This window comes from Mus musculus, chromosome 1 (genome assembly GCF_000001635.26).
Source record: "Mus musculus strain C57BL/6J chromosome 1, GRCm38.p6 C57BL/6J".
Classification (NCBI taxonomy): Eukaryota; Metazoa; Chordata; class Mammalia; order Rodentia; family Muridae; genus Mus; species Mus musculus.
Window position 1 is genome coordinate 13,668,338 of NC_000067.6, and position 72,089 is coordinate 13,740,426.

The following is a 72,089-nucleotide window of genomic DNA, read 5'->3' on the forward strand; positions in this document are numbered from 1 at the left end:
ATTTTAGGACTTTAACCTAATTCTGTGAAGAGGCCATTGGGCCTTGGATGGGAGTACAGATTTTTGGTTAATATAGCCATTTTCAAAATTAGATGTTCCTATCTGTGAGCATGAACACTCTGTCCCTCTTCCACTGTCTTCATGTCTTTATTGTAGAGTTCATTCAGTTTTAGTTCCTTGGTCAGGTTTGCTTCCAGGTATTTTATTTTATTTTATTTTATAGCTGTTATGAATAGGACACACTTCCTCAAGTTATATTTCCTTAACTATTAAATGGTAACTATGTTAAAGGTTGGTTATAAAGAAGGACGCATGCTTTGTCTTCTCAGTGAGGGTTGTAAGAGTTGCACTGTCATCGAGTTAAACAGACTCCTATCAATAGATAGAGTGGCACACGTGACTAACAGGTGACTTCGGTTTCACTTTAGTATCTGATCCTAAAGAGTTAGACAGTGAAGAAATAGAACTCATAAGCTGAAGATTTCCAAGAAGAGACATTGAGTTAAAGAAGGCTTTTATATTTGTCACAAGTAAGTCTAGTTTTACATGAATTGTTTGGTTGATTAAGTGAAACTTTCCCAGTTTTAATTCTTTTAAATATCTGCTTTATTGAAAAACGATCGTGTACTAGGGCAAAGATTATATATTTTGGCTGGCAGCCAGCTAGCCATACAGCTGGGCTGTTCTCTCAATGAAATAAGTCCGTGAGTAGAAGCCACATTTTGTAAGTGGTGTTATTTTTACTCGGGTGGTATTGGAACAGTGATCAACTGTGGAGGTAAAGATGTGTAATACAAGTTATAAAACTGTGTAAATATTCAGAGAGTTGTGTGGTATCTGTATGCTGGCTACATTGTTTATTGTGTAGACTTACTTCCTGTTGGAATTATGTCTGTCTGACCAAATCAAGAATACGGACATTGTTATGTTAATCTATTAAGTCAAATGTTCTGGTTATAATATCGTTTCTGTTTCTTAGAAATGGTTCTACCTCGTGAAATATTAATGAAAAACTGCTGGGGTTTTACTTAATCAAGTCAGGCAAAGGAAGTTTTTTTTTATGGATGGATTAATAAGTATATACACAGACTCCTTGGGTATAATAGCCTATACGCTTGAGTAAGTTACTTACATTAAAAGTTCTGTGTGAAATTTCAGCTCAACTATTGTATTTTGATTTGAATATTTTGAAATCACCTGATTATAGTTTTGCTAGAAGAGTCTGGAAAATGAATTAAGGATTTTTACTCATGTTTCATAGGCAGAGAAAAATTCCAGGATTATTCTGTAGACTCTTAAACAAAATGCTTAGAAGTGGAAAAAGGACATAGAACAGTAGGCAGTAGTTTGCATGTGTGCGTTTTTTGCAATTCTTCCCTCCCGGGCTTTTAGAGACTGAGTGTTCTTTATAGAGAACAGCGTGCCAGCTCCTGTGGTTCACAGGTGGAACACCACAGACTCATCAGATTACAGTTCATTTTATAACAGCTTTAGAGACCGAAGTCCAGGGTCAAGGTGCTGGCGAGGGTGCTTTCTGGAGATGCTCTCTCTCCTCCATTTGCAGATGGCGGTTTCTTGGCTACATTCTCTATCCTAATATCTCAAACGAAGTTACTGTTCTTCTTTAAGATTGCATTATTTGACTATAAATAAGTGCCACAGTTCTTGAACCAGGCCTCTCATCTAGGCAGCTTTCCATTTTCTTTTCTTTTTTTTTTTTTATTATGTATTTTCTTCAATTACATTTCCAATGCTATCCCAAAAGTCCCCCACCCTCTCCCCCCCCACTCCCCTACCCACCCATTCCCATTTTTTGGCCCTGGCGTTCCCCTGTACTGGGGCATATAAAGTTTGCCTGACCAATGGGCCTCTATTTTCTTTTTTTATTATACAAGAGTACATATCTCTCTGCCTATTTATAAACATAACCCTAGGTTGGAATCCTGTGTGCAATTTCTAGGTAAAATGGATATTATGAATTTATATAGCTACTATTCTGTCGTTAAGTGTATTTTGATACCTTTAAATAGTCTTATATGTATTATATTATGTATCATATATTATAAATTCATTATATTTATTATTTTATGTTTATTATAAAGAAATGATACCTACGAGGGGATTATATTTAAAAAGAGGAAGAATGAAAATATCTGATGCCCTGTCTTCCAGAATACTTACTTCAGATATGTACATGTGGGAATAAAAATGACCTCATGAGATTAGAAATAAATAGTTGTCTGTAATTTACAGAAAACATTAGTGCTGTTCTTATGCATGCATATCATATATGCCAATCTAATTCACTCCCATAAACACTTCCTTTTTCTGCCTCGCCTTTCCAATTGTCCTTTTCTTGAGTATCATGTTAAAGTCTGGATTCTGCACATGAGAGAAAACATGCAATGTTTGTCTTTCTGAGGCTGCTTTAATTTAACATGCTAATCAGCAACTTCACTCGTTTTCTTGCAAGTGGTAAATAGTGAATAGTTATTGCACACCTTCTTTTCCCATTCACTCACTGGTAAACATCTAGACTGGCACCTAGATGAGGAACTTCCATACTGTAGTGACTACAGAAATGTGTATCCACAGTCATAGTACATAAAGGGTTCTTTCATGCCACAGCCTGATGATTTAATGTTCAGATTGAGTGAGATGGACTCTCAGTGTAGTTAGTTAGTTATTTCAGATCTATTCTTTATTTTTAATCGTGTGTGTGTGTGTGTGTGTGTGTGTGTGTGTGTGATGTTTGCACAAATCAGAATGTATGCCATGAAATAAGAATTTGACATCCCCTGGAACTGAAGTTGACAAGCAGTTGCCAGTTGCCTGATATGAGTGTCGGGAACTGGTGGGTAGTGGGAATCAAACTCAGATCTCCTGCCAGAGCAGCAATACATGTTCTTTCTGGCGGAATTCTCTCTCTAGCCAGTCAATATAGTTTTACTGAATGTTTCTTAATGTTTCCATAAATAAACATATTTAAATTGTTATTTTTGAGAGCTATCTGTTCAATTCAGTTGTCCATTAGTTAGAAAATTTGTTGTTGTTTCAGTGTTTAGAGGTGTGTGTGTGTGTGTGTGTATAATCTAGGTAACAATTGAATGACTATTTGTCAATTCTTGATATTATTTCCTGAGTTGTCGGAATCCTTTTTTACAGAGTTCTTGCCTGTGCCTGTATTTTCAGTTTTTCTTCCTAAGTTCTATTTATTTTAAAGTTTCAAGCCTTACATTAAGGTCTTTGATTAATTTTGAACTGATTTTTGTAGGTGAGAGATAGGAATCTAATTTCATTCTTCCGTGTGTGGATATCCAGAGCCCCAGCGCCATGGCTCAAACAGGCTGTCTTTTCCCTCGTGCATGCTCTGGCACTTGTGAAGGATCCAACTGCTGTGTCTGAGTGGGCTTATTTCTGGTCCTCTAATCTGACCCATTGGTATACATGTATGCTTTTATGCCAGGGGTTTTATGCTGCATTTGCTATTAAGGCTCTGTAGTGTGATTTGGAATCAAGTAACATTTAGGTTGTTTGCATGTCTTTTTTTTTGGCCAATAGAAATGGTCCTGTCATAAATATCCCATGAGAAGACATAGTTTTAAATTTAAATGGTAAGTACTTGAGTTTGAGATGACATTATCAACAATGATTATATTTTTGAGACTTTTCCAAATATAAGAAGTATATTTAGTGCAGATATTATATTTAGAAACACAGGACCTTGATAACACCGTGGGCCAGGCTTTATAGTTAAGAGTTAATGACATGGTTTTTCTCTGTTTTAGACATTGTTATCTGTAATGAAGATCACAGCAGAGGCGAAGATACAGCAAGGCCTTCTTGTACCACTTGATCTGGCGTAGACATTTTTTTTTAAAGGAAGTTAAAGTTATTCACTTTTGTTTTAGTGTTCCAATTTCATAATATTTATTTATTTATTTTTCGTACTAGGCACTGAATATAGGAGTGTATGAATGTTAGATAAACACTCCATCACTGAACTATATCACCATATTCTTTTCACTAGTTAGACTCAGTGTATAAATTACAATTCAATGCTAACCCAAAAGATACACTAGTATCCATTGTGGCATTTTCCCCTATTTTTGTATCTGAAAAGGAGTAACTAGGCAATAGCCACAGTCCTTCATAATGAAATATACCAAGTGTAATTTTATGATGTCCGTTTTGGGCATTATAATCTATGTAACTGATTTAGTTGCAGACATTGTCCTATCTGTTAGGTACTTCCATGATGGACAATATGTTCTTGGTGTTTTAACCTTGAGCTTTGTGCTTTGTGGAACACTCATAGTCCATTGTTTTAGCTACTCATGGTTGAAGGCTGACTTAGAGAAAGCAGGACAAGAAAATGAACGTTATTTTCTTCTACTTCATTGCTTGCAAGGAGGAGTTTTCACAAGGTGAGTACACGTCAAATCCCCAGCACCGCCATTTTATCCAAGCAGAAGGTCTGTTTTTAAATTTAGACAGTCAAGTGTGAAGGGTTCCTTATTTGCAAGATGTGCACGTAATAATTGTTTCTCAAGTATTAGTTTTAATGTAAATCATTACTGAAGTCAAAGACATTTTCTAGATTCTTTAACAGAGCCTCCTCTTTTCGTCACTACACCCTATACCCATTCCTCTCTGTAGTGGTTTGAATGACAGGGTTAAATCTCTCCGATGTGGAATGAAGCATTCTTTGGGTTTATGCCCAAGAGTGGTATGGGTAGACTTATGCCCAGCTTCCTGAGGAACCACCACACCACTGGTTTCCATAATGGCATACAAGTTTGCACTCCCTCTGGTAATGGAGAAGGAGATCTCTTTTCCCACATCCTTGGCAGCATGTGCAGTCATTTGTTTTGCTGATATCGGCCATTCTGACTGGTGAAAAGTGAAATCTCCATGTACATTTCCTTGACAGCTAAGAAGGTTCACCATGTCATTAAGTGCTACTTAGCCATTTGTGTTTCATCTTTGAGAGCTGGTTACTTCTCCCCCTTATTTTTATCTTTGGTTATTTGTTTTCTTGAGGGTTGGTTTTTAGTTTTTTATATAATTTATTTTTTAACCCTCTATCAGGTGTGCATAATTTGTAAAAACCTTTTCCTTTTGTGTAGCCTCCTACTTTGCCTGAAAGATGGTGTCCACTATTTGCCATGCAGAGTTTTAGCATCATGAGGTCCCATTTATTAGTTGTTGATCTTAGTGCTTGTGCTGTGTCCTGTTCAGAAAGACCTTCCCTGTGCAAATGAGTTCAAGACTGTGTCCCATGTTCTTTCCTATGAGATTCAGAGTACCATGGTCTTAGGTTTGGGTTAAGCTTGGTCCATTTGGAGTTGAGTTTTGTGCAGGGTGACAAACATGGATATCTTTGCATTCTTTCACATACAGCCATCCAGTCTGACAAGCACCATCTGTTTAAGATGCTGCTTTTCCTTCAGTGTGCTTTTTGGCTTCTTTGTCAAAAATCATAGGTCTGTGGATTTGTATTTGGGTCTTCAGTTTGATTCCATTGATCAACATGTCTGTTTTTATCCCAATACAATGTCGTTTTTTTTATTACTTATAGCTCTGTACTACAATTTGAAATCTTGGAGAGTGATACCTGCAGACATTATTTTATTATTCAGGATTGTCTTAGCTGTCTTTGTGTGTGTGTGCTTCCATGTAAAGCTAAAAATGGTTTAATTTCTGTGAAGTGTTGGACTATGATTTTGATGGGGATTGTGCTGAAACTGTAGAATGCATTTGGTAGAATGGTCATTTTCACGATGTTAATCCTACCAATCCATGAACATGGGAGACCTTTCTATATTGTGATGTCTTCTTCAATTTCTTTCTTCAATGTCCTAAAGTTTCTATTATACAAGTCTTTTGCTTGTTTTCTTAATGTTATCTCAAGGTATATATATATTTTGAGGCTATTGTGAAATGTACTGCTTCTCAGATTTCTTTCTTTCTTTTTTTGTCATTTGTATATAGTAAGGCTACTGAGTTTCATGTATTAACTCTATATCCAGCTACTTTGCTGAAAGTGTTTATCAGCTGTAAAAAATTTCCTGATAGAATTTTTAGGTTTCTGTTGTTGTTGTTGTATTGTGAAGGGTTTCACCCCTCCCCAAGGCCCTTTCTGCATCTAGTGAAATAATCATATTATTTACCTTTCAGTCTGTTTCTGTTATAGATTATGTTAATTGATTTAGGAATGTTGACTATCCCTGTGTCTCTTGGAAGAATCTCACAGTGGACAATCTTTCTGATGTTTTCAATTTGAAGGAAGTTCCATGAGGTGCTGAAAAGAAGATAATTCTTTTGTGTGTGGGTGAAATGTTCTGTAATATCTATTAGGGCTATTTGATTTATGATGTCCGCTATCTCCAGCATTTTTCTGTTTAGTGATGTCTGGATGACCTTCCTGTTGGTGAGAATGGGATACTGCTGTCTTCCACTATCAGCAGGTCTATATGTCTATAAGGTCTATATGTGATTAAAGCTGTAATAGTTTCTTTTATCAACTTTGGTACCCCATGTTTGATGTGTACATGTTTATTACCACATTATCATCTAGGGGATTTTTCTGTTTATGAGTATGTAGTGTCTTTCCCTATCTCTTATGATTAGTTTTGTTTGAAGCCTGTTTATCTATTAAAATGACTATGCCTACCCTGAGGTGATGTCTATCCTTGATGTTAAGCTGTATATCTTGTCTGCAGCAGAAGGATAAATCCCGTTTTCAAATCCAATCTATTTATCTGCGTTTTTTGTTTGAGGAATTATCAGTGTTTATTGGTTCCTGCCATTCTGATGTTATGGCATGTGTTTCTTTCTCCCTGCTTTTATTTCTTTCCTGGCATTTGTCAATGCTGTTGTTATCCTCACCAGGCTAAAGTTTTCCTTTTAGTGCCTTCCATAGAACTGGATTGGTAGATAGATACTGCTTAAATATGGTTTTTATTGTGGAATGTTTTTCTTTCTCTGTCAATTGTGATTGCTAATTTTTGTGGGTATAATAGTCTTGATTGATATCTGAGGTCTCTCAGAATTTGTAGAAAATCTTTACAGGCCCTTCCTGCTCTGCCATTGGGTGATGGGCTTTAGGGAAGCATCAATACACCACTCAGTGGGTGGGAAATCACAGCCTAGGATATGGGAGGCTGAAGCTGAGGTTCCCAAGCTCCTAGGAGTTCAGCTGACACTGGAAACTGCATGGGTTTGGGAACAAAGGGTCTGGAGTCCATGGGACTCTGTCCCGAACTCCTGGACATCTAGATGCCACTGAGTCTCAGAGAGTTGGGAATGGAGTGGGCCAGTGGGCTAAGGATGAGCCCCAGGCCAGGCAGGGAACTGCAGTTTAACTCATTGATGAAAGTCCTTAGCTTAGCAGTGGTTGTCTTGGAGTGAGTGCAGAAGGGTCTTCTGCAGGAGACTTAGGCTGTGGTTCTGTAGGTGAAGGCCTTCTCCATGCTCCCCAGGGTAGTTCTTGATGAAAGAGACAGTCCATGTTTATCCATACCATTTATTGACTCCTCATCATGGAAAATGGGTGCATACCACCTTCTCAGGGTAGACCTTTACAGGAAGGAATGTCAGGGAAGGGAAGCTTATTGGCTAAACCCTCAGGGCCTCTAGATAATATTATTAAAATAGAGAACTCTGATCTGGGCTAAGTGACCAGCGTGGGTAGTGGGTAGTGGGGTCATATGTTCTGGGCTAGGAATCTGGTAGGGAGCAGGGAGATGCCTACCTCTCAAGTGGGCTCCTGGGTTTCTGGGGGGAGTTCTCTGAACACACTCAACCGTACCAAGTTTCCGGGCACAGTCCATTGTTCTACAGCCCTTCGGGCTTTTAGAGTTTCTATTGAGAAGCCAGGTGTCATTCTACTTGTTCTGCCTTTATGTTACTTGTTCTTTCCCCTTAGAGATTTGAATCTCCTTTTCGGTGCTGTTGTTCTGTATAGTTAGTGTTTTAATTATTACATGCCATGGGAAATCTCTTATGTGTTTCACTAATGTTTTGTTAAATTGACTTTCCTCCTACACAGTGTTTTGTACTTATCTCATAGGTCCCCACCATGCTTTTTCTATGTGCTTTAGTTTGGTTTCTGTTGAGCTGTTATTACCTTCGTCTGGTGAGGCTTCTATAACATTTAAAACATACCACAGACCAGGAGGCTTTTAAGCAAAAGTAACTTCCATCTCACAGTTCTAGAGCCAGTTAAGGTCCTGGCAGGATAAGGCTTAGTAAAATTGTCTTAATCAATGTTCCATTGCTGTGAAGAGACACCATGTCCACAAAAACTCTTTAAAGGAAATCATTTAATTGGGGCTGGCTTACAGTTTCAGAGGTTCAGTCCAATATCATCATAATATAAACACAGTGGCACACAGGCAGACATGGTGCTGGAGAAGCAGCTGAGAGTTCTAAATCTAGGTCATCAGGCAGCAGGAGAGAGAGAGAGAGAGAGAGAGAGAGAGAGCACTTGGCTTGTGTTTTTGAAACCTCAGAGCTCATCCTCTAGTGACACACTTCCTTCAAGAAGGCCACACCTCCTAATACTTTCAAATAGTGCCATGCCCTGTGCATTTAAATGTTTGAACCTATGGGGGCCATCCTTATTCTGAGCACCACGGAAGTCCTACTTTCTCATTCTCAGGGGTTTCCTAGTTGCCATCTAGTTGGTGAGAGGGTAGATACTCTTGGGGTCTTATTTATAGGGCACGAATCCCATTATTTATCTCTGAAACCCCTTGCCAACACCACAATGGAAATTAATTTTCAATATTTGAATTGGGGGAAACACAAACATTCAATCTATAGCACTCATCTTTAGTTCAATAATCTGTTTGGCTTTGGCTAAATTTGTGTTAATTCTGTCCATTGAATTTTGATTTTGTATGTTTTACTTGTGTAAGAATTCAATGTTTTATTCTCATTTACATACCTTTTCTGTTATTTCCTACTTTCACCCATTATATCATGCCTTTCATAGAATCCTCAGCATAGTTTACTTTAGTGTTGAAGACCATGAACTGAGGTGGAGTGACTGATCACTCAGCAGACTTTGCTTCTTTTCTCTAAGGGAACAAAACTTGATTCTCTAGGGCGGTCAAAATACTTCCTGAGGGGCTGGCAAGAAACTTTTAAAGCCCGGTGAAAGACTCCTTGGAGGATAGTGAAATGGGGGAGTCACACACACACACACACACACACACACACACACACACACACACTCAAAGAATGGATGAGGCAAGCTTCAAGGAGCTCCAACAACTTTACAATTCCCATCCATCCATCCATCCATACACATTCACACACTGGGTTGTTGGCTTATATTTTTCTCAACCTACTTTTAAAAAGGTTCAACCTCCCCTCTAGCCCACCACACACCAGAGGTAGCAGAAAAGAAAGGTTACTAGGATATGGGGGAAGTAGAAATAGATCTTTGGGGCAATTCCAATATTTGTTGTTCTCAGTCCAGTCCAATAGCAAACACCAGGCATGAATTGGCAGCTGCAGACCAGTCCACTCCACATGCACCACACATGAGTCAGCAACTCCAGAAGAAAGTTAAAGGCTCACCAACTGTCCTGAGTCCTCAGAAGCTGCAAGAAGCCGCAGGAACCTCACGAGAAGTTCTTTGGCAAGTTTCTCTCTATCAAGTCACTCCCAGTGAAGCTCAGCAAAGAAGTATAAAGCAAAGCAATCATGCGTGTCATGAGCAAAGAGTAGTGAGGTGGAGCAATGCAAACCAATGCTCGAGCCCCACTGTCTGTGGGATCACACTTCTATTCCATCTAAGCATCACCTGTCCTTTCACATATCTGCTAGAGCAAAGCATCCTTTCACCTGTGTCTGCTCCAACAAAACATCCTTTCACATGTGTGCCCCAGCAAAACATCCTTTCACATGCGTGCCCCAGCAAAACACTATTTGACATAACTGACTTTCCAAAGAAATCAGAAATTTCCATTTCATTGGGTGGCTGGAGCAAAGGTCCAATCCCTTTACATTCATACACATACATACATTTGGTGGATGCAGGCTCCAGTAAGCACGCTCCAACCACTTTATTTTTCTCTCACAGCTTATATATCCCACCAAAATCGTTCAAGCAGTATAAAATTACAATGTGATTACAATCTATTTTTCTCTTAGTGAGTGATTATAAAATAGCAGTATGCTCCTCAAATACCTTTATATGAAAAACCTTTTACATATTGCAGGAGAAGAAAAAACAGATCATCCCCAAGGACCAGCATAGATCCACAACTAAGCAACTGGTTATAGATTAACACAGTGTGAGCAAGCAAGGCAGTTTTCTCAGCCGGCCTCTCTTTCCCAGCAGGCTGCAGTTTGTGGTTACTGAAAGGATCAATTATTTACTATTTATCTTAAAAAGTAATCCTATAAAAATCTTAAAAGAATTAGAAACTTTTACATAAAAAACAGTCATTTTTTACTTTAAATCCTCAGAATACACATCTATTCATCATCAAATTTTCAGTAACTCATATCAGGAAGCTGATGGCAAAAACAGGTACAAGAAATTAATCACACCTTTATCCCCAGTCCAGCTTCAGCAAAAGAGTCATGTCTGTCAGTGCTATTCGGGCTGTCATTATTCTTGCTCCCTGACCTCAAAACTCCCTAGTTTAAGAGTGTGCCTTTCTGAACTTTAAATTGTTCTCTAAGATTTTGTACATCAGAGCCACTGACAAAAACAACTTAACCTAACCGCTAACAATCTACGTCTGCAAATGCTTTCTAAGGGTGGTGGCCACTGCACGATCCACAGCGTTACGTTCCTTTCAAGGGTGGTGATTCAATCACTAACCTGCTCCAGCAGCAATGCTTGAAGAAGATCAGACACTATTATTGTAAGTGCCAATGGCACTGCCCGGGGAGGGGCTGTAAACCCCTTAGAGTTTCCATACAACTCATAGATTGTGAGGGAGATGGTACGAAGGCAGGAAGCGGAGCAGAACTGTACAACAGCACGGAGTCCTCAGGACCCATAGTCCTCCAGGCTCTGCCTCCACAAGGCATGCCCATAATTATCTAGTAATCATGCTAACTGGTGGGCTGCATCCATGAGTTCTAAAGCTGTTTGCTGGTCCTCTTCTGTGGCTCATGACAGTTTTAGTCTTTGCCAATCTCAGGATCAGTGCCATGTGTTGCCGTGGTTTTTTTTGTTTTTTGTTTTTTTTTCTGATATATTTCTTTTACCTGCTTTTCTTCTTTCTTTTGAGTCACATTTCCTTGTTGACTGTACGTCAAGTAATTTTCCTCCATTGTGCTGTGAATAAAAGGAGACTGATACCCTGTAAGTCTTGGTTTCTTTCAAAGCAACAGCCAAATTACAGGCAAATTTCCTTGATATTTTACAGAAGGTTGGTTGAAGATTACATAGAGAAAGTCTTATTTGCTCTCCCCCATGACAAACTCTCTTAGTTTTGAGATACACTTTACATTTCCATATTGTGACATTTTCTGGAACTTGGAGGGTTTCTCAGATATTTGCCTGTCACTTTTACTTTGGTGAGGGTTAAATCTGAGCTCATCTCTGATGAGATCTACTGGTGAGATATCTGGGATTTCCTTCACTTGAGTTTTCCTATATCTTGAAGTCTTATTCCATGCGTGCAGGACAGAGGAGCAGGCAAGGGCTTGAGAAAAGATACTTCCTCTTTTCTGAAATTCCCTGAATTTCTAACTACTCTGGTCAGCTCTCACCCTGTCTTGTCATCAGGAAGACGCCAACAGATCTTGAGCTGTATTGTGTTCTTTGAACTGTGGACCTTCAGAGGGAAGGACGAGTAAGTGCTGTTCAGGTCACACAGCGTCTCTCTCTGTCTCTCTCTGTCTCTCTGTCTCTGTCTCTGTCTCCAACTACCTACCTGTCTATCTGTAGATACAGATATGGCTTCACAGTCACCCAGTCTAGGCTTATGGGCACACTACTAACTACATCAGGCTGAGTTTCTACTCATAACACTGGCATCTGCTTCCTCTTGCAGTCTTTGCTGCCTGTTCTAGTTAGGCTCTCTATGTGCAGTTGATAATATTTCTGCAATTTTCATGTTTTTAGACAGTATCTAATCTACTGGTTTATAAACAATTTCAGGAATAGCAACTGGACATTTCCTGTTATGCTAGATACCCAGAACAGATCCAAGTAAAATTTTCTATTATGAAGTAGTCCCAGGCAGTGTTAACTTTTCTTCTATACTATACTTTCACAGTGTAGTCTTTATATTTCTAATAATTGCTTATTTCCTTCTGCTTTATTTTGCAGCTAGTAGGATAATGACTTGGCACACCTGTTGAGTTATAAGGTCGTTGAGGATAGAGTTGTCCTTGTGGTTGGCATTTTCTCTACCTTGGCATGTAGCTCAAACTGAATCTAATTTATAGATGTGAAAGTCAAGTAGAAACTTAAGTAAATCTAAAGAGCCAACTATTAACATAAGTTTCATGTAGACTTAGTAGTGAAGACCTAGTCCTTTAAGCTGTGAAGAGTAGCAAGGAGGCACACCAGAATTGGGAGAAGATGAGAAGGTAGTGGTGGTAGTTTGTGTGGAGGCAAGTTATGGGAAACCTTAGAAGATAAGGTAAGAATTTGGGATTTTGGGATGGATTCCTGGGTATGGCAGTCTCTAGATGGTCCATCCTATCATCTCAGCTCCAAACTTTGTCTCTGTAACTCCTTCCATGGGTGTCCTCCAAACGCTGACACCATTGCACACACTAGCAAGATTTTGCTGAAAGGACCCTGATATAGCTGTCTCTTGTGAGGCTATGCCGGGGCCTAGCAAACACAGAAGTGGATGCTCACAGTCTGCTATTGGATGGATCACAGGACCCCCAATGGAGGAGCTAGAGAAAGTACCCAAGGAGCTAAAGGGGTCTGCAACCCTATAGGTGGAACAACAATATAAACTAACCAGTACCCTGGAGCTCTTGACTCTAGCTGCATATGTATCAAAAGATGGTTTAGTCGGCCATCACTGGAAAGAGAGGCCCATTGGTCTTGCAAACTTTATATGCCCCAGTACAGGGGAATGCCAGGGCTAAGAAGTGGGAGTGGGTGGGTAGGGGAGTGGGGCGGGGGGAGGGTATGGGGGACTTTTGGGTTAGCATTGGAAATGTAAATGAAAAAATACCTAATTAAAATAAAATAAAATAAAAAATAAAAAAAAAAGAATTTGGGATTTTAAATTCGATGGAAACCATTGGAGCATGTTGGCTAGAGCAATGGTGTATGGGTTATATTTGAGGAGTGCGATCTGATTGTGAAGGGAGTAGGTTATGTGAGGGACATGAATAGAATCAGAGGTGGACAAGATGGCTCAGAAGCTGGTTACGGTTTCAATTGCTGTGAAGAGACACAGTGACCAAGGCAACTTTTATAAACCCAAACATTGAATTGGGGCCAACTTACAGTTTCAGTTCATTATCATCATGGAGAGAAGCATGGTAGCAGACATGGTGCTAGAGGAGAAATTGAGAGTTCTACACCTTGATCCAAAGGCAGCCAGAAGAAACTGACTTCCAGGGAGCTAGGAGAAGGGTCTCAAATCCCACCCACAGTGACACACTTTCACCAACAAGGTCACACCTCCTAATAGTGCCGCTTCTCATGGGCCAAGCATATTCAAACCACCACAGAAGGTAGAGGTGATTGCTGCAAGCTAGATGACAACTTGATCCTTGGAACATATATGGTGGAAGGAGAGAACCCACTCCCCAAAGCTGTTCTCTGAACTCCACTTATATGCTGTGGCACACTCACTCCTGCCCCAAAGAATAGAATCAGGAAGAACAATTTTGGGCTAGTGAGATTATCTGGGTCAGGTGTCACCTGATTAACTTGAGGATAGAGTTGTAGGAGGTGTTTAGAGTCTGGAAATATTTGATGTTAGAATCCAGGAAATTCAGAAAGAACTTTCACAGGGTCTGCAAATGTCTATCTATCTATCTATCTATCTATCTATCTATCTATCTATCTATCTATCTATCATCCACCACGTGTCTAGCTGTCTAGATTATATGTGTGAAGAAACTGACGGTAGATAAGGAGTTCTGGTATGTTCTGAAGTAGTGTCTTGGTTATCTTTCTATTAGCCTCAATTGCTTCTAAATAAGAGTCACCTATTTTAAAATTATCACTTTTATCTGGAGGCTGTAGCCAGTATTTATTTAAAAGTTCTATCAGAAGAAGGGCCTTGGCAGGGTTCTTTAAGAGTCTTTGAGAGTTTTTTGTTTTGTTTTCCTTTTATATTTCTACTATGAAAAATTCCTAGAGAACTCTTGTTGATATTAGAGATTTACTAAATTAAATAGGAAAGACTGAATCTCTTTTTGAGCCTTCACATTCTGCAATTTTCTGAGTTGTAGTTAAGAGAAGCTGATGAACACTAAATTGGAGTTGTTTTTTGGAATACAGTAGGTAAGGATCAGAATCTGGTGTGGTGTGGTGGCCTGTGAGATGAAGCCTGATAAGGCTGAGTTGGGCTTGAAACACCAGAGATCCAGAAGAGATGGTAGGATCTTTCTCTGCTCCAGATTCCAGGCACCTGTCATATAGCCACAGTGCCTATGAGAAAATTGTGGCCTTTAGTCACATAGAGACAGCACCCATAAATCCCTCTTCATGGAGATGAGGCATCTCAGGCCAAGCCAATAGGAAGCACCTGCTGTCAGACCCACCCCACCCCAAACTGTATGTAAGATCCTATCCAGAAGGAATGAACTTGTGTGAGAATTACTCTGTCGTCTGAGAGCACCTGTCACAGAGCTGGAACACTGCCTGGGAAGAGAATGCTCTCACAAAGCTTTTACTAGCAGAAGCTTCCCTGCAGTCTGCTTGCTGGCTAGCAGCCCTCCACCAGCTCAGCTCTGCACCAGCAGTGCAGTGTCTTGCAGCAACTCTGGCTGCCTGGGCAGCAGTACGAGAGCAGAGAGCAGCGGGGGCAGCAGCAGTGGAGGTGGCAGAGGCATTTCCTCATCCTGCTCTCATCCTTTCCATTCGCTAGAACCCTCCCGCCAGGCATGGCCAGAAGTCTCCACAGATAGCTTCAGGGACACAGATAATCTGGGTTTGGGCTTTAGGCTGGTCCACTACTCTCTGTAAAGTGTTAGTGAATCATTTAACCCTTTGAGCCTTAGCTTTTCCAACTGTGAAATGAAACCAGCTCCTAACTATCTCATGATTATTGTAAAAATGAGGTATTATCATATTTTCTTAGTAGACATATCACACAGACATTCAAATTTCATGAAGTCGAACTCTTAGTGAAGTCTCTGAAGTGATTATAAAGCAATGTACTGGAAAATATGTGTGCAAAAATTCTGTATTTATATATTTACTTCAATATATACACAAATATATACCATAAAATGTCTAAGTTCTATAGATGCTAAATAATAGTAAGAGAAAAAATTATTAAGGTCTGTAGTGTGCTAGGATGCATATAGATAACAATATTGTTATCTACTGTATATTTAAAAATCTAGAAGGATTTTTGGATATTTTCACTATAAAGAAACTAATAAATATTTCAGGTGATAGACATGTTTAATCTGATTTAAACACATGTTTTGAAGCATACATATCTCATAAATATTTAATTTTTTAAATAAATTATTTAAAATGAATTTACTGTCTAAAAGGATATGACTGAAGAGAAATACGTTTACTTTACAGGTATTGGTTTGCCTTGAGAACGGGTTACCATGTGGTTTTCAAACACAGCGACAGGAAGAGTAATTTTATGGAGGAGCAAACGGATCCTCACAAAGAAGCAATAGACATGGCCACCGACTTGAGCATGCTCAGGCTGTTTGAGACCTACCTGGAAGGCTGCCCGCAACTCATTCTCCAGCTCTATGCCTTTCTGGAGTGTGGCCAGGCAAATTTAAGTCAGTGTAAGTCTTTCTTAATACCCCAGGGTAGGTGTATGCCACCGAGATTCTTATGATAACTGTATAAATCCCAGGGCTGCTTTCGAATTTTTTAATTCCTAAGTTTTTTTTTTGAAGTGAAATTCAACATGTTTTAAATATTAAGATGTGTGTAAAGATATAATCTCTCTCTCTGATCTTCATGTTCCTTCCCTTGTCTGCCCCAAAGGGGAACGGCTGCTGTCAGTTACTAGACAGTTCTTCAGAGAACTTGGGAAAAGCGCATGCTATGTTTTCTTTTATTTCTTTTCCCTAAGGGTAGCAATTGGCTTGTTTTTTGTTCTGCTGTATGTCCTGAAGAACTGCCCAAATCAGTATGGAAACTTTCCCCATTTTTCTTCTCACACACACTGTGGTACAAATGAGAGATAAACCACAGTTTACTAGCCAGTCCGTTATTTATGTTAATTTAGGCTGTTTAAAAATATCTTACTATTAAATGATGTCTCAGTCAAGCTTTGAATCTTTATGCTATGATTCTGGCCTTATCTTACTGTTTTTTATTGATCTTTTTAAACATTAGAATAGATTTTTTTTCCTACAATATATCCTTAATAGTTTTCTCTTCCTCTGCTCCTCCCAGTACCTCCACCCTACACCCCTCTGGATCCTCTCTCTTTGACTCTCCTTAGAAAATGAGCAGGCATCTAAGAGTTTATAATATAATATAATATAACCCAAGCAAATCAGAATAGGACAAAGTAAACAAATAGAAGGAAAAGAGCCCAGGAAAGGGCACAAAAATCAGATATAGACACAGAAACCCATTAGTTTTCATACTCAGTGATATCATCAAAGCACAAAACGGAAGCCATAATATATGTGCAAAAGACCTATATGGTAGGAAATAAATAAATAAATACACAATAAGGTAGAAATTTTAAAAAAAAGAAAAAGAAACAAAAATTCTCAACATGACATTATGAGACAAGGAAACTCCAAAGATGCCACTGCAGGCTCTGTGCCCTGCACTTTGTTTGTTTCACTACTGACATTCCCTTGGAGAAAGCTAAACTTTCATTGGAGAGAGCTTCTGGGTTAAGGACAGGGACAGAGACATGAGTCTCTTATTCATCTTCATACTTCTTTTTCTTAAAGGAAGAGTTGGAAAAAAGTTAACTTAGAGAGAGAGAGAGAGAGAGAGAGAGAGAGAGAGAGAGAGAATGCACTAGCAACAGAGAACTTGGTAAATAAGTGCCTGTTGATGTTTAGAATAAACTTATAGCTCTTAGCAGAGTCTTCTCAAAGAAAATTTAATGTATAGAAAAGCATTTATGAGATCACACTTAATTTTTAGAAAGTTTTCCATTAGCATATTATTTTTATTTTTTTATTCTTTAATCTTTGTTTTTACATTCCAGTCATTATTCCCCTCCTGGTGTGCCCTCTATTCCTCATCCCATACCTTCTCTTCCCCCTCCCTGCACCCCTCCATTTCCAAAGGGTGTCCCCACCCCACATCCCACCAGACTTCCCCACTCCCTGGGGCCTCAAGTCTCTGGAGCATTAGGTGTGGCTTCTCTCACTGAGGCCAGACCAGGCAGTCTTCTGTTGTACATGTGTTGGGAAGGGGATGCATCATATCAGCTGGTATATGCTGCCTGGTTGGTGGCTCCGTGTCTGAGAGATCTCGGGAGTTCAGGTTAGTTGAGACTGCTGGTCTTCCTATGGGGTCACCCTCCTCCTCAGCTTCTTTAAGCTTTTCCCTAATTTAATCACAGGGGTCCCTGATTTCTGTCCATTGTTTGGGTGTAAATATCTACATCTGACTCTTTCTGCTTCTTGTTTAGTCTTTTAGAGGGCAGTCATGACAGGTCCCTTTTTGTGAGCACTCCATAGCTCCAGTAATAGTGTCAGGCCTTGGGGCCTCTTTTTGAGCTGGATCCCAATTTGGGCCGGTCACTAAACCTCCTTCCCCCCAGTATCTTTTCCATTTTTGTCCCTGCAGTTCTTTTAGTCAGAAACAATTCTAGGTCAGAGTTTTTGACTGTGGGATGGCAACCTCATCCCTCCACTTAATGTTCTGTGTTTCTATAACAAGCCAAAGGGCCCAAGTGAGGATGCCTCAATCCCACTTGTGTGGGAGAGGGGACAGGGAGGGAAAGGGGGAACATGATCAGGTGTTGGTGTGTTTGAGGGAATAGGACTGAAGCCCTCAGGGCCAGTAAAATGAATGAAAACATGCAACCTCGGGAGGTAGGAGGTGGGGGACCCTCTAGAATGTATCAGAGACCTGGGAGGTGAAAGACTCTCAGGTCTCAAAGGGAACCTTAGATGAAATGCCCTACTGTGGGGAGAGGGAACTTGTAAAGTTGATCAGTATATTCTTAAGGATACAAAGAAATTAGAAGAAAGAAACATGTTTGGATGAAAGTGTGACAAACTGGTAAGTATGGCTGCTGTTGACAGTGGAATTTTGAACGATTCTTTTAATCTTTTAAATGTTTTTTTGGATGTTATTAGATAATCATAAAATTTTCAAAGTATAAAAATATCATGCTATACCATTGAGAAAATCATACACCATGACCAAATGAGCTTTATTCCAGAGATACTAGGTTAGTTTAGCACACTTAATTTAATAAATGTAGTATAGAAATAAACTTAAGGTTGGGAGATGCAGAAAATATTTGAAAAAGTTTAACATGTCTCGTTTGTAAAAGTAACTTTTATTTACTAGATGTTATTGTCATCTCAGAGGCTTACTGCTGAATAAGCTCACTCTTTCTACCTTTTTCTGGACTCTGACTGGCTGGTTCAACTCAGCCGTTCTGGCCCAAAATTCTCTCCAAGATTACTGATTCAAACTGGCTTCTCTCAGCTTCTGACTGAATTGCTCTGCTTGGCCTCAAACTAACTCTGGCATTTTTTTCTAATCTTCTGGCTTTGTCTTATTCAACTGCCTCTTCATGAATGCATGAATAAACTCAACTCCACTCTACTGAACTGACCTCTCTCCTTGAACTGCTCTTAAATTGCCTCTCTTTCTTGTCTGCTTTCCTGAGAGCTGGGTGAATCTTATGTCTGACTCATTCTGTCAAACCTTTCTCTGATTCATCACTTTGTCTGTCCCTCAATTGATGTTACTTTCAAACATGTCTGCTTCCTTTTACAAACTAACTTTACATTTATTGTTAGGGATTTGAGGTGTGTACTAAGGGCGTGTCTGCATTTCAGCCAGATCACACAGACCTAGAAGGTCTTTGGATGTGATCTCTTGCCAGAGCAGTCATGTTGCTGGATTAAAATTCCTCTAGACTTCATGATAAAAGTCTTGAAGAGGTTAGGAATGAATGGATCAAACCTCAAAATGGTAAAGGCCATTTACAATAACCCCATAGCCAGTATTATAATTATAAAAACTGAATGCATTACCTCTAAAATTGGGAAAGAAAACGATTTCTACTCTCATTGCTTTTATTCAGTAGAGAACTCAAAATCCTGTTAGATAAACAAGATAACACAAAGAGATAAAGGGATAAAAACATGAAAGGAAGAAGGCAACGTGTCCTTAATTGCAGACTATCATCCTATACTTAAAAGACTCCAGAGAAGGTGCAAACTGAATAAACTACTCTTAGTAAAGTTGTAAGACAAAAATCAGTACAAAAATCAGTACCCTTCATATAGACAACAAAGAACTCTCAGAGAAAGAAATTAAAGAAAAATATCCCATTTATAATAGCTCAAAGAAATAAAGTACCTAGGAATAAACCTAATCAAGGAAGAGGAAAACTTATAATGAAACCTTTGAGACTACAAAACAACAAACAAAACAACAGCAACAACAACAACCTAAAACCTCCCACCAACAACAGAAAAGATACTAGATGATGGATTGTAGTAATAAAGTGAGAGAACACGGCTGAAGTTATTACAATACCTGGTCTCAAATTATACTATAAAGCTGTATTGATAAAGACAGCCCTATCCTGCCATAAAAGCAGGCAGGTTAGACCAAGTGAACAGAATAGAGCATCTGGAAAGAAACCAATAAGCTATGGCTGCCCAATTTTCAACAAAGGTGTCTAAAACATGCATTAGGAAACAACAGTCTATCCAAGAAATGGTACTGGCTTGGCCTAACTATATTCCCCCAAAGCCATAGCTATTTAACCAAACCCCCAATACCAGCCACGAGAAGCCCTCTTTACAGTAGTCTGTTAGGGGGAATCAAGAGATTACCCAAACAATATAGGTATTGCTGTTGTCCTTAGCTATCTCCCAGAGGTAAAAGTTAATGCTCTATTGCTGAAGACACCACATATTTTAGACAAAAAACCAGGAGGACCTAGGCTGGATCTTACTTGAAAGCTTCCCAGTCCCACAAGAATTAGCTTTCATAGTACTAGAACTTGTTATGAAAGTTTCCAAGTGAGAAAAGCAATCAATGATCCTACCCAGCTGTAACACCTATGAACCACAATAACTAGGATGGCAGGCAAGATCCTGAGATGCAGTCATGATATCATGGTGGTAACCAACAGTTCTTTAATTGAACTTAAGGCTAGCTTAACAGAAGAAAATCATGTGTTTCTACCTAATTAACTATATAGGACCAGTGAGTTCAGGGACTTTTGATGACTACTGCCACATTACTAAGACATCGTAATTCCTAACAATGTTTAATATTTATCTGGTGGTAGCCCAGCCTCTTCTGGGAAAGGTGCATGAGTGTAATGCAGATGGTCCTCCTTATGGCAAAGACCTGGGGAGATATTCACGCAGAATCTCTTGGCCTTTCCTGAGGGAAAGCTTCATTTGCTTTTGCCTTGCATTTGCATTTTGGGTTTTGCTATGGGCAGTTTTTACTTTCACTTTGTCTGTGACAGACATTTCCCCAGAATTAGAAAAAGAAAGCTTGGGACAAACTCTTGTTTGTCTCTGAGGATTGTGGGAACAGAACAGATCACTACTCCTGTTTGATAATAATGATGATTTAGTGGAGTCAACACCAGGGCCTGGCCTGGGCACATCTGCTGACGTTCAGATGTTCTCTCCTGATGGGAACTTGGTTCTGACAATGGTCTGCCCACCAACTGTTCTGAACACCAGAAAATCTAGTGTGAGATGTGTTTCTTATCAATGACAGGAAAGTTTTACCCACAACACCTCACTCATATGACTGTCTAAACAAAACCTAAAGAAGTATAACACCAACAGACAAGGGGGAAATCTCAGAGGGTCCATCCATAACAAAGAACGACAAGCGACTAAGGAATTCTGAGACTGGAAAAAATAGTCTTTCCTAGGGATGAGCCCCCTACTTGGTTATCTAACACCAAATGGGCAGTCCTGAATTCATATACATATAAGCAATACTAAATGGACAGGTTGTATTTATATATTTAGGTGTGTGTGTGTGTGTGTGTGTGTTTGTAACAGTAATGGTTAAAGAGAAAAAGTGACGATTTTACAAGAGAATAAGGCACAGGATATATGGAGGTGTTGGAGGGAGAAAAGAAAAGCAGAAAATGATATATTTTTTATTAAAAAGTAAATTTACAAAAAAATTAATAAGAAGAAATGGTGCAACAAAATCGCATATTCACCCATAGAAGAATGAAATTAAATCCATATCTTTTACCTTGTACAGAAAAATTAATTCAATGTGGAGCAAAGACAGTAACGTAAAACCTGAAATGTTGAAACTGCTAGAGGGAAATGGGATGGCAAAGGCAAGAACTTTCTGAACAGAACTCGGCAGCACAGGAACTGGCCTCACAACCAACACATAGACCTACACAGCAAAAGAAACTGTCTACAGAGTAAACAGCCCACAGATTGGGAAAAAAAAAACTTTAACTGCTATTCTTCAGACAAAGGGCTAATATACAGAATTTACAAAGAGCTGTCAAAGTTATAGACCGATTTTTCAGTTTCTGTTAGCAAAATGGGCTCATAGAATTGACAAACAGGTATCAACAAATCAAGCACAGATTTCCACTATGTATTTTATTGCTATTGTTGTTTGGTTGGTTTGAGGTAGGGTTTTTCTGTGTAACCCTGGTTGTCCTGGAACTTGCTCTGTGTGTTCTATTGCTGAAGACGCCATACACTTTAGACATAAGATCAGGAGGACCTAGAATGGATCTGCTTGCCTCTGCTTCCTAAGAGTTGCATTTAAAGGTACGTGACATAGTGTTTGGCTTCCAGTAAGTATCTTAGAAGGTAGTCAACATTCTTAGCCATCAGGGAAATTTAAGTTAAAACAACTTGATAGTTTATCTCTCCGAAGTCAAGTGGATATCACAAATGCTGATGAGAAGATGGTAAAAAGAGGTACACTCTAGGAGAAACCAATATAGAGGTAGCTAAGAAAATTAAAAACAGACACATCATATGACTCAGTTATACCACACCCAGTCATATAACCAAAGAACTCCATATCCTAACAGGGAGATACTGACCCTGCCATGCTTATTATTACTCTATTATGAAGGGAATTGATCCAAACTAGGTGTTCATCCACAGATGAATAGCTAATGAAAGTGTGGTATGTATATACTATGGAATTTTACTTATTCATACATAAAATGAAATTATGAAATTTGCAGGAAAGTGGATGAATCTTGGAAGTATGATATTAAATGACATGACCCGAACTCAGTTAGACAAAACCACATGCTCCCTCCTACACAGGTTCTACCTCGTAAGGTTGCACAGATGTATATAGGTGGACATACATGGACCAGAGCATAAAAACCTGGAAAAGAGACCAACAAAGTTATTAAAAAGCAGATGAGGTGCTATGTCACGGAGTGTTTGTGAACCCCCAAAGACCACCAAGGAGCCATTTCCAGTGTTATAGTGAAAGACTCCGAAAGAAGCCCCTCGCTCAGGCCTCAGGACAATAATGGACACCCAAGAACTCACGATAGACTGAGCTTGTTGCAAACCACATGAGGCTTTATTTGGGGAAAGTCAGAGCTCTGGGGATGCCTCATATCCCACGCAGGGGTAGAGGAATCGACCTCAAGGGGAAAGAGGTCCCGGTTTTTATAGGTCCTCAAGGGGGAAAGGAGAAGGGGGAGAGTAGGGGATTTCCAGATCTAAACAACGTCTATTCTCAAGAAATGGGTATGGGAGGGGTACAAGGAAAGAGTCTGGTGCAGGTGTAGCAACTCAGGATTGGCCGGGCTGTGGTTGCTGGGAAGATTTTCTGACTCTTTCTCAGCAACCAATATCACATACACCTGGCAATGGGCTTCATCAGTGGGCACACACATGGGTCAAGGAACGGTCAAAACACAGGTTCCAGGAGTGGCCAGAGCATTGTGCACCTCTATTTTTCTAAATCAGTGAAGCTAGTTCTGCTAACACTGACAATATCTTGCCAATTTCAGGGCTTCTGTGTCCCTTTACATTCTGTCAGGATCTTTCATTACCAAGCTTTATTACAAGCTTGGGCTTGGACTCTCCTCCAACCCAACCCTGACACAACAGGAAAGGGAGGGAAGACGGAACAGCCTTGAACCCTAAGCAGGGCAAGGTTTTATAGGGGATGGGAGTAAGTGAGGGGGAGTCTATCTTGGCAAGTATCTAACTCAATGTCTATTGTATTTGTTCTCCCTTCTAAGAAGCACTGAAGCACCCACATTTTGGTCTTCCTTCTTCTTATGCTTCATATGGTCTGCAAATTGAATCTTGGGTATTCTGAACGTTGGGCTAATATCCACTTATCAGTGAGTAAATACCATGTATGTTCTTTTGTGGCTGAGTTACCTCACTCAGGATGATATTTTCAAGTTCCATCCATTTGCCTATGAATTTCATGAAGTCATTGTTTTAAATAGCTGAGTACTATTCCATCGTGTAAATGTATCACATCTTCTGTATCCATTCTTCTGTTGAGGGACATCTGGGTTGTTTCCAGCTTCTGTCTATTATAAATATGGATGCTATGAACATAGTAGAGTATGTGTCCTCATTACATGTTGGAGAATCTTCTGGATATATGCCCAGGAGTGGTATAGCTGGGTCCTTAGGTAGTAGCACTCTGTCCAATTTTCTGAGGAACCACCAGACCGATTTCCAGAGTGGTTGAACCTGCTTGCAATCCCACCATCAGTGAAGGAGTGTTCCTCTTTCTCCATATCCTCACCAGCATCTGTTGTCACCTGAGTTTTTTATCTTAGCCATTCTGACTGGTATGAGGTGGAATCTCAGGGTTGCTTTGATTTGCATTTCCCTGATAACTAAGGATGTTGAACATTTCTTTAGGTGCTTCTCAGCCATTCAGTATTCCTCAGTTGAGAATTCTTTGTTTAGCTCTGTCCCCCATTTTCAAAATAGGGTTATTTGGTTCTCTGGAGTCTAACTTCTTGAGTTCTTTGTATATATTGGATATAGGCTTCTATTGGATGCAAGATTTGTAAAGATCTTTTCCCAATCTATTGCTTGCTATTTTGTCCGATTGACAGTGTCTTTCGCCTTATAGAAGCTTTGCAGTTTTATGAGGTTCCATTTGTTGATTCTTGATCTTAGAGCATAAGCCATTGCTGTTCTGTGAAGGAACTTTTCCTCTGTGCCCATGTGTTCAAGGCTCTTCCCCACTTTCTCCTCTATAAGTTTCAATGTCTCTGGTTTTATGTGGAGCTCCTTGATCCACTTGGACTTGAGATTTGTTCAGGGATATAACGATGGATCAATTTACATTTTTCTATATGTTCACCACCATTTGAACCCACACCATTTGTTGAAAATGCTGTCTTTTTTTTTCACCCCCCCCCCCCCACTGGATGGTTTTAACTCCTTTGTCAAAGATCAAGTGACCATATTTGTGTTGGTTCATTTCTGGGTCTTCAATTCTATTCCATGGATATAACTGCCTGTCACTATAACCATACCATGCAGTTTTTACCACTATTGCTCTGTAGTACAGCTTGCAGTCAGGAACAGTTATTTCCCCAGAAGATCTTTTATTGTCGAGAATAGTTTTCGCTATGCTGGGGTTTTTGTTTTTCCAAATGAATTTGTGAATTGCTCTTTCTAATTCTATGAAGGATTGAGTTGGAATTTTGATGGGGATTTTGTGAATCTGTAGAATGTTTTCGGCAAGATGGCTATTTTTACTATATAAACCCTGCCAATCCACGAGCATGGGAGACGTTTCCATCTTCTGAGATCTTCTTCAATTTCTTTCTTCAGAGACTTGAAGTTCTTGTCATACAGATGTTTCACTTGTTTGGTTAGAGTCATACCAACGTATTTTATATTAGTTGTGACTATTGTGAAGGGTGTCCTTTCCCTAATTTCTTTATCAGCCTATTTATCCTTTGAGTAGAGAAAGGCTACCAATTTGTTTGAGTTAATTTTATATCTGGCCACTTTGCTGAAGTTGTTTATCAACTGTAGGAGTTCTCTGGTGGAATTTTTGGGGTCACTTATAAATACTATCATATCATCTGCATGGTATTTTGACTTCTTCCTTTCCAATTTGTATATTTTTAACCTCCTTTTGTTGTCTAATTGCTCTAGCCAGAACTTCAAGTACTATATTGATTAAACAGGGAGAGAGAAGGAATCCTTGTCTAGTCCCTGATTTTAGTGGGATTGCTTCAAGTTTCTCTCCATTTACTTTGATATTGGCTACTTGTTTGTTGTATATTGCTTTTACTATGTTTAGGTATGAGCCTTGAATTCCTGATCTTTCCAAGGCTTTTTTTTTCTTTTTTCAAATTTATTTATTTATTTTTTTATACTTTTTATTAGGTATTTTCCTCATTTATATTTCCAATGCTATCCCAAAAGTCCCCCATACCCTCCCACCCACTCCCCTACCCACCCACTCCCACTTTTTGGCCCTGGCATTCCCCTGTACTGGGGCATATAAAGTTTGGAAGTCCAATGGGCCTCTCTTTCCAGTGATGGCCGATTAGGCCATCTTTTGATACATATGCAGCTAGAGTCAAGAGCTCCGGGGTACTGGTTAGTTCATAATGTTGTTCTACCTATAGGGTTGCAGATCCCTTTAGCTCCTTGGGTACTTTCTCTAGCTCCTCCATTGGGGGCCCTGTAATCCATCCAATAGCTGACTGTGATCATCCACTTCTGTGTTTGCTAGGCCCCGTTTCCAAGACTTTTTGTTTGTTTGTTTGTTTTTCTTTTTCTTTTTTCTTGTCTTTTTTTTTTTTTTTTTTTTTTTTGGTTTTTCTCAAACTCAGAAATCTGCCTGCCTCTGACTCCCAAGTGCTGGGAATATAGGAGTGCGCCACCTCGCCTGACTTTCCAAGACTTTTAACATGAAAGGGTGTTGAATTTTGTCAAATGCTTTTTCAGCATTTAATGAAATGATAATGTGGTTTTTTTTTTTCCTTTGAGTTTGTTTATGTAGTGTATTACGTTGATGGATTTCTGTAAATTGAACCATCACTGCATCCTTAAGACAAAGCCTACTTGATTGTGGTGAATGATTGTTTTGATGTGTTCTTGGATTCAGTTTGTAAGAATTTTATTGAGTATTTTTGCACTCATATTCATAAGGGAAAGTGGTCTGAAGTTCTCTTTCTTTGTTGGATCTTTGTGAGGTTTGTTATCAGTGTAACTGTGGCTTCATAGAATTGGGTAGTGATCCTTCAGTTTCTATTTTGTTGACTAGTTTGAGAGCATTGGTATTAGGTCTTCTTTGAAGGTCTGATAGAATTCTCCACTAAACCCATCTGGTCCTGGGATTTTTTTTTTTTTTTTGGTTGGAAGACTTTTAATGATTGCTTATATTTCTATAGGGGTTATGGGACTGTTTAGATGGCTTATCCGATTCTGATTTAACTTAGGTATTTGTTATCTGTCTAGAAAATTGTCCATTTCATCCAGACTTTCCAGTTTTGTTAAGTATAGGCTTTTATAGTAGGATCTGATACTTTTTTTAGTTTCTTCAACTTGTGTTGTTATATATCCATTTTCCTTTCTGATTTTGTTAATTTGGATACTGTCTCTGTGCCCTCTGGTTAGTCTGGCTAAGGGTTTATTTATCTTGTTGATTTTCTCAAAGAATCAGCTCCTGGTTTTGTTGATTCTTTGATTCTTTTTGTTTCTACTCGGTTGATTTCATCCCTGAGTTTGATTATTTCCTGCCGTCTACTCCTCTTGGGTGCATTTGCTTCTTTTTGTTTTAGAGCTTTCAGGTGTGATGTTAAGTTGCTAGCGTATGCTCTCTTCAGTTTCAAAAAAGAGGCATTCAGAGCTATGAGTTTTCCTCTAAGCACTGCTTTCATTGTGTCCCATAAGTTTGGGTATGTTGTACCTTTGTTTTCATTAAACTCTAAAAAGTCTTTAATTTCTTTCTTTATTTCTTCCTTTATTAAGTCATCTTTGAGTACGGCATGGTTCAGCTCCATGTGCAAGTGGGCTTTCTGTTGTTTTTGTTGCTATTGAAGACCAGCCTTAGTCCATGGTGATTTGATAGGGTGCATGGGATTATTTCAGTCATCTTGTATCTGTTGAGGCCTGTTTTGTGACTGATTAAATAGTCAATTTCGGAAAAGGTACCATGAGGTGTCTCTGACTGTGGCTTGTCCCTCCTGTTCTCACAGGTGCATTGGCACTCCCGGGAGGCTAGTTCTCTCCTGGCGGTATTTGGGAATGTTAGCACTGTGGCACAGGATCAGCTCCGGGCACAGAGGGAAATTGGAACACTCCTGTGCCAGGCTCCTCCTCAGTTCCTGTGTCCTGAGGATTCTAGGCAGGTACCTCTGAACAGAAGCGGTGGTCTTACCTGTGCTCACAGGCTTGTCCACACTCCTGGGAGGCTAGTCCTTTTCTGGCAGTATTTGGGTGTGTAGTGCTGTAGCACAGGAATCAGTCAATCTTAGTTATTTTTGAGTTAATATCTTTAATCTTGATATCAATTCCTGTATTTTCCGGACATCCATGTGGGAGGAGTGGTGGATCTCTTGAAATATGTGTAGTCTCATTTCTTCTGTCATATGGGTTGGTAATCTGCTATTTTCTACCACCTGCCCTAATGTTTGGACATGAGCAAGTTTCTAGTCCAGATTATGTCATCTTTTGAATATTCAGGGTGATCATGGAGTATAGAATCTTTTAGATCCAGGGGAGTCAGGGGCAAGAGGCAGTGGGACAGGTTGCTTCATCTGAAACTGGATCTTTGTTTTTTTTTTTTTTTTTTTTTTTCTTTTTCTGCTATCTCAAGTAGTGAACGATGGCCAGCTTTTTAGGCCCCCATAGAGCCCTTAGTAAGGAGAGGATTTTTTTTTCTTGATATTCTTTTCTTCTGTCATCAGAAGGCCTTTCTCCCTATAAACAGCCCCATGGATGTGAGTGGTAGTAAAGACATACTGGCTATCAGTGTCTCTGGTCTTTTTTTTTTTTCCCCTAGCACTTTGGTTAGAGCTATTAGGTCAGTTTTTTGGGCTGACATTCTTGTCAGGAGTGGCTCTGCCCAAATGACACTTGGTGTTTGAACACTGTCCCAGCATACCTCTGTTCATACTGAATGAGGCTGTCTGAAAATCTGGTCTAGTCCCATGGATGTGGACCTAACTGTCCAAGCAGTCATGTAGTGGTCCTTTGATGTCTGGGTTAGGCAGCAGACTAGCTGAGCTTAGGGCATCTGGAGCCTGAAAGGGGGCTTTAAGAGGAGAGACTGGTAATGAGTCATTTTGGTATTGGCTATGGTCAGGCTTTGGCTCAGTGACAGTTTCTTAGCATCCTTAAGCAGGAGGCTGTAGCTTTGTTGATGTGTTAACAGAGGGTTCTGCTTCTGGCAACGGGGTCCAATGTCTTTGACAGGGAGGCCATTGGCTGGTGCCAGGGCCCCGATCTCTCATCCATGAGGAGATGGAAAAACTAGTCACTTTTGGCGACCCCAAAGCTGGTGTAGAAATTTTTTTCAGGCCCCTGGATCTAGGGAGGTCACCTGTGGTTGACAGAATAGGGCTTTTTTTTTTTTAGACATTTTTGTTTGGTTTATGTTGTTACCAGGAGGTCATTTGTAAACTGTAAGTTTTATTAGCCCTAAGGAAGCTAGTGTGTTTTTTCTCTATTTTCAGCATCATCCTGGGCATCTTTTAAGGCCAAGGTTTGAATAGGCTCCCCTTACCCCTGGGGCATTTTCTGACCCAGTGGATGCTGCATCTTCATCCTCCTCCTCCTCCTCTTCTTCCCTTTTATAATAAGTGCATTGTTCTTTTTCTAAGTGGGGGTGTTTTTGGTCCTTAGGGCCCCTCTTATCTTTTTTTGTAGAAGTCATTTGTGTTAGACGTGCCCTCTACTGGTAGGCCATGGGCCCAGCACCAGAGCCCTGAGTATTGGTTTCTAGAAGCCATTTGTTTCAGCCATCTGTTAGAGTCTTTTGGTTTGGCTATGGCTGCTAACAGAATCTTTGTCGGATCATGAGTCTGTTTCTTTTGCTCTTCTACCTGTCTTTTTTTCCCTATTTTTCTGTCTTTATTAAACACTTTTTTTTTGGTCATTATCTTTTAAATTCCAGTTTCTTGTTCTTGAACCCTTTGGAGTTTCCTGATATCTGGGGTTGTCTAGTTAATAAAGGCTAGAACTATTGCTCTTTTGCATTGTCTTTGGCCAAATTAGTGGCTGTCTTTCAGCTGCTTTGACATCTGCCAACAGAACCTGGCAGATTAAGAGTCTCTCTATCTTTAGTGGTGTTCAAGTCCCAATCTGGGTGGATTAAGAAAAGCTAGTATCAATAGCTGCTTGGTGAGTTCCTCTGTGGGACCAGGAACCAGTTTCCTGGCCTCTTTCCTGGCCTCTGTCTGTGGTGAGGAGAACTACAAGGGTTCTTCGAAATCATCTTAAGTGGGGTGAAGAGGACTATCTCTAAGAAATTAAATCTTGAGGGTTGTCTGAAAAAGGGGGAGTTGTGAGTTCTCTAGTTACAAAGTCATTAGTGGCAAAGGGCCAATAGTGATGAGGTTGGTTTCTTTGATCACTGATTGGCCCAGCTGCATGAAAGAGCAGGATGACAGACTCAGGCTCCAAAGTCCAATTTTATCTATATTTCAATCTTTGGGCAGAGGGTGTGGAGGGTGGGCAGAGCCTGGAAGAATTTAGTCTGAAGTCCTCCTGGGTTGTCTGTCATCTTAACATAGTATACCATCTTGTTTATTCTAGCTCTGGGTAGTGGCTGCACTGAGTACCCTAAGGCACATGGAAAAGGAGTGCTTGTTGCTTCTCAGTTTGCTAAGCATGGCAGGATGGTGTCAGTGGAGACCCTCTCCTCACAACTCAGAGGCTACATCTGTTCAGATATGGAGAAGGGCAGCCATTCACTGAGCAAAATGAGTCTGTTCTAAGCTCCAGCAGGGAACATCTGCCCACCCAGGACCTCTCCTGCCCTGCTGTCTGGGAACTCATCTCTCCACTCAGCATGGGAAGTAGATGGGAAGTAGGCTATGAGCATCAGCTTTCTCACTTAAGGACTAAAGGATTCATAGGCAACCCTTCCACTGAAAACATGGCATTGTATACGATACTTAGAAAGACTTTCCTAAATGCAAAATATCTGAGGTAACATATGGAACTGAGGATGCTCTCAGAAAAATATCTGATGTAATATATGGAAGTGGGAATGCTCTCAGCCTGACTAGAACTAATAAGGCGTTTGTACCCTGAGGGCTTTTCTGAGTCTCACAAACAGGAGTCATCAGTTTTGATGACTTCTCAGAGTGTGGGAGACAGAAATCAAGTGTGAAGGAAGGCAAATGCTAATTACAGGAAGCAAAAATGCTCTAAAAGAAGAAGATATAGTTTCTGAGAGGTTAAAAAAAAATAGCCCCAAGCCAACACAAGCCCTACTGATGTCGTTATGATTAAGTGAACATTGAAGATTTTTGCTAAACACCATTTTGTTTCTCTTTGGGGAGTTGGAGGGAGAGGGCTGGAGGACGGCCATATTTATATGTGCCAAGCTTTCCTTTCTCTGAATGGGAAGTGAGTGAGCAGGTCCACTACAGATAAACTCAGACTGTGCTTTGTGTAGAACTATGACAGCGTGTGTCAAAGGGACAACTAGGGGAGCTCTAAGGGACATCTTCTGGGGGTTACAGCTCACTGTCAAGGGAGCTAAAGCGAGTGACTGCTGGGTTCTTCAAGGACTGTAGAACTTTTAAAACTATGCATATGCATTAATTTGGTGGAGATTAAAGCCAGGCATGGTGGTGTACACTTGTAATCCCAGCACTCAGGAGCTGGAAGCACACAGCTTAACTTGAGTTTAAAACTACCCTGGACTACATAGTGGACTCTGTTTCACAAAACAAAACAAAACAAAACAAAACAAAACAAAACACAGCAAAAACAAAGGAAAGCAAAGCAAAACAAAGCAAAAAACAAAACTAAACAAAACAAAGCCAAGCCCCCCCCCCCAAAAAAAAAACATCCCCCAATATAAAAACACATCACATGGGCAGGAAAGATAGGTTAGCAGTTAAGAGTATTTACTGCTCTTGCACAAGGTTCAGGTTCAGGTTCCAAAAGCCATGCGATGACTCATGATTATCCCTAACTCCAGCTCCAGGAGATCAGTGCCCTCTTCTGACCTCCATGGGCACCAGGCGCATGCAGGCCAGACAGCCATAGATATAACATTGAAAAAAACCAAAAACCCAACACACCAGATAATTTAGGAGAAAGCAGTATTGTAATTAAAGAATAGGAGAAAAGTTAAGTCCAGGTTCTTAGTGTTTTGTGCCAAAATCAAGAGAGGAGAAAGACGTTTGTAAGAAGATTTGTCAAGAAATGACATTGGAAATCTGGCTGTACATGTATAGACCTCAGATACTAAGTACCCGAAAGGACTCATATTCTATATTCTCTGTGACTATTTCTTTCTGTCTTTGCTTCTATTTGCTTCACTTTTTAAACCATCCTCTGCTTTGAGTGAGGTAGTAATGACTTGTATTTTCAGAACAGTAATGAACTTCTGCTGTGTGCTGGTAAAGGTGCCAAATCTATAGAACTTTGTAAATTTTGGAGTCTGTTTGTTCATATGATGTAGAGTCTGTAGGTTCTGAAAAATTATTTTGTTAATGATGTATACTTATGTTAAATTTTCTTTTTATCTGTCTCATAATCCATTAAGCTATCTCCCAGTGAATTAAGTATGGTATAGGGTTAAAGCCAAATAGTGTAGAAAACCAAGACTTACAATTGTAGTGTTTAGCCAAGGTATTATTTATTGAATCTATTCAAGATAATTCTAAAGTAGTATGATACAGTTGATTAGCCTACCAATAAATATTAGTTCCATCACTTTCTAGTTGCACAATAAGAGTCAAGGAATATATTTCTTCAATTTTCCTCAGCTCTACTAATGCAATGTGGGGATATCGAAGAATTAGACATATAAGCTATGGCATGTGTCTACACTGCTACAGCATGCAGGGCACATGCTAGTTTATTGTTACTAATATTACTGTTACCATTTCTAACCTAGTGTGTTTTTTGTTTTTCTTTTGTAGGCATGGTCATCATGGTTTCCTGCTGTGCTATTTCTTGGTCAACTGTTGACTATCAAATAGCTTTAAGAAAATCATTGCCCGATAAAAATCTTCTCCGAGGACTCTGGCCCAAACTCATGTATCTCTTTTACAAGTTGCTTACCTTGTTATCCTGGATGCTGAGTGTTGTACTTCTGCTGTTCGTAGATGTGAGGGTTGCTTTGCTTCTGCTATTATTTCTTTGGATCACAGGCTTCATATGGGCATTTATAAACCATACTCAGTTTTGTAATTCTGTAAGTATGGAGTTCTTATATAGGATTGTGGTTGGATTCATCCTTGTGTTTACATTTTTTAATATCAAGGGGCAGAATACCAAATGCCCAATGTCTTGTTATTATACTGTAAGAGTGCTAGGCACCCTGGGAATCTTGACTGTATTCTGGATCTACCCTCTTTCTATCTTTAACTCTGACTATTTTATCCCTATTAGTGCCACCATAGTTCTTGCTCTTCTCCTTGGGATTATTTTTCTTGGTGTTTATTATGGAAATTTTCACCCAAATAGAAATGTAGAACCACAACTTGATGAAACTGATGGAAAAGCACCTCAGAGAGATTGTAGAATAAGATATTTTCTAATGGACTAACTTGTGAATTCATGAGAAATATTTTATTTTTTTTGTTTCATTGCCTAGTAAAAAAAATGTCTGTCATATGTATGTGTTGTTACTTAGTTTATCACCTCTGTCTGAAATGAGTTATGGCACATGGTGAATGAGAGCATAGTAATATTTTATGGTTTAAAATAATTTCTTCTTTGTGTTGCTGAGGATCAGGCCTGCACATGCTATGTAAATATTCTACCACTGAGTTGCACCCCCAGCCATCTCGCTGGTTCCAAAAGTCTTGAGTGTTGAGATAGTTGCTTTCTGTCTGATAGAGCTGCCATGTTGTTCCTCAAGTGGAATAAACAATGTGGTCCCATAAGGCTCATAGTGAGCTTCTCTGCAGCTTTGCCCTCATTGTTCCTAGGACCGCTGTACCTACTGTGTACAACCGCAAGAGGAAGCAAAGAGTAGAGCATCTTGTTCCCCCTACCCCCCAACTCTCTTCATTCAACACAGGGCTTCTGAGTTGGAACCAGGATGATAAAGGGATGGAGGAATATGAAAACAAATTCTTAGGGTTGGACCTACTGTGCTCTCTCTGTGAACTCCCCAACTGAGAAACAGAAAGCAGAGCCTGAGAAGACTGAAAATTCATTGTTTACTGATTGTACAGTGTTATAGACACATTTTAATGAGTATATAGTAATTTATACATAACAATGGATGTCATTATGTCATACAGGATGGAATGTACTTCAGTCATGTTCACCCTGCTTCCCATCTTGCTCCACTATTAGTCCTGCTGACCCATCTTTCCCAACTAGCTCCCCTCCTTTTATATCTTAGTTTTTATTTTTACAACTCAATGAATTTCAATGTGGTTGTTCCCCCTACCCCCCAACTCTCTTCATTCAACACAGGGCTTCTGAGTTGGAACCAGGATGATAAAGGGATGGAGGAATATGAAAACAAATTCTTAGGGTTGGACCTACTGTGCTCTCTCTGTGAACTCCCCAACTGAGAAACAGAAAGCAGAGCCTGAGAAGACTGAAAATTCATTGTTTACTGATTGTACAGTGTTATAGACACATTTTAATGAGTATATAGTAATTTATACATAACAATGGATGTCATTATGTCATACAGGATGGAATGTACTTCAGTCATGTTCACCCTGCTTCCCATCTTGCTCCACTATTAGTCCTGCTGACCCATCTTTCCCAACTAGCTCCCCTCCTTTTATATCTTAGTTTTTATTTTTACAACTCAATGAATTTCAATGTGGTTGTTTACAAGAGCATTGACAATTTATGTCTTTCCCTTCTCAGCAGCCATTGACTGACTGTAAATCTTTAGTGGGGGGTGGGCCTCTCCACGCTCTCTCCTTCCTCCATAACAGTGCCGATGGGCTCACTTTCCCATACATAGCTTTGAGTTCAAGAATGCAACAGCCATGTAACTCCTGAAAGTCAACATTCTAGACTAACCCCACCTGCAGCTCTTACATTCTTTCTGATCCTTCTTTCAGGCTGGTGCCTGAGTTTTGGAGGGGTGACACCAATGCCCCACGACAGCTGGGCACTCAACAGTCACTCATTCTCAGAACTTGACCAGTTATCTGTCTCCACGGTCACCAGTGAGCACTGCACAAAGAAACTTCTCTGAGGAAAGCTGACCTCAGTGCCAAACTATCAAGATGGGGGTTTAGAAGGCGACCGATGGGCACATCACATCCAATTAGCAAGGCAGCAGTTGTAGCTTCCTCAGGGCCTACGATGTGCCCCAGCCACAGGCTTGTAACTGGGCTTACAAAACCAGCCGCACAATCCCTCTCGTGGAACAGGGATCAAATCTTCTTGATATAATATGTCTTAATTATTATCTCTGACAAGTAGTTTTAACTCAGACGTTTTCCATTAATTTATTTGGTCACTTTACATCTCAATCACAGTCCTCCTCTCCTCCCAGTTCCCCTTCACAAGCTCCTCCCCAGGAGGAAGACCCTGGGTACCAGCCCACCCTGGCACATTAACTCACTGCAGGACTAGGCACATCTCTCCCACTGAGGCCAGACAAGGCAGCCCAGTTAGGGGAACATGATCCACCAGGAGGCAACAGAATCAGGGATAGTCCCTGTTCCAGTTGTTGAGGCACCTGCATGAAGACTAAGCACACATCTGCTTACATATGTGTTGTGTGTGTGTGTGTGTGTGTGTGTGTGTGTGTGTGTGTGTATGCTAGGTCCAGCCCATGTGTGCTCTTTGGTTGGTGGTTCAATCTTTGGGAGACCCCATGGGTCCAGGTTAGTTGACTCCATTGGTCTTCCTGTGGAGTCCCTGTCCCCTCAGGTCCTAATTATTCAATCCTTCCTTCAACTCCTCAGTCTAATGTTTAGCTGTGGGTCTCTGCATCTGTTTCTATTGGTTGCTGGATGGAGCATCTCAGAGGATAATTATGCTAGGATCCTATCTGCAAGCATAACAGAGTATCATTAATAGTGTCAGGGATTGGTTCTTGCCCATGGGATAGGTATCAGGTTGGGCCAGTCAGTGGTTGACCATTCCCTCAGTCTCTGCTCCATCTTTGTTCCTGCACTTCTTATAGGCAGGACAAATTCTGAGTGGGTTGCTATCCTTATTCCTCTACTAGGAGTCCTGTCTGACAACAGGGAGTGGCCTCTCCAGGCTCCATATTCCCCACTGCTAGGAGTCTCAGCTGGAGTTACTCTCATAGACTCCCTGGAGACTCCCCTGTCCCACGTATCTAGAGATGTTTTCTGTTCACTCTCCAGGCCACCTTTCCCCAGCTTTCCCTACACCTGATTCCCAGCCCTGCCCCCATTCCCTTCCCCATCCTCTCTCACACCCAGTTCCCTGTTTCCATCTACATCATATGACTATTTTATTTTCCATTCTGAGTGAGATTGAAGCATCCTCCCTTGGGCCCTCCTTATTATTTAGCTTCTTTGTGTCTATGGATTATAGCATGGTTATCCTGTACTTTATGGCTAATATCCACTTATTTGAGTACATACATGCATGTCCTTTGGGGTCTGGGTTTCTAGTTCTATCCATTTGCATGCAAATTTTATGATGTCCTTGTTTTAATGGCTGAGTAGTATTCCATTGTTTTAGTGAGAAGCACATTTTGGTTCTAGGAGGACTTAGGAGGATGCTTCATGAGGCTGAGTTCCTGAAAGTGTCAAAGTTTTCCCCAGTAAGCTGCCTTGGTCTCAGTTTTCTATTCTCCTCCTTAAGGCTTTGTTGCCATGCTAACTAAAGTCGAAGTTTACGATTGTCTGGACAGCCTTCTGGCCTTGGCACAAAATGGAGGATCTCCTTCACTAGCAGGACTTCCCCTTCTCTGACCTTAACCCACACATGCCTCTACCTACAGCATGTCATGAAACCTTAGACTACAAATTCAGCTTCTTTCTCCTGTAAGAACCTGTTCAGCTAGCACATGAGATTCCCAGAATGCCACTGTATGGTACAGTAGTCATAATTGCATTTGTATTCATTTTAGCATTTTCTGTAATATTTGCTAAACTTATTATAATACTACCTTAAACACCTCATTTAAACTGTTTTTGGTTAATCATTAATTCTCTATGTCCACTATTTAACTCTCATAAAGCCTTGGCGACAGAATACTGAAAAGCCTGCTAGGTTGCTGGCAGATACTAGCAGATCAAGGACCCTTAGGATGCAGTCCTCCTTTAGAGTCTGCAGCTTAGAAAATCAGGAACCACTAGTCAAAAGGATGGGATCTGAGTTGGATCCTGGACCTGGGTGAAACTCGACAAAAGATCATCAGAGAGCCATCAGTCTGGAGGCTTTCAGTAACTACTCTTCTCGATCCCTTAAGAATCAATCCAAAATGAGATTTCAAATCACCTGGACAGGAAAATCACCTCCTGGAAGTTGTTTGTCATAGAAACAAGAAATAGTGCAAACTTACCTACAAATGTGAGTTGCTATCCTGCCGTCTCTGGCCATTGAACACCTCCCCCCGAGGAAGTGCTGCCCATGCACTCAGTGGTCCTGTTGGCCAGGCCAAGCATCCTCCTGGAGGCCGCCTGGCTTTACTGGTAGTAAATGCTTCCTATGTTCTGTGCACTGTTCTATGTGCTCTGAACTCCTTCCCTGGAGATCAAGAAAAGCTAGGAGAGGGCTGGGTGAGGTCCTGGGAACAACACAGGCAGTCCTATTGGAAATCTCAAGTTTTTCACCTCAAGTCCGGTTACCTCCTATTGGGGTCACACAGTCTTTATTTGGTGAGTAGGCTAAGGTTTCTGTGAGAAGCTTAGAGCTGAGACTGTTATACATGTGATTTAAAATTATCAAATTGTTTATTTGACCATAATCTAATTTAACAATTTCTGCCCAAGTGATTTTCAGCCTTGACCTACGATAGAACTGAACAATGCACTTAGCCATAGACTGAAATCAGTGGCTAGATCCTAGTTAGATGCTTTGCCTAGTTTCCCCACCTTAAAGATGAATTTTTAATATTTAATAAACTTATTTTTAATCTGTTTATCTCTTGTTTCCTGTGTCATTCACTTATAGCTTATCCTACTTTAAATTTATTTTAAGATTTTAAAGTACTAAGTTTTAAGTTTTTTCTTGGTAACTCTGTATATATAAAAGGCTTTTTGAAGTTTGGGAAAATAGAGGCTAAAGAGATGGTTCTAGTTGGACACAGTTGGAGATGCCTGGCAGTAAGCCTGATGTCCCAAGTTTCATCTCTAGGACCTAGGTGTGGAAGGAGAGACCCCAAACCTGACAGTCACTCTCATGCTCTCATGTATGCTTCGCATGTGCAAGCGCACACACACTTGTGCACACACACGTGGGTGCATACTAAATGCAATGTAATTTTAAAACCAGATAAAGAGGATAATGACACTAAAGGATACCCACATATGCTTAAATCTTTCACGTTGACTGTAAATATGGATGCGTTCCTCTTAGAACGATGCCTCCCAAGCTTTAGCTGGTATCAGAATTACCTGGACAGCCACTAAAATAGACTGATAGTGTCACCACCAGAGCCCAGTGTGAGGCTTGAGCTTTGAGGTCTGAAGTCTCAGGTGCTGTTGATGCTAGAGAACCAACCCTCTAAGTTCTAAAGAACGGCTGTTAGGCACTACCTTAAACATAACCACTAGAGGGCGACAGAATCACAGAGAAAGTGGGCTGGGCGCCCTGCTTTCCCTTCTGTTTGTTCCCCCTGCTAACTTGTTCCTTCCACAAGTCAGGAGACTATTAAAATTACACACCGATTCTTACATTACTGCCCACTCCCATTGTAGTCTAGAGCAGAGTTTGTGTTTGTGACTGTAAGTGTCAGTGGTAATAGAGGAGCTCTCGGTCTGTCAGTGCCTATTAAAGGCCTATAATAAAGTCAAACATTTGTGCACCTATTTAGTAGTCTTTAAGGGTTAACAGAAACTATTTGCTGTTTCCAAAGATACTCCATTCTGATATTAGATCTATTTTATTGAGAGGAAAATTACATATATGTTGTGTAGTATGTATTGTTTTAAGATTTGTGCCTCTTATTTTGTGAAAATAAAGATGAAACATGTCTTAAAATATTGACTTTTATGTATAGAGAAGCCAAGTGTACAGAGGTTAAATATCACAGAATATTGGGAGCTTGCAATTCTGTTATAGCACTTGGCTAGCAGAAAAGATGAGAGACACCGAACGATGTCTGCCAGAATGTTAAACGTTCATCTTGTCTGTTCTGGGGTAAAATTCTAAGCTATCCTACGGAAGCTGTTACTCTTTTAAAATTCTCTTTTGGTGGATAACATTAAACACTTTTGCTGGGTTATATTGACTATCAACTTGACAGGATCTAGTGTCATCTAGGGGGAAAGTGTCTGGTGCAGGAGAGATCATCCAGGGATGAGTGTCTGGGCATATATGCGGGAGCTCTTCTATAGTACATAGATGGATTGGCGTGGGAAGACTCAGTCTACTTACTGGACAGAGCTAAAAGGAAAAAGCAAACTGACTATCTGTCAGTACTCACCGATCTCTGCTTCCTGACTGTGGGTGTGAGTGAGTGCTGCTTGCTGTTATGCCGCACAGCCTTCTGTGTACAGGTGGGCTGTGCTCTTGGGAGTTATAAGTCAAGATCAACCCTTCCCCTTTGTTATGAGTTTTGTTGCAGCAATGAAACAAGTAACTAATACAACACCCTCTTAACTAGTCACTTGATCAGCGATTACTCTCAATTGTATTCTAGAACTCAACATTTTTATTAACATATATTTGTTGTACTTAACAGTGAGTTTCATTGTGATAATTTATGCATGCGTATGGTGTTTTCAAGCATATTCCCCCCTTACCCTGACTGGTCCTCCTTCCGTGCCTGTAAACCTTACTTTTCTTACCTGGCTCCTCCTACTTTCATATCTTCCCCCCTTCTGTATACACAATTACCTTTATTCCATAATGAGTAGTATGATGAGAAAACAGCGTACTGTGTGCCAACTCTTGCAAATGCCACGGCAATTACTATTACATGATTGTCATTAGCTGTGCTAATTTGGTGGGAATTTTGTCAGTTCTCTTCTCAGGCATAACACAGTAACCCTTGAGGTATGAAGGATTCAGAAGACAGTGGTAATACTCAAATTCTGTAAAAGATGGGAATCCTTCACTTAGAATGGCCTGTGTACTGACTGGTCTCATGCCACGACCATAACCTTGTCCTAGCTCTTATACACCATCTGTTCACAGTAGCTCCCAAACGTTGTCTGGGTTCTTCTGTATGACCACAGGTCCAGCTTCACAATTCTTTCTCTTTTGGGGAGGGGATCCCCCAGCTCTTTCTTCACTGTTTGATTTATAACTTCTTAGTTTGTCCCTCTGCCATGATAGCTGTCTCAGTCAGAGACTCCTGTGGCCAGCATGCTGCCGAAATGCTACTCATTGCTGTCCTGCATGGACACCATCCATTGCTGGTTCTCACATGGTAAGCTGCCAGGGAAGGGCAAGTTTATAAACAAAGAGATAATGACTGCTATTTGAAGGCTTCCCAAGTTGTTGGCCAACCCAGCTTTTGGAGCAGTGGCAATGGCAAAGCCACATGGAACAGGAATCAGAGCGGTCCCGGAATCAAGCTAAGGAAAATGCAGAGATATTCCTTTATACAGGCCTCTTCCAAGACGCAGAGGCAGAGCTGAGCAGCTGTGTGGTTGTATGTTACGTCTTTTTGTAAATTAGCCCAGCCTAAGGTCTAGTGGAGGTAGACTCTCCACCCTGCTCACTTCTGTCACACAACAGGGGAAACTAGGGGTTTTGAGGACCATTGTTTAAAGAAGGCTGCTGTGAGGATATACGTAGCTGGGGGAATGCTGGAACACATTCATGTAATGTTTAGACATGTCTGTACAGCGTTAAATCCATGCAAGCCTTTCATTGAAGGTCAAGCTTCTACGTGCTGTCCTACATCCACGGAGCCAGAAGACCTGACAGTCAGGAAACAGCAACAGAGGGAGCATCATGGCAAGAAAATGCTCTCAGCCTCCAAACTACCTCTTGTCCTGTCCTGTCCTGTCCTGGTCTGCCCTGCCCTGCCCTGCCCTGTCATGCCCTGCTCCGTCTTCTTCGTTCCTTTCCTTTCCTTTCCTTTCCTTTCCTTTCCTTTCCTTTCCTTTCCTTTCCTTTCCTTTCCTTTCCTTTCCTTTCCTCTCCTCTCCTCTCCTCTCCTCTCCTCTCCTCTCCTCTCCTCTCCTCTCCTCTCCTCTCCTCTCCTCTCCTCTCCTGATCCAGTCCAGTTTTATTAGGATTGCTTACAGATGCATGGATGAGGATTTGTATATAGGAGTATGGTCACATTAATGTCTATACCATTGAAGACAATGTTGCTCCTTGCCCCATCAACCATAACTACATATAAACACTCAGGGAGGGGAAAGGTTCCCTCAGGCCCTTCCCAATATGATAGGATGTTGGTAGGCTAGTGTGAGCCCAAGAGTGCACCAGCTTTGTCATGCCTGGAAGTCAGCTTGAACACCAATTTCCATCTTTCCTCTGGTTCTTAGGTTTTTGCTCCTTCTTCTGCCATGTTCCCTAGACCCTGGAGGGGCTAGTGTAGATATCCCATTTATGGCTGAGCATTCAATAGTCATTATCACCACTTTGACCATGTTAACCACTGCAAGAAGCTTCTTTGAGAAAAGCTCTATCAGTCTCTGGTCTATTAATATTTACAGACATGGTCACCGAGCCTCAGCTCAGTTCTAGTTTGACTTCTGTATGTCAGGCAACCAGGGCCTACGGGGTCTCTGGCAATGGGGTTCTAACAACTAGTTATGACGGAAATGCAGAAGCTGCAATAGCCTGGATTGTTTGAGAGCCCAGGACTGCCCTCACCAATGAATTGTAGGGAGGCAGTTCACCCACGACACTGAGATTTTCATTTAATAGCCAAGGCTTCTGGAAACACTTTATCTACCTATGCAGGGCACTTCCATACCAACTTTTTCTAAAAAATAATTTTTATTAGCTTACCAAATACCAGACTATCGGAGACCTTTTATACAAATCCAAAACCCAAGTTTGACTCTTCGAGGTGCAGTGGTTATAGTCATAGCAGTAATAATGATAATCATTATTACAGTCGTGAAAAGCTTCTGAGACACTACATGTGGCAATATTTTGAGAATTCTTAATAGTCCTCCAAATTTTCTATTTTTGAGATTTTTTTCCTTCAATATATAGTATTTTTGAGCATGGTTCTGATACCATGTTATATAGTTACAAAACTTTTGTATGAAATAATAAATGTATGAAAGTGGTAAATAAAATGACAAGTTTAATACATTTGCATAAACATATTAGTTTTTATTGGAATGCTGTATGTGACCTATCTTTCCTGACATATGGAAAATGTAGTATACAGCTACTTCATTTTATTATTTGAGAAATGTTCTCTCTATGTACACTAGGTTGACCTCCAATTCAGAGAGACAAGCCTACCTCTGTTTTCCAAATGCTGAGATTAAAAACATGTGCCACCATGCCTAGCCTATATGACTACTAATAAAGAAAGCAGCTCATAATGAATGAGCTAATGAAGAAAACTTAGATGCCAAGTTAGTTGCTGACACTTGAAGGATTCAAGAATGTTTGTGGTGTATGTATGCATGCAGATACTTATATGCCTACTAGATTTCTTTCAATGTATAGTGATAGAGTTATTTTTATTATATTTTTCCTGGACCATATGTTTCTGGAGTTGTGGTCTCTCTAAGATTATTCACTGGAAAATGATCAACTAGAAAAGTCCAATTTACATTTTATTTTGTGTCTGGTTCTGTGTTTGTAAACTCAAGAATAGTCCTCTTGAGTAAAAGATTATAATTCCACATCCCCCAGTTAACTCTGCATAGTGTATACAGGGTTGCCTATTAGTATTAGAAAGCTTTTTGAATCCCTGTAAAAGTGAAGCTGGGCTCAGTTGGTAATGTACTTGCTTGGCATGCATAAAGCCCCATGTTTAACACCCAACACTATAGAAATGGGTGTAGTGAAACACACCTGTGATCCAGAACTCAAAAGTGGAGAAATGAGGAGAAGTTAGAAATTAACCATGAATACCGGGAGCAAGTCTAGACTACATGAAATTCTCAAAAAAAAAAACAAACAAAAAACAAAAACAAAAACAAAAACAAAAAACAAACAAAAAACAAAACAAAACAAAACAACAACAAAAATGTAATGTGTGTATTTGATTTTGGGATTGCTGTGGTAAAACAGTGACCAAAAACAAATTGAGGGAAAAAAGGGTTTACTTACTGTACTGGCTAGTTTTCTGTCAACTTGACACAAGCTGGGGTTATCACAGAGAAAGGAGCTTCAGTTGAGGAAATGCCTCCACGAGATCCAGCTGTAAGGCATTTTCTCAATTAGTGATTAAGGGGGAAAGACCCCTTGTGGGTGGTGCCATCCCTGGGCTGGTAGTCTTGGTTCTATAAGAGAGCAGGCTGAGCAAGCCAGGGGAAGCAAGCCAGTAAAGAATATCCCTCCATGGCCTCTGCATCAGCTCCTGCTTTCTGACCTGCTTGAGTTCCAGTCCTGACTTCCTTTGGTGATGAACAGCAGTATGGAAGTGTAAGCTGAAAAACCCTTTCCTCCCCAACTTGCCTCTTGGTCATGATGTTTGTGCAGGAATAGAAACCCTGACTAAGACACTTACCTTGCAATTCGTAGTCCTTCACTGAGGGAAGCCAAGACATGCACTCAAAGCAGGAGCTTGAAGCAGAGACCACAGAGGAACACTGCTTCCTGGCTTTCTTCCCCTGGCTTGGGCTTAGCTAGCATTCATTTTTTTTTATTAGATATTTTCTTTATTTACATTTCAAATGTTATCCTTTTTCCTATTTTCTCCTCTAAAAATCCTCTATCCACTCCCCACCCCTTGTTCCCCAACTCACCTACTCCTGCTTCCTGGTCTTGGCATTCCCCTATACTAGGGCATAGAACCTTCACAGGACTAAGGGTCTCTCCTCTCATTGATGACCGACTAGGCCATCCTATGCTACATATGCAACTAGAGCCATGAGTCCCACCATGTGTTTTCTTTGATTGGTGGTTTAGTTCCAGAGAGCTCTGGGGGTACTGGTTAGTTCATATTGTTGTTCCTCCTATGAGGCTGCAAACCCCTTCAGCTTCCTGGGTACTTTCTCTAGACCCTTCATTGGGGACACTGTGTTCAAAACCAGAGACACTGAAACTTATAGAGGAGAAAGTAGGGAAGAGACTCGAAGATATGGGCACAGGGGAAAAATTCCTGAACAGAACAGCAATGCTTGTGCTGTAAGATGAAGAATCGACAAACGGGACTTCATAAAATTGCAAAGCTTCTGTAAGGCAAAGGACACTGTCAATAAGACAAAAAGGCAACCAACAGATTGGGAAAAGATCTTTACCAATCCTAAATCTGATAGAGGGCTAATATCCAATATATACAAAGTACTCAAGAAGTTAGATTCCAGAAAACCAAATAACCCTATTAAAAAATGGGGTACAGAGCTAAGAATTCTCAACTGAGGAATACCTAATGGCTGAGAAGCACCTAAAAAATGTTCAACATCCTTAGCTAGCATTCTTGTGCATCAAAGATATTTTGCTCAGGGATGACACCACCCACAGTAGGCAGGGTTTTCCTACATCAATCAAGAATCCAGCAAGTGCCCCACAGATATTTCCACAGGCTGATATGATGGAGGCAACTCGTCAGCTGAGATTCCCTCTTCTAGGTTTGTGTCAGGTTGACAGCAGTTGTGGCAGGGGCAATGAATTAGTCTAACCGTATGTTAGGGCTGACTATAGTATTCAAGACAGTGTTAGACAGTCTTAATAAATGCTGGTTGCTTAGCTAATAGACCACTACTCCAGAGAATGATTTGTGTTTTCTTGGTGGTTGTTAGATTAAAAACTAGATTTTAAAGACCTGTAGGTGACATAACATTTTGACATTCTTCAGGAATATGAAAATGGCTGTTGTGGTCTGTTCTTTTCCTAAATCAGCTTTATCAGTATGTAAGTCATGCACCGCACAGTTCATCTCTTTAGAATCCTTTGCCTTGACCTATTTTTGAACTTCAGCCATCCCTGAAGTCAATCTGAGAATAATTTTCCACCTCAGAAAGAAACCCTTAGTATTAACTATCAGGTATGAGATGGTAAATTTTACATGCCAGCATAGCCCAGACCATCAGGGACACATGGTCAAACATTATTATTGTTTTTGTGAATATTTTTGGATGACATTAACAATTAACGAATTTGAAACACATCATCTTCCTTCTCTTAATGTGGGCAGATTTCATCTAATCAACTGGGGGAGGGGTTAGGTGGATAGAATATTGATCTGTGTTAGACAAGAAAATATCCTTGCATCCTTGCTCCCTTCAGCGATAGACTGTGATTTCTAAGTGTAAGCCAAACTCACCATTTCTTTCCCAAGTTGCTTTTGGTTATGGTGTCTTTTACGCCAATGAAAAGTGATCCAGGACAGCTGCCATTACACTATTCATAGATGTGCTTGACAACTGTCTATCAGTCTGGTACTATGAAGATTTATATAACATATACCATTACATTCTCTTGTTTGTGAGAATTCAGGGCCATTCAGGCTCCTACTGAATCAGATTATTTTTTTTTTTAATTTGAGATTATCCAGGTGATGTATAATAAAAGATGCCCTGGAAGACTGTGGTGGCTTGAATATGTTTGACCCATGGGAAATGGCACTACTAAGAAGCATGACTTTGTTGGAATAGGTGTGGCCTTTGATCACTGTGGGGGTGGGCTTTTAGAGCCTCCTCCCGGATGCCTGTGGAAGACAGTCTTCTCCTGCCCTTTGGATCAAGATGTAGAACTCTCAGCATCTCTAGCACCATGCCTGCCTGGATGCTGCCATGCTTCCTGCCATGATGATAATGAATTAAACGTCTAAAACTGTAAGCCAGTTCCAAATAAATGCTGTATTTTATAAGAGTTGCCTTGGTCATGGTGTCTTTTCATAGCAATGGAATCTCAAACTAAGACAGACCCAGTTCACAGTTTAGATATTTTTAATATTGTTCTAGAATTCAATTTCTGGAAGTTTTTTGTTTTGTTTTATTTCCCTTTCACAATTAACAACTGGTTAAGGCATTTAAAAAAAAAGATTCAAGATTAGGGTATCTTGGCTCATTTTTAAGTAGACAGATTTGCATCTGGACTAATCAAGCACGTGTCCCCCACATGTAGAGCTCAGCTACCCCTCTGTAGCTCATCTGCAAGACCGACTGGTGATAATAATGTAAGAGGTCAAATGCCAACTTACAAACCTAGCCACTAGGGTATTTCGGATTGGCCTTTGCCAGTTGTGGTTGTTTGGGCAGAGTTATGCTGAGATCTATCTAGCAAGCTGCTACAGTCAGGCTCCTTCCGTCTCATTAAATAATGATATACAAACAAGAAATGCAATGCCCTATAAAACTTTACTATATATAAGATAAACTTTCTATTTTCAAAGGAGAATTTACTCAGATATTTTAAGGAAGTCATATTCATTATCATCTTAATAAATGCATCCATTGCCTTCAAAGGAAACAAAATGAACTCAGTTAAGGAGTTACAACAGGAAAAGCTCTCCAAGAGTCTCGCTGAGTAATTCTGTGGGCACCAAGGGAATTTTTATGCTGTATTTTATTTGTGATGATTACTCAAGTGTGTTTGTCTCCCCTAAGATAAGATGTAGAGGATCCCATCACTTAGTTATGATCTGCAAATGCGTCTTTTCATTAAGCGCCTTATCCCCTCCCTTTGCATGACACACAGTAGTACTAGGACTTCAGGAAAACTTTCAAAAGCCTTTCGTTTTGTTTTATTTTGGTTTAGAGACTGAATCTCATGTAGGCCATGCTTGCCCTGGATTTGCTATGTGGTAGAGAATAACTTTGAACTCCTGATTCTCATGGTCATGCTTCCCAAAAATGCCAGCCTACGGGCATGTGCCAAGAGTCTGGTTAGCAAAGCATCCTTGCAGTTTTGTATTGGAAATGCATTTTCTGCTTTGCAGAAATTGTCTTGCCAACCTTCCTACATTTGCTATTGAAGAATATATGCCTTTGTTAAAGAAATTTTCAAACAGCTCAGGTATATGCACTATCCATCTGCTTGTCCCTTAGGCATTAGTAAGAGTAACATCTTTAGGAACTGGCAGAATTTTAAAAAAGGGAAGGAAGGTGTGTGGGGTGAAAGGAATTTAAAAGGAGAAAGATAGAGAAAAGGGAGGAGAAGGAAGAACAAACAGAAAAAGGAATAATTCTAGGAAAACAGTTCAGTTGTGGGTGTATGCAGACGAATCACTTCCCACCATAAGAGATGTCTGACGAGTGTGTGCTGCGCCTTGGCATTTGAATCTATCAGTAAACAGAAAACAAATTCTTTACTTCCCCCTTTAAAGTTGTGGCTACGATACCTTGCAGAAATATTTTCAGTAAGTTAAATAAAAACTCCTAAGCCATTTCTTTCTGTTTTGACTACTGTCTTTGTGTAGGAAAGGGGCAGCATTCTGTGGGCTTGTTTTAATTACCTCGTTGCTATACACCATAGCATCACGTGGCATTGGTAAGCTCGCCTGGTGCACCATGAAGATCTCTGATTTATGAACCCATGACTGGGTTTCCAATAAACATTTGTCAAAGTAAAGTATTAGTGCAAACCAAAGCCTTTATTTATTCATATAAAAGAGCACTTAACTTTCAACAAAGACTTGCCTATCTTCAAAAGCACTTTATAAAGGAATCACACTGATGAAGCCTTGTTTGTGGCAGTGAGGGGGCTCAAAGGCTGAAGCCCATTTTAACTCCTTACAGGACTTGACGTTCTAATTGGCGTGTCCCACCACATCCTACTGTACTTTCATCTTGAAATAACATGTAGTTAATATGATCATCCAGTTATTGTGACTCAGTGAATTCAGATACTTGCTCAGCCATTGAATGCCGGCTCCGGTCTGCAGCTCTTCCAAGTCTTTTAGGATAACACATGCTTGCCACACATGCTTGCCTTTCTTCTGCTTACTTGTAAGACAAATGGAACACCTTGGCTTGTGACGATTTTGTAGGGTGGCAAGGCCACTGATAGTTAATTATTGATCTTTAAGTCAAACATCCAGCTGCTTTAAATGTTTGCTTAATGATCGGCTAATCTTCGTTTCTCATGCAGCAAATGAGAAATACCACATACCGCGGTGAACTCTGGCATCTTAGCATCAGTCCCCTGCAGGGCACAAAGTACTTTATGAGATATTAGTTTAATGATCAGTAGTTACTAGCATTTTTTTGTTCTGGAAGTAATATATGATTTGCTATTTTAACCATTTTCAGTATAGAATTCAATAACATCAGTTATACTAAATATTAGTTTATTACTGCCATTGTTTAGTCCCTGAGTGTTTTCAACTGCTGTGAACAAAACTATGGACCCACTAAACACCAGCTTCTTACTCCCTCCCTCTCTAACAGACCCTGGCGACCTCTCCTTGACTTTTCATCTTTTTTTATTTAACTACTCTGGGTACCTTGTATAAGTGGATTCATAGAATTGTCTTTTTATTTCCGACTCATTTCACTTACAGTGCTTTTAAGGCTCATTTACACTATACCACATGTCAGAGTTTTATTGCTTTTCATGGTCTCCTTTCTATCATATGTATATGTCACTTTTTATTTTTATTAAAGTAAATTATTAAATAAAAATACCAATGGATAACTGTATTGCTTCTGTCTGTGGAGAATGCTGCTATGAATATTGGTGTACGGGTCCCACTCTGAGTTCTTTTAGAGTTGAATTGAGTCATTTTCTCTGTTTTATATATGAGCCTTCCAAAACCTTCCTCTCCTCCCTCTCCCCTGACAAGCACACTTTTGTTTTTTGTTTTTGTTTTGTTGGTTTGTTTTGAGTCAGAGTCTTCCTATGCAGTCCTGGAACCCACCATGTAGACTAGCCCGGCCTCAAACTGACAGAGATCTGCCCATCTCTGTTTCCCAAACACTGGAATAAAATTAAAATTGTGCACCATTATGCCTGGCTTCAAAATTGTATTTTTGGAAAATGTTTCTACATGGTAATGTTAAGTATAGTTATTCACATTCCTGAATATTTAAAGAAAACTAGCCATGCTCCAGGCATCATGATAGCCACTGACACTGCAAGAAGAAGTGGGAGAACGTCAGGCTTATGTGATCGGCACAGTTCCTGAGACTCAAGAAGTGAAAAGAAGAGTTTACTATATAGTGATTCCCGCCCTTTGCACTATCTAAATGGAAGTGAATTTCAACCTGGATCTTTGAGAAAGAGACTAGAGGAGGGGCAATTATGGTCTCTAAAGCACTTTTAAAGATTTCTCTTGCCCTAGAGAAAGTTCAAAACATGTAGTGGTAGAATTCTTTCACAGAATTCTGTGTTAGAATTCTTTCACAGAACTCAAAGGTATGGGGAGTTTGTCTTCTGTTGCTTTCGCCTTTTCTAGGGGTTTGAGGATAGGATCTGAACCCCTGGTAGGTGCTGGAGATATGTTTCAGTGTAGTATGGATTCAGCCCCAGCATATTTACATATGTACGTACATAGATATAGACATACACAGACACACACAGAGACACATAAACACACAGACATATGTATATATAGACATACACACAGAGAGACTCATAAACATACAGACACATAAAGAGGTATATATATTGACATACACACAGAGACACAGAAATATACACATATACACACACACACATACAGATACACACATAGGCCCCATGCATGTTTAATCTGAATAGAATTTGAGAATTCATAGCTGTTGCTCTGGTCCTTGTGAATTCTCATTAGTATATCCTTCTACTTATAGTACATAATTTTCATAAATAATAATGCAACATTGAATATATACTTGTGTGAAAACATACTTAGGTATAATTAGTATGTATAATGACTATATTTGATGCAGATTTAAAACATACTCTTGTATAAAAAAATAATACATACATTCAATTAACTTAAACTTTGTGTCCTAAAAAAAATTTACTGATTTAAAAGAAGATCTAGAATCCATTTCTGAAAACTTGCTTTCCCTCACTCATTTTCCAGAATATGTAGTCAGTGATTTGTTCCTGTTTGCTAGTAAAAGTAGGCACAGAAACAGTGGAGTTGTCGTCGTAGTCATCATCGTCGTCGTCGTCGTCCTCCTCCCCCTCCCCCTCCCCCTCCCCCTCTTCTTCTTCTTCTTCTTCTTCTTCTTCTTCTTCTTCTTCTTCTTCTTCTTCTTCTTCTTCTTCTTCTTCTTCTTCTTCTTCTTCTTCTTCTCCTCTTCTTCTTCTTCTTCTTCTTCTTCTTCTTCTTCTTCTTCTTCTTCTTCTTCTTCTTCTTCTTCTTCTTCTTCTTCTTCTTCTCAACGTTCAAGTACCTTGGGGAAGAGGGTCTTATACCTTTGTGCTGGTCTTTGGATTATGCACTGGTTGATAACTGGTGAGTTAGCTTTGTGGGCTGCATCTGTAGGCAATAAGTTGACATTGTCTTAGAGAATTTATAAATGATATAATTCCTGATGTGAATCTAGGTGCAGAAATTTCAAGAGCTGTATATGCAGCTGTCTGGCATGTCTTTATGTGAACTCTCTATTATGCTATATTTGTCTCAAGTCTCCACTGTCTACTGCAGACAGCTCTGAGCCTACCCTCTGCCTTCCATAACCTTTTCCATGAGCTCTGACTAACCCTTTCCAAGAAGACCCCATGTCAAATGTTGCCATGTCACCTGATTTGTCCCTTGGAAATTAGAGAACCTTGGGCTTACTCCACCAAATGAGAGCTTGGAAATGATATTAGGCCTTTGTTCTCCTTGGCTGTACTTTTTTTTGGGAGGGGGTGCTGTTTATTCTTCAGGGCAGTGGAACTTGTGTATTCTATAGCTGTTTGGTTCTGAGAACCAGTAGGCAATGGAAACCCCACAGCACTAAGACTACTTTCCTTCTTGTCTAAAAGTTTCTCTTCTCAGAGAGGGTAGGGTAGGTCAGAAATCCTTTCTTCTGTTCCCCTTTCTCTGTCTTCCTCCCTATCCTCAAAATGTATTGGTCAAGAAAGAGGTAGACTTTCATAATTTTTTTGTCTTTAAAAGTTTTTTTCTTTATGAATATGGGTGTTTTTTTTCTTTCTGCAAGTATGTCTGTGTACCACTTATGTGCCAGACAAGTAAGGATTTTGAACTACCATGTGGGTACTGGGAATTGAACCTCTATTCTCTGAAAGATAAGCCAGTATTTATAACCACTAAGGCATCCTTCCAGTTCAATTTTTGTTGTCCTATCTGGTTGTCATCTGTGTAAAAATATATGAATATATTTTTTATTAGGTATTTATTTCATTTACATTTCCAGTGCTATCCCAAAAGTCCCCCATATCCTCCCCCACCCACTCCCCCACCCACCCAGTCCCACTTCTTGGCCCTGGCATTCCCCTGAACTGAGGCATATAAAGTTTGCACGACCAATGGGCCTCTCTTTCCACTGATGGCCGACTCCATCTTCTGATACATATGCAGCTAGAGATACGAGCTCCAGGGGGGTACTGGTTAGTTCATATTGTTGTTCCACCTATAGGGTTGCAGATCCCCCCAACTCCTTGGGTACTTTGTCTAGCTCCTCCATTGGGGGCCCTGTGATCCATCCAATAGCTAACTGTGAGCTTCCACTTCTGTGTTTGCTAGGCCCTGGTATAGTCTCACAAGAGACAGCTATATCAGAGTCCTTTCAGCAAAATCTTGCTAGTGTATGCAATGGTGTCAGCGTTTGAAGGCTGATTATGGGATGGATCTCCGGGTATGGCAGTCTCTAGATGGTCCATCCTTTCATCTCAGCTCCAAACTTTGACTCTGTAACTCCTTCCATGGGTGTTTTGTTCCCAATTCTAAGAATGGGCAAAGTATCCACACTTTGTTCTTCGTACTTCTTGAGTTTCATGTGTTTCGAAAATTATATCTTATATCTTGGGTATTCTAAGTTTCTGGGCTAATATCCACTTATCAGTGAGTACATATCATGTGAGTTCTTTTGTGATTGGGTTACCTCACTCAGTTTGATGCCCTTCAGGTCCATCCATTTGCCTAGGAATTTCATAAATTCATTCTTTTTAATAGCTGAGTAGTACTCCATTGTATAAATATACCCCATTTTCAATATCCATTCCTCTGTTGAGGGGCATAGGGGCTCTTCCCAGCTTCTGGCTATTATAAAGAAGGCTGCTATGAACATAGTGGAGCATGTGTCCTACTTACTGGTTAGAACATCTTCTGGATATATGCCCAGGAGAGGTATTGCAGGATCATCCGGTAGTACTATGTCCAATTTTCTGAGTAACCGTCAGACTGATTTCCAGAGTGGTTGTACAAGCTTGCAATCCCACCAAAAATGGAGGAGTGTTCCTCTTTCTCCACATCCTCGACAGCATCTGCTGTCACCTGAATTTTTGTTCTTAGCCATTCTGATTGGTGTGAGGTAGAATCTCAGGGTTGTTTTGATTTGCATTTCCCAAATTATTAAGGATGCTAAACATTTTTTCGTGTGCTTCTCTGCCATTCGGTATTCCTCAGGTGAGAATTCTTTGTTTAGCTCTGAGCCCCATTTTTTAATGGGGTTATTTGATTTTCTGGAGTCCACCTTCTTGAGTTCTTTATATATGTTGGATATTAGTCCCCTATCTGATTTAGGATAGGTAAAGATCCTTTCCCAATCTGTTGGTGGTCTTTTTGTCTTATTGACGGTGTCTTTTGCCTTAAAGAAGCTTTGCAGTTTCATGAAGTCCCATTTGTCAATCCTCAATCTTACAGTACAAGCCATTGCTGTTCTATTCAGGAATTTTCCCCCTGTGCCCATATCTTCCAGGCTTTTCCCCACTTTCTCCTCTATAAGCTTCAGTGTCTCTGGTTTTCTGTGGAGTTCCTTGATCCACTTAGATTAGACCTTAGTACAAGGAGATAGGAAAGGATCAATTCACATTCTTCTACATGATAACCGCCAGTTGTGCTAGCACCAGCCTTATTTATAATAGCCAGAAGCTGGAAAGAACCCAGATGCCCCTCAACAGAGGAATGGATACAAAAAAATGTGGTACATTTACACATTGGAGTACTACTCAGCTATTAAAAAGAATGAATTTATGGAATTCCTAGGCAAATGGATGGACCTGGAGGGCATCATCCTGATTGAGGTAACACAATCACAAAAGAACTCAAATGATATGTACTCACTGATAAGTGGATATTAGCCCAGAAACTTATTATACCCGAGATATAAGATACAATTTGCAACATGAAACTAAAGAAGAACGAAGACCAAAGTGTGGACACTTTGCTCCTTCTTAGAATTGGAAACAATCACCCATGGAAGGAGTTACAGAGACAAAGTTTGGAGCTGAGACAAAAGGATGGACCATCTAGAGACTGCCATATCCAGAGATCCAACCCATAATCAGCCTCCAAACGATGACACCATTGCATACACTAGCAAGATTTTGCTGAAAGGACCCTGATATAGCTGTCTTTTGTGAGACTAGGCCGGGGCCTAGCAAACACATAAGTAGATGCTCACAGTCAGCTATTGGATGGAGCACAGGGCCCCCAATGGAGGAGCTAGAGAAAGTATCCAAGGAGCTAAAGAGATCTGCAATCCTGTAGGTACAACAACATTATAAACTAACCAGTACCCTGGAGCTTTTGACTCTAGCTGCATATGTATCAAAAGATGGCCTAGTCGGCCATCACTGGAAAGAGAGGCCCATTGGACACGCAAACTTTATATGCCCCAGTACAGGGGAATGCCAGGGCCAAAAAATGGGAATGGGCGGGTAGGGAAGTGGGGGGGGGGGTATGGGTGACTTTTGGGATAGCATTCTAAATGTAATTGAGGAAGATACGTAATAATAAAAAATATTTAAAAAAAAAGAAAATGCTGTCTTTTTTTCCACTGGATGGGTTTAACTCCCTTGTCAAAGATCAAGTGACCATAGGTGTGTCGGTTCATTTCTGGGTCTTCAATTCTATTCCATTGGTCTACGTGTCTGTCACTATACCAGTACCATGCAGTTTTTTTTTTTTTTTTTTTTATCACAATTGCTCTGTAGTACAGCTTTAGGTCAGGCATGGTGATTCCACCAGATGTTCTTTTATCCTTGAGAAGAGTTTTTGCTATCCTAGGTGTACTGGCTAGTTTTGTGTCAACTTGACAGAGCTGGAGTTATCACAGAAAAGGAGCTTCAGTTGAGGAAATGCCTCCATGAGATCCAACTGTAAGGCATTTTCTCAATTAGTGATCAAGGGGGAAAGGCCCCTTGTGGGTGGGACCATCTCTGGGCTGCTAGTCTTGGGTTCTATAAGAGAGCAGGCTGAGCAAGCCAGGTGAGGCAAGCCAGTAAAGAACATCCCTCCATGGCCTCTGAATCAGCTCCTGCTTCCTGACCTGCTTGACTTCCAGTCCTGACTTCCTTTGGTGATGAACAGCAGTATGGAAGTGTAAGCTGAAAAACCCTTTCCTCCCCAACTTGCTTCTTGGTAATGATGTTTGTGCAGGAATAGAAATCCTGACTAAGACAAATTGGTACCAGTATAGTGGGGGTATTCCTGTGACAACCTGACCATGTTTTGGGGAGGACTGTGGAAGGACTTTGGAACTTTGGGCTTGAAGATCCATTCGTTGTTAAGAGCTCTGTCAGATGTTGTGTAGGAGCTTGGAAGATAATGTTGAGATCAGTGCAGAAGATGGAGGTTTGGCTTGTGAAATTTCAGAGGGAAAATTAAAGACTCTTTTCAGGGCATTTGCTGTTTTGATTATGAAGATTCTGTAGTTCTGGTTAGCTGGGACTGAAGAATCAGCTGTGATTAACAAGATACCAGAAATACTAAAGCAAAAACTTTGCATTGCTGGGACTATTGATGCTGGTTAGCTGGAGCTAAGAAATTAGCGGTGATTAAGAAGAGACCAGCATCATTGAGGTGACATCTTCTGGGAAGTGTTTTCTGAAAGCACAAAGAGGCTGTGTTCCAGAGATCGCCAAGGTTGTACTCCTGCTGCAGCGGGACTTGGTAATATGTAAGGGTCACCCAGGTGGTACTGGTTTTGAAGGCATGAAGGGGTCACACAGAGCAGCTGAGGCTCGGCACTGTGAGAGGGCATGGAAGGCCATTGTTGAAGGTGCAGCCTCAGTTGCAATTGAAGGCCCAGGACTGAAGGGGTCATGCAGTGTTTTGGAGATGCCAGTACTATGAGATGACCACCAAGAGCAGCAGCAGCAGTGGAGTACAGGCATCTGGAGCTTAGAGGACGATGTGTGTGCTACAAAGGGCATGGCTGGAGAAGTGACACAAGCCCTCGGAGGAGCCCAGAAGATCGTGAGTTGGATCCCAGACATTGGACGGTTGGAGATTGACTTTTGCTTTTGATTGTGACTGTGCCCTGATATTTTCCCTCTTGAAGGAAGAAACTGTTTTAGTGGAGCCCACAGTTAAGAGACTTTTAATTGTAAAAAGACTTTGGATTTTAAAAGAGATGGATATTTTAAAGAGATTGAAATTTTAAGAATATGTAAAGACTGTTGGACTTTTAAAGTTATTTAGATCTTGGGGATGAATAAGATTGTAAGGGTTGAGGCTTACTAGTGATGTTTTTGTGTGTCAAGTTGACAAGGGGTCAATTGTACTGGCTAGTTTTGTGTCAACTTGACACAGCTGGAGTTATCACAGAGAAAGGAGCTTCAGTTGAGGAAATGCTTCCATGAGATCCAACTGTAAGGCATTTTCTCAATTAATGATCAAGGGGGAAAGGCCCCTTGTGGGTGGGAACATATCTGGGCTGGTAGTCTTGGTTTTATAAGAGAGCAGGCTGAGCAAACCAGGTGAGGCAAGCCAGTAAAGAACATCCCTCCATGGCCTCTGAATCAGCTCCTGCTTCCTGACCTGCTTGAGTTCCAGTCCTGACTTCCTTTGGTGATGAACAGCAGTATGGAAGTGTAAGCTGAAAAACCCTTTCCTCCCCAGCTTGCTTCTTGGTCATGATGTTTGTGCAGGAATAAAAACCCTGACTAAGACACTAGGTTTATTGTTATTCCAGATGAATTTGCAGATTGCCCTTTCTAATTCGTTGAAGAATTGAGTTGGAAATTTGATGGGGATTGCATTGAATCTGTAGATTGCTTTTGGCAAGATAGCCATTTTTACTATATTGATCCTGCCAATCCATGAGCATGGGAGATTTTTCCATTTTCTGAGATCTTCTTTATATTCTTTCTTTAGAGACTTGAAGTTCTTATCATAGAGATCTTTCACTTCCTTAGTTAGAGTCACGCCAAGGTATTTTATATTATTTGTGACTTGTGAAGGGTGTTGTTTCCCCAATTTCTTTCTCAGCCTGTTTATCCTTTGTGTACAGAAAGGCCATTGACTTGTTTGAGTTAATTTTATATCCAGCTACTTCATTGAAGCTGTTTATCAGGTTTAGGAGTTCTCTAGTGGAATTTTTAGGGTCACTTATATATACACTACCATATCATCCGCAAAAAGTGATATTTTGACTTCTTCTTTTCCAATTTGTATCCCCTTGACCTCCTTTTGTTGCCTAATTGCTCTGGCTAGGACTTCAAGTACAATGTTGAATAGGTAGGGAGGAAGTGGGCAGCTTTGTCTAGTCCCTGATTTTAGTGGGATTGCTTCCAGCTTCTCTCCATTTACTTTGATGTTGGCTATTGGTTTGCTGTAGATTGCTTTTATCATGTTTAGGTATGGGCCTTGAATTCCTGATCTTTCCAAGACGTTTATCATGAATGGGTGTTGGATTTTGTCAAATGCTTTCTCTGTAACTAATGAGGTGATCATGTGGTTTTTGTGTTTGAGTTTGTTTATATAGTGGATTACGTTGATGGATTTCTGTATATTAAACCATCCCTGCGTCCCTGGAATGAAACCTCCTAGGTCAGGATGGATGATTGTTTTGTTGTGTTCTTGGATTCTGTTAGCGAGAATTTTATTGAGTATTTTTGCTTTGATATTCATAAGTGAATTTGATCTGAAGTTCTCTATCTTTGTTGGGTCATTCTGTGGTTTAGGTATCAGAGTAATTGTGGCTTCATAGAATGAATTGGGTAGAGTACCTTCTGCTTCTATTGTGTGGAATAGTTTGTGCAGAACTGGAATTAGATCTTTGAAGGTCTGATAGAACTCTGCACTAAACCCATCTGGTCCTGGGCTTTTTTTTGGTTGGGAGACTATTAATGACTGCTTCTATTTCTTTATGGGATATAGGACTGTTTAGATCATTAACCTGATCCTGATTTAACTTTGGTACCTGGTATCTGTCTAGAAATTTGTCCATTTTCTCCAGGTTTTCCAGTTTTGTTGAGTATAGCCTTTTGTAGAAAGATCTGATGGTGTTTTGGTTTTCTTCAGGATCTGTTGTTATGTCTCCCTTTTCATTTCTGATTTTGTTAATTAGGATGCTGTCCGGTGCCCTCTAGTGAGTCTGGCTAAGGGTTTATCTATCTTGTTGATTTTCTCAAAGAACCAGCTCCTTGTTTGGGTGATTCTTTGAATAGTTCTTCTTGTTTCCACTTGGTTGGTTTTGCCCCTGAGTTTGATTGTTTCCTGCTGTCTACTCCTCTTGGGTGAATTTGTTTTGTTCTAGAGCTTTTAGGTATGTTGTCAAGCTGCGAGTGTGTGCTCTCTCTAGTTTCTTTTTGGAGGCACTCAGAGCTATGAGTTTTCCTCTTAGAAATGCTTTCAATGTGAGCCTTAAGTTTGGGTATGTTGTGGCTTCATTTTCATTAAACTCTAAAAAGTCTTTAATTTCTTTCTTTATTCCTTCCTTGAGCAAGGTATCATTGAGAAGAGTGTTGTTCAGTTTCCACATGAATGTTGGCTTTCTATTATTTATGTTGTTATTGAAGATCAGCCTTAGTCTATGGTGATCTGGTAGGATGCATGGGACAATTTCAATATTTTTGTATCTGTTGGGGCTTGTTTTGTGACCAATTATATGGTCAATTTTGGAGAAAGTACCATGAGGTGCTAAGAAGAAGGTATATCCTTTTGTTTTAGGATAAAATGTTCTGTAGATCTGTTAGATACATTTGTTTCATAACTTCTGATAGTGTCAATGTGACTCTGTTTAGTTTCTGTTTCCAGGATCTGTCCATTCATGAAAGTGTTGTGTTGAATCTCCCATTATTATGTATGAGGTGCAATGTGTGCTTTGAGCTTTACTAAAGTTTCTTTAATGAATGTGGTTGCCCTTGTATTTGGAGCATAGATATTCAGAATTGAGAGTTCCTCTTGGAAGATTTTACCTTTGATGAGTATGAAGTGCCCCTCCTTGTCTTTTTTGATGACTTTGGGTTGGAAGTCGATTTTAGTAGATATTAGAGTGGCTACTCCAGCTTGTTTCTTCAGACCATTTGCTTGGAAAATTGTTTTCCAGCCTTTCATTCTGAGGTAATGTCTGTCTTTTTCCCTGAGATGGGTTTCCTGTAAGCATCAGAATGTTGGGTCCTGTTTGGGTAGCCAGTCTGTTAGTCTATGTCTTTTTATTGGGGAGTTTAGTCCACTGATATTAAGAGATATTAAGGAAAAGTGATTGTTGCTTCCTATTATTTTTGTTGTTAAAGTTGGCATTCTGTTCTTTGTGACTGTCTACTTTTAGGTTTGTTGAGGGATTACTTTCTTGCTTTTTCTAGGGCGTGATTTCCGTCCTTGTATTGGTTTTTTTCTGTTATTATCCTTTGAAGGGCTGGATTCGTGGAAAGATAATGTGTGAATTTGGTTTTGTCGTGGAATACTCTGGTTTCTCCATCTATGATAATTGAGAGTTTGACTGGGTATAGTGGCCTGGGCTGGCATTTGTGTTCTCCTAGTGTCTGTATAACATCTGTCCAGGCTCTTCTGGCTTTCATAGTCTCTGGTGAAAAGTCTCGTGTAATTCTGATAGGCTTGCCTTTATATCTTACTTGACCTTTCTCCCTTACTGCCTTTAATATTCTCTCTTTATTTAGTGCATTTGTTGTTCTGATTATTATATGTTGGGAGGAATTTCTTTTCTGGTCCAGTCTATTTGGAGTTCTGTAGGCTTCTTGTATGTTCATGGGCATGTCATTCTTTAGGTTTGGGAAGTTTTCTTCTATAATTTTGTTGAAGATATTTGCTGGCCCTTTAAGTTAAAAATCTTCATTCTCATCAACTATTATCCGTAGGTTTGGTCTTCTCATTGTGTCGTGGATTTCCTGGATGTTTTGAGTTAGGATCTTTTTGCGTTTTGTATTTTCTTTGATTGTTGTGCCGATGTTCTCTATGGAATCTTCTGCACCCGAGATTCTCTCTTCTATCTCGTGTATACTGTTGTTTATGCTCCCATGTACATTTCCAGATTTCTTTCCTAGGGTTTCTATCTCCAGCGTTACCTTACTTTGGGTTTTCTTTATTGTGTTGACTTCCCTTTTTAGGTCTAGTATGGTTTTGTTCATTTCCATCACCTGTTTGGATGTGTTTTCTTGTTTTTCTTTAAGAACTTCTACTTGTTTGGTTGTGTTTTCCTGTTTTTCTTTAAAGACTTTTAACTGTTTATCAGTGTTCTCCTGTATTTCTTTAAGTGAGTTATTAAAGTGCTTCTTGATGTCCTCTTCCATCATCATGAGATATGCCTTTAAATCCGGGTATAGCTTTTCAGGTGTGTTGGGGTGCCCAGGACTCGGAGTGCTGGGTTCTGATGATGGTGAGTGGTCTTGGTTTCTGTTAGTCAGATTCTTACATCTGCCTTTCGCTATCTGGTAATCTCTGGAGTCAGTTGTTATAGTTGTCTCTGGTTAGAGCTTGTTCCTCTCGTGATTCTGTTAGCCTCTACCAGCAGACCTGGGAGAGTAGCTCTCTCCTGAGTTTCAGTGGTTAGAGCACTCTCTGCAGACAAGCTCTTCTCTTGCAGGGAAGGTGCACAGATATCTGGCGTTCGGACTTGCCTCCTGGCAGAAGATGAAGGCCAGAAGCTGTTAGCTTCTGTAGTCCAAACTCTCACCTGTGCAGACTAGTCTTGGAGGGATCCAGGAGCCAAGGTTGCTCCCTCAGGTGCTCTGGCAAAGCCCTCCCGGGCAAGGCAGACACCTCTCCTCTGGCAGGGTAGGTTCCTGGATGTCTGGAGCACGAAACAGGGTCTGCCTCAGAAGCTCTGTGGCTCTAGCCTGTCCCAGAAGGTGTTAACTTCTTCAGTCCACACTCTCACTTGAGCAGACTAATCTCGGTGATGAATATATTTTCAAATCAGTTACATTTGTCTCTTCATTCATTAAAGGATAAAGGAAAAGTTTGAAAAAGTTTTAAAATTCCTTACAAAGCTTTTTAAATTCTGGTTGTCTTCAACATGATGTTCTGTGATTCAACTGACTGTTGTGCATGCAATAACACCCTTATCTCTTGCATGCAAGGAAAATGCAATTCAGTTATACATTTATAAACTGCAGGCTTATATTGGGCAGATATGCATCTATACCACTTTCTTCCCCAGCTATGAAATCCCTGCTATTTGAAGTTTCTGAAGGCCACGTGCTTCTGCTCCATCTTCCTTTCAACTTCTCTCCCTCTGTCCTCCTCAACATTGCATAATGGAATGGTTGCTCAACTTCTGTTGTTTCTTTAGCTTTGAAAGGACTGATATTAACATCCTACTTAAGGCTGATGACTTAACAATGATTTATTCTAATTACCTTAATCTCATAACTCATTATTATGAGTTTCTTCTCACTGCAAAAAAGCCTATCTGACTAAGGCTGAGAGTAGCATTAATCTGCAAGTACAAACACAAAAATTCAGCAGCTTGATACCATGTCCATTTAGCAAAACCCTCTAGGACCTAGGATCTCACTAGCTGAGGGCTTTTGACCAGTTTACTGTACAAGGCATGATTTTTCTCCAGTGGAGAGGGCCCAAATTCTAATCAGAGAATGATTGCTTACCCCATAACAATCATGCCACTAGTACACAAGTGGGTGTAACTTGTTTCACAGCTTGGCACTGCAGGATTCAGAGTTCATAGCTCTGACCACTGATGACTCTTCTCCCAGTAGCTTTCATAGCTACATAAAACCACTTCTTTACTTCATCGATCCTTTATAGCAACAGGGAGGGAAGAGAGACAACGGGAGACACAGCAGGGTGCAGGTGTGGACCCCCACTTCACACCCTGCTCTGAGAATACGGTTCATATGGCCGTATGGTGTGATTCTCCTCTGGGAGTGATTCCCACTGAATTGGGACAGGACTTCATGTCAAAAGCTTTCAAACCACTACTCCATTCTGACTTTGTCTGCTAGCCCTGGTCTCAGCATCAGTACTGTCACCACAGACTGCTGCCACTGTGATCACAGCCACCAGACTGGTTCCTGGCCCCATATCCTCCAGACACCCTGAGCCCCAGCTCCCAGAATTCTAAGGGGGATTGGAAAATATGACTTAAGTCAGACCTCCAAGTATGTTGCCTGCTGGTGGACTAGGCAGTTCCTCAAGGACTTGTCTCCAAGGGGAAACCAACATAAAGGTTTTCATTTGCTTAACTTCTTCCCTAACCTTACATGTTTGTTTGCATCTATTTATTCTGGGTTTAGCTTGCTCTTGTTTTTCTAAGGCTCTAAAATCTAGTTATTTATCTGAGATGCTCTGATTAATTACGTTTTTTTTTCTTATTCACCTTATTCACTTTACACCCTTCTTAACTGCTCTGATTTTATCCGATGGTTCTAGTATATTGTGTTTTCATTTTCATAAACTTTGAGAAATCTTTATTTTTTGTGATTTCTCTGATACCTCATTTATTATTCAATAGCTTTGTTCAATGTCCATGATTTTGCATTTGTTTTGTAGTTCCTCTTGTTGATTTCGAGTTTTACTCCTTTGGAATCACATAGAATGCAAGATATTATTTTCATTCTTTGTGTTCTAATATCTATTTTAAGGAAGACTCCATGAGCTCCTGAGAGGAATGTGTGCTCTAAGAAGGGTTTGAGTAGAGTGCTCTGTTGACATCTGTCAGGCCTGCTTGATCTATGCTTTTCTTTAAAAGAGTTACTTCTCTAATTTTGTCAAGATGAATATCCACTTTTGAGAGTGGAGCATTAAAGCCACCCATGACCACTGTGTTTCAGTTAATCTGTGTTTCTAATTAGTAGTGTTTGCTTTACGAAATTGGGTACACCTGTGTTCGATGCTTGTATGTTTAAATTTATGGTGTTGTCCTGAGGGATTATTTCCTTAATCCTTCTGAAGTACCCTTCTGACCAGTTTTGGTTGAAGTGTATTTTATCACACATTAAAACAGGAATAGCTGCTTCTTTGTTAGTTCTATTCACTCCACAAGCCTTTTTCCACTACTTAGACCTAAGGTTTAATATTTGATGGTAAAGATACATTTCTTGAGACCACAAATAAATGGGTCCTATTAAAAATTATTTAGCATGTGTGTGTGTTTGTGCATGTGTGTGCACGCATTTGTGTGAGTGAAGTTGTATGCATGCCACAGCAAGTGTGTGTATGTCAGTGGACAACCTCATGAATCAGTTCTTGCCTTCTACCTAGTTTGAGACAGAGCCTCTCTCTTGTTGTTACATCAGGCTAACCGACCTGTGATCTTCTAAGACTTCTCTGTCTTGACCTCCCACCTTCCTGTGGGAGTGCTGGGGTTACAGTCAGGCACCGTCATGTCTGGCATTGTACAGGCTCTGGAGATACTGTCTTTCCTCTCATGCTTATGTAGTGAGGATTTTACCCACCTAATCATCTCCTTAGCCTGAATCCTGTTTTAAATCTGCTAGTCTATGTATTTTGAGTAAAGGATGGAGAACAGTGATATTCTAGGCTATTAGTGGAAGGCACTTATCAGTTCCTGACATTTTCTTGATTGTGCATCTTTTGATTTTTCATTTGCTTAACTACTATTCTGCTGTGCTATAGTCTTGTTTTTTTTTGTTTTTTTGTTTTTTTTTCCATTTTTTATTAGGTATTTAGCTCATTTACATTTCCAATGCTATACCAAAAGTCCCCCTTACCCACCCACCCCCACTCCCCTACCCACCCACTCCCCCCCTTTGGCCCTGGCGTTCCCCTGTACCGGGGCACACAAAGTCTGCGTGTCCAATGGGCCTCTCTTTCCAGTGATGGCCGACTAGGCCATCTTTTGATACATATGCAGCTAGAGTCAAGAGCTCAGGGGTACTGGTTAGTTCATAATGTTGTTCCACCTATAGGGTTGAAGATCCCTTTAGCTCCTTGGGTACTTTCTCTAGCTCCTCCATTGGGAGCCCTGTGATCCATCCATTAGCTGACTGTGAGCATCCACTTCTGTGTTTGCTAGGCCCCGGCATAGTCTCACAAGAGACAGCTACATCTGGGTCCTTTCGATAAAATCTTGCTAGTATATGCAATGGTGTCAGCGTTTGGATGCTGATTATGGGGTGGATCCCTGGATATGGCAGTCTCTACATGGTCCATCCTTTCATCTCAGCTCCAAACTTTGTTTCTGTAACTCCTTCCATGGGTGTTTTGTTCCCACTTCTAAGGAGGGGCATAGTGTCCACACTTCAGTCTTCATTTTTCTTGAGTTTCATGTGTTTAGGAAATTGTATCTTATATCGTGGGTATCCTAGGTTTTGGGCTAGTATCCACTTATCAGTGAGTACATATTGTGTGAGTTCCTTTGTGATTGTGTTACCTCACTCAGGATGATGCTCTCCAGGTCCATCCATTTGGCTAGGAATTTCATAAATTCATTCTTTTTAATAGCTGAGTAGTACTCCATTGTGTAGATGTACCACATTTTCTGTATCCATTCCTCTGTTGAGGGGCATCTGGGTTCTTTCCAGTTTCTGGCTATTATAAATAAGGCTGCTATGAACATAGTGGAGCATGTGTCCTTCTTACCAGTTGGGGCTTCTTCTGGATATATGCCCAGGAGAGGTATTGCTGGATCCTCCGGTAGTACTATGTCCAATTTTCTGAGGAACCGCCAGACTGATTTCCAGAGTGGTTGTACAAGCCTGCAATCCCACCAACAATGGAGGAGTGTTCCTCTTTCTCCACATCCTCGCCAGCATCTGCTGTCACCTGAATTTTTGATCTTAGCCATTCTCACTGGTGTGAGGTGGAATCTCAGGGTTGTTTTGATTTGCATTTCCCTGATGATTAAGGATGTTGAACATTTTTTCAGGTGCTTCTCTGCCATTCGGTATTCCTCAGGTGAGAATTCTTTGTTCAGTTCTGAGCCCCATTTTTTAAGGGGGTTATTTGATTTTCTGAGGTCCACCTTCTTGAGTTCTTTATATATGTTGGATATTAGTCCCCTATCTGATTTAGGATAGGTAAAGATCCTTTCCCAGTCTGTTGGTGGTCTTTTTGTCTTATAGACAGTGTCTTTTGCCTTGCAGAAACTTTGGAGTTTCATTAGGTCCCATTTGTCAATTCTCGATCTTACAGCACAAGCCATTGCTGTTCTGTTCAGGAATTTTTCCCCTGTGCCCATATCTTCAAGGCTTTTCCCCACTTTCTCCTCTATAAGTTTCAGTGTCTCTGGTTTTATGTGAAGTTCCTTGATCCACTTAGATTTGACCTTAGTACAAGGAGATAAGTATGGATCGATTCGCATTCTTCTACATGATAACAACCAGTTGTGCCAGCACCAATTGTTGAAAATGCTGTCTTTCTTCCACTGGATGGTTTTGGCTCCCTTGTCGAAGATCAAGTGACCATAGGTGTGTGGGTTCATTTCTGGGTCTTCAATTCTATTCCATTGGTCCACTTGTCTGTCTCTATACCAGTACCATGCAGTTTTTATCACAATTGCTCTGTAGTAAAGCTTTAGGTCAGGCATGGTGATTCCACCAGAGGTTCTTTTATCCTTGAGAAGAGTTTTTGCTATCCTCGGTTTTTTGTTATTCCAGATGAATTTGCAAATTGCTCCTTCTAATTCGTTGAAGAATTGAGTTGGAATTTTAATGGGGATTGCATTGAATCTGTAGATTGCTTTTGGCAAGATAGCCATTTTTACAATGTTGGTCCTGCCAATCCATGAGCATGGGAGATCTTTCCATCTTCTGAGATCTTCTTTAATTTCTTTCTTCAGGGACTTGAAGTTTTTATCATACAGATCTTTCACTTCCTTCGTTAGAGTCACGCCGAGATATTTTATATTATTTGTGGCTATTGAGAAGGGTGTTGTTTCCCTAATTTCTTTCTCAGCCTGTTTATTCTTTGTGTAGAGAAAGGCCATTGACTTGTTTGAGTTAATTTTATATCCAGCTACTTCACCGAAGCTGTTTATCAGGTTTAGGAGTTCTCTGTTGGAATTTTTAGGGTCACTTATATATACTATCATATCATCTGCAAAAAGTGATATTTTGACTTCCTCTTTTCCAATTTGTATCCCCTTGATCTCCTTTTGTTGTCGAATTGCTCTGGCTAATACTTCAAGTACTATGTTGAAAAGGTAGGGAGAAAGTGGGCAGCCTTGTCTAGTCCCTGATTTTAGTGGGATTGCTTCCAGCTTCTCTCCATTTACTTTGATGTTGGCTACTGGTTTGCTGTAGATTGCTTTTATCATGTTTAGGTATGGGCCTTGAATTCCTGATCTTTCCAGAACTTTTATCATGAATGGGTGTTGGATCTTGTCAAATGCTTTTTCTGCATCTAACGAGATGATCATGTGGTTTTTGTCTTTGAGTTTGTTTATATAATGGATTACATTGATGGATTTTCGTATATTAAACCATCCCTGCATCCCTGGAATAAAACCTACTTGGTCAGGATGGATGATTGCTTTAATGTGTTCTTGGATTCGGTTAGCGAGAATTTTATTAAGGATTTTTGCATCGATGTTCATAAGAGAAATTGGTCTGAAGTTCTCTATCTTTGTTGGATCTTTCTGTGGTTTAGGTATCAGAGTAATAGTGGCTTCATAAAATGAGTTGGGTAGAATACCTTCTACTTCTATCTTGTGAAAAAGTTTGTGCAGAACTGGAGTTAGATCTTCTTTGAAGGTCTGATAGAACTCTGCACTAAACCCGTCTGGTCCTGGGCTTTTTTTGGCTGGGAGACTATTAATAACTGCTTCTATTTCTTTAGGGGATATGGGACTGTTTAGAAGGTCAACTTGATCCTGATTCAACTTTGGTACCTGGTATCTGTCCAGAAATTTGTCCATTTCGTCCAGGTTTTCCAGTTTTGTTGAGTATAGCCTTTTGTAGAAGGATCTGATGGTGTTTTGGATTTCTTCAGGATCTGTTGTTATGTCTCCCTTTTCATTTCTGATTTTGTTAATTAGGATTTTGTCCCTGTGCCCTTTAGTGAGTCTAGCTAAGGGTTTATCTATCTTGTTGATTTTCTCAAAGAACCAACTCCTCGTTTGGTTAATTCTTTGAATAGTTCTTCTTGTTTCCACTTGGTTGATTTCACCCCTGAGTTTGATTATTTCCTGCCGTCTACTCCTCTTGGGTGAATTTGCTTCCTTTTTTTCTAGAGCTTTTAGATGTGTTGTCAAGCTGCTAGTATGTGCTCTCTCCCGTTTTTTCTTGAAGGCACTCATAGCTATGAGTTTCCCTCTTAGAAATGCTTTCATTGTGTCCCAAAGGTTTGGGTACGTTGTGGCTTCATTTTCATTAAACTCTAAAAAGTCTTTAATTTCTTTCTTTATTCCTTCCTTGACCAAGGTATCATTGAAAAGAGTGTTGTTCAGTTTCCATGTGAATGTTGGCTTTCTGTTATTTATTTTGTTATTGAAGATCAGCCTTAGTGCATGGTGATCTGATAGGATACATGGGACAATTTCAATATTTTTGAATCTGTTGAGGCCTGATTTGTGACCTATTATGTGGTCAATTTTGGAGAAGGTACCATGAGGTGCTGAGAAGAAGGTATATCCTTTTGTTTTAGGGTAAAATGTTCTATAGATATCTGTCAGATCCATTTGTTTCATCACTTCTGTTAGTTTCAGTGTGTCCCTGTTTAGTTTCTGTTTCCATGATCTGTCCATTGGTGAAAGTGGTGTGTTGAAGTCTCCCACTATTATTGTGTGAGGCGCAATGTGTGCTTTGAGCTTTACTAAAGTTTCTTTAGTGAATGTGGCTGCTCTTGTATTTGGAGCATAGATATTCAGAATTGAGAGTTCCTCTTGGAGGATTTTACCTTTGATGAGAATGAAGTGTCCCTCCTTGTCTTTTTTGATGACTTTGGGTTGGAAGTCAATCTTATCAGATATTAGGATGGCTACTCCTGCTTGTTTCTTCATACCATTTGCTTGGAAAATTGTTTTCCAGCCTTTCATTCTGAGGTAGTGTCTATCTTTTTCTCTGAGATGAGTTTCCTGTAAGCAGCAAAATGTTGGGTCTTGTTTGTGTAGCCAGTTTGTTAGTCTATGTCTTTTTATTGGCGAGTTGAGACCATTGATGTTAAGAGATATTAAGGAAAAGTAATTGTTGCTTCCTGTTATTTTAGTTGTTAAAGGTGGCATTCTGTTCTTGTGGCTGTCTTCTTTTAGGTTTGTTGAGGGATTACCTTCTTGTTTTTTCTAGGGCGTTGTTCCCGTTCTTGTATTGGTTTTTTTCTGTTATTATCCTTTGAAGGGCTGGATTCGTGGAGAGATAATGCGTGAATTTGGTTTTGTCGTGGAATACTTTGGTTTCTCCCTCTATGATAATTGAGAGTTTGGCTGGGTATAGTAGCCTGGGCTGCAGTTTGTGTTCTCTTAGTGTCTGTATAACATCTGTCCAGGCTCTTCTGGCTTTCATAGTCTCTGGTGAAAAATCTGGTGTAATTCTGATAGGCTTGCCTTTATATGTTACTTGACCTTTTTCCCTTACTGCTTTTAGTATTCTATCTTTATTTAGTGCATTTGATGTTCTGATTATTATGTGTCGGGAGGAATTTCTTTTCTGGTCCAGTCTATTTGGAGTTCTGTAGGCTTCTTGTATGTTCATATGCATCTCATTCTTTAGATTTGGGAAGTTTTCTTCAATAATTTTGTTGAAGATGTTTGCTGGACCTTTGAGTTGAAAATCTTCATTCTCATCCACTCCTATTATCCGTACGTTTGGTCTTCTTATTGTGTCCTGGATTTCCTGGATATTTTGAGTTAGGATCTTTTTGCATTTTCCATTTTCTTTGATTGTTGTGCCGATGTTCTCTATGGAATCTTCTGCACCTGAGATTCTCTCTTCCATCTCTTGTATTCTGTTGCTGATGCTCAAATCTATGGTTCCAGATTTCTTTCCTAGGGTTTCTATCTCTAGTGTTGCCTCGCTTTGAGTTTTCTTTATTGTGTCTACTTCCCTTTTTAGGTCTAGTATGGTTTTGTTCATTTCCATCACCTGTTTGTATGTTTTTTCCTCTTTTTCTGTAAGGACTTCTACCTGTTTGATTGTGTTTTCCTGTTTTTCTTTAAGGACTTGTAACTCTTTAGCAGTGTTCTCCTGTATTTCTTTAAGTGATTTATTAAAGTCCTTCTTGATGTCCTCTACCATCATCATGAGATATGCTTTTAAATCTAGGTCTAGGTTCTCAGGTGTGTTGGGGTTCCCTGGACTGGGCGAAGTGGGTGTGCTGGGTTCTGGTGATGGTGAGTGGTCTTGGTTCCTGTTAGTAAGATTCCTCCGTTTACCTTTCGCCATCTGGTAATCTCTGGAGTTAGTAGTTATAGTTGACTCTGTTTAGAGATTGTTCTTCTGGTGATTCTGTTACCGTCTATCAGCAGACCTGGGAGACAGATTCTCTCCTCTGAGTTTCAGTGCTCAGAGCACTCTCTGCTGGCAAGCTCTCTTACAGGGAAGGTGCGCAGATATCTTGTATTTGGACCTCCTCCTGGCCGAAGAAGAAGGCCCAAAACAGGACCTTTCTCAGACACTGTGTTGCTTTGGCAGTTCCCAGGTGGTACAGACTCTCACCTAAGCAGACTAAATTCCTAAGTTCCTTGGAGTCCCGGGACCAAGATGGCGACCGCTGCTGCTGTGGCTTAGGCCGCCTCCCCTGCCGGGTGGGCACCTGTCCTCCGGTCCGGAAGGTGGCCGGCTGTCCCCGGCCCACACAGGGTGCTGCCTCAGCGCCTCTGTGCTTCTGCCTGTTCCAGAAGCTGTCAGGTTCTCTGGCGCACCCTCTCACCTGTTCAGACTAATTTCCTAAGTTCGGCGGGTCTCGGACCAAGATGGCGACCGCTGCTGCTGTGGCTTAGGCCGCCTCCCCAGCCGGACGGGCACCTGTCCTCCGGTCCGGACGGTGGCTGGCTGTCCCCGGCCCACAAAGGGTGCTGCCTCAGCGCCTCTGTGCTTCCGCCTGTTCCAGAAGCTGTCAGGTTCTCTGGCGCACCCTCTCACCTGTTCAGACTAATTTCCTAAGTTCGGCGGGTCCCGGACCAAGATCTAGTCTTGTTTTTTTATTCTCATATATTTTTAAAAAATCTTTCTCACCAGTTATTCTAGTATCTTCTATACACTGGCTTAGTGGTCATAAATTCTTTTAATCTTCTCCACCATGGACAACTTTTCTTTCCCTTCCAGTTATGACAAGTATCTGGCTGTGTCCAGCCGTCTGGAAGGGTGGCTCTGGTGTCTTAGAACTCAAAATGCTCTCCTTTCTTCCTTTAAATCTCTGACTTGAATGGGTCTGTGTCACGTGGAGCTTGGCATTGCTCTTTCATAGTTCTGAGTCCTGCTTTGTTCTGTGTACTTAGTGTTCTGACTATAATACAATATAATCTGATATTCTACCTAAATGCTTCCTGTACCTCAATGGATGTCTCTTCTTAGATTTGGGGAAATTACTGGTATAGTTGTATTGAAAATCTTTTCTATACATTTAGAATAAAGTTCTCCTGTGCCTGTAATGAATGTATTTGACCTTTTCACTGTCCCATGGATGCTAATATTTCTTATAAATGTATCTTTTTTTTTCTATTTTGGTTTTTGAGACAGGGTTTCTCTGCGTAGTCCTGGCTGTTCTGGAACTTGCTGCATAGAGCAGGCTGGCGTCGAACTCAGAGACACACCTGCCTCTGCCACTGGGTGCTGAGACTAAAGGTATGTGCTACCACACTTGGCTTAAATTTATCTTTTTTAATGTGCTGAGGTCTCAGTTCTTCTGCCCTGCCCTGCTGTCCTGATATTATGTCCCCCCTTTCTATTGATGAGACTTTCAGTGGGGCTTTTAATTTTCATTTCCAATATTTTTATCTCCTTTTGATTTTCTTTACTGTAGCCATAACTGAATCCTCTTCGCATTCTACATCAGCTTTCTCATTGCATTCAACTGCTGGGCTGGGTTCTCTTGGGCTTCCATGTGCCTCCTTTGGTTGCTTTGGATTCTTGTTTGGAATTTCATCTGCCTCATTATTACTAGAGGAATTTACTGTGGGGTCAGTGATTTCTGGAGGAGTCATGTTGCCTGTACTTTTGCATTTAGACAGTGGGAAGAAGCTGTGGGGGAGAGGTAGTTTATTTAAATGCCTGCTTGTTGTTTTATCACGCATCTTTCAATGGTTGCGATATTCCAGAGCAGCTGTGTTTATTAGGGTTGAGGTGTCATTTTTATTACTAAACTTGTGTTTGGAGGGCCAGTCTTCTGTAGTCCCTGAAATGCAGACTGTGGTCTTACAAAACAATTTTTACCCCAGGGTAGGCCTCCAGTGAGCACACAGTCATGCCAAGTAACAAGAAGCCGTTCCACTCCTTCAGCTCTTGTCATTTTAGGAAGGAAAGGGGGCTGTGGTACAGTGTGCACTGATGTGCTAGTTACTGTGAGGATTGCGGAAGAAGTGGTACAGTGTGCACTGATGTGCTAGTTACTGTGAGGATTGTGGAAGAAGTGGTACAGTGTGCACTGATGTGCTAGCTACTGTGAGGATTGTGGAAGAAGTGGTACAGTGTGCACTGATGTTTTAGCTACTGTGAGGAGTGCGGAAGAAGTGGTACAGTGTGCACTGATGTGCTAGCTACTGTGAGGAGTGCAGAAGAAGTGGTACAGTGTGCACTGATGTGCTAGCTACTGTGAGGAGTGCGGAAGAAGTGGTACAGTGTGCACTGATGTGCTAGCTACTGTGAGGAGTGCGAAGAAGGCAGGCTGACTGGTGACTAATGCACAGTTTGTAGAGAAAGAGGAGACAAGTCAGTCAGGGGGCACAGACGAGGGGAATGTGGGAGGGCTGAGGCAGCTGTGGCTAAAGGTGGAATGAAAGAGGGAGGGAAGGAAATGCAGATAGTCAAAGACAGCTTCAAGATTTTGGGAGCTGACACCCCTAGTCATTGCATACCAAGCTAGCAGACAGTCTTTGGAAAAGGAAAAAAAAAAGGGGGAGAGAGGGGGAGGAAAGAATAGAGAATAAAAAGAAGAAAAGATGAAGAGATAGGTATATAGAAAGAAGAAGAACAGAAAAAGAAGGAGGAGGAGGAGGAGGAGAAGGAGAAGAAGAAGAAGAAGAAGAAGAAGAAGAAGAAGAGGAGGAGGAGGAGGAGGAGGAGGAGGAAGAGGAGGAGAGAAGGAGGAGGAGGAGGAGGAGCAGCAGGAGGAGGAGGAGGAGGAGGAGGAGGAGGAGGAGGAGAACATTATTAGCCTGTGAGGTTAACATTGGCAGTAAATAAAGGGGAAATAAACATGAAGGCCTGAGAGTGGGCAGGATATAGTCTGAATGGAGTCTTCCCTGTTAAAACCTTAGTTCAGCATTCCTTCCTGGACTCGAAGAAGACTGTCACATGTCTTTGTGCTCCTTCATGGGTCAGGCTGCAGATGGTGTTCACAGCTCTGGATGGTCTTATTTACAAGGTCAGGTCACAGATGCTTGTCCTGTCAGTGAGCCATCCTTCATGGGTTGGTCACAAAGATGAGGAGTTAATTATTCCTCTTATCTCCCTTTAGGCAGATTGCTATGCCAGGTCTAGAGCTAGAAACTAGAATAAAGGCCCCACGTGTTCATCCTCTCATGGAGTAGTTTAGACCCTAGGGAATGGGGAAGCTGATGTTTCTATGTCTAGTACTGCCTGGGAAATGGGACCTGAGGTCAAAGGCATCCATAGCTCCAGGCCATTGTGGCAGGATTGGCAATTTCAGGATCTCCTCTACCTGGTGAATGGTAGCATGTGCAGTTGTGTTTAAGACAGAGAGCCCAGAGGAGCCATGTTGTATCCTCAGTAACAGATCTTTTTTTTAATTTCATTTTTAAAAATCTTTTCTTACAGTCCAGATTTTATCTCCCTCCTAGTCCACCCTCTGACTGTTCTACAACCCATACTCCTTCCCCTTATCTCCACAAGGATGCCCCCACCCTTACCTACTACCTCACCAGACCTCTCCACTCTCTGAGGCCTCCAGTCTCTTGAGGGCTAGGTGTATTTTCTCTGACTGGACCCAGACCCGGCAGTCCTCTGCTGTATGTGTGTTGGGGGCCTCATATCAGCTGGCCTATGCTGCCTGGTTGGTGGTCCAGTGTCTGAGAGATCCTGGGGGTCCAGGGTAATTGAGACTGCTG

The 72,089-nt window shown here is 40.6% G+C and overlaps 1 protein-coding gene across 3 annotated transcripts; it reads left to right on the top strand.

Annotated features, from left to right (window-relative positions):
* Positions 1–400: 400 nt before the first annotated feature.
* Xkr9 (X-linked Kx blood group related 9) lies at positions 401–33,893 on the top strand. Of its 3 annotated transcripts, none has more exons than NM_001011873.2 (4): positions 434–530; positions 3,789–4,427; positions 15,719–15,939; positions 32,418–33,386. In NM_001011873.2, exons 2-4 carry the CDS (start codon positions 4,156–4,158, stop codon positions 33,044–33,046), a joined length of 1,122 nt encoding a protein of 373 aa, NP_001011873.1. In that variant the 5' UTR covers positions 434–530; positions 3,789–4,155; the 3' UTR covers positions 33,047–33,386. The 3 variants fall into 3 exon arrangements, with proteins under 3 accessions (XP_006495611.1, NP_001011873.1, XP_006495610.1); XM_006495547.3 differs by lacking the exon at positions 434–530 and adding an exon at positions 586–778 and having other exon boundaries at positions 32,418–33,893; XM_006495548.3 differs by lacking the exon at positions 3,789–4,427 and having other exon boundaries at positions 401–530; positions 32,418–33,893.
* Positions 33,894–72,089: the final 38,196 nt, after the last annotated feature.

What these genes read in the sequence shown, in the direction of transcription:
- Xkr9 (NM_001011873.2), top strand. Translation starts at nt 4,156, where the DNA reads ATGAAATATACCAAGTGTAATTTTATGATGTCCGTTTTGGGCATTATA. An exon ending in CAAGGAGGAGTTTTCACAAG is followed by an intron (nt 4,428 to 15,718) that starts GTGAGTACACGT and finishes TTTACTTTACAG; the next exon opens with GTATTGGTTTGCCTTGAGAA. An exon ending in CCAGGCAAATTTAAGTCAGT is followed by an intron (nt 15,940 to 32,417) that starts GTAAGTCTTTCT and finishes TTTCTTTTGTAG; the next exon opens with GCATGGTCATCATGGTTTCC.